The sequence below is a fragment of the Cricetulus griseus genome, assembly GCF_003668045.3.
Source record: "Cricetulus griseus strain 17A/GY chromosome 1 unlocalized genomic scaffold, alternate assembly CriGri-PICRH-1.0 chr1_1, whole genome shotgun sequence".
NCBI lineage: Eukaryota > Metazoa > Chordata > Mammalia > Rodentia > Cricetidae > Cricetulus > Cricetulus griseus.
Window position 1 is genome coordinate 250,394,699 of NW_023276807.1, and position 72,089 is coordinate 250,466,787.

The window sequence follows — 72,089 nt, forward strand, 5'->3', positions numbered from 1 at the left end:
CTAAGCAAATTCTTGCTACAAAATTGTAAATTCTTAAATATTTGGGAAAATAGTCTGTTTGTGCTTTCCCAAGATTTCTAGTATTCTGTGGGAAGAGTCTGGTAAGGCATCATCCTTGAAATGAAACATTTAACCAAATAATTTAGAGAATTCTGGATCAAGCATTTTAAATGAATTGGCAGATTTATCACATCTTATCTCAAATTCCCATGCCCTGATTGACACACTCTGAGCCTGCACACACAAAAATCAGTAACCACTCCATCCTGAGGTGCCATAAACTCCAAGAGCTGCAGCCTCAGCATAAACACTATCAAGATCGTTGATAGTAGCAGTTTTATCAGCATTGTTTTGTTACAACTCTGGCTCAAACATATAAGAACATTTATGACAATAAATATATTGTTTGCACATTGTGCCGTTCTTTATTTCAGCTGAAGGAGAAAACTAAAAGAAACAAATTTGAAGCCTAGCAGAAGATATTTTAAATGGTTGTAATGAAAGTCATTCCCTGAAACTGTTAACAACAGTGCTCGGACAGCAGATTTTAGAGCAGGGCTTTAAAGTTGATGCTGACAACAATATCGACTATTGGCTATTTCTTAGAGGGACAAGAAATTTTCTCTGCTCACAAATGACAATGACAAAGAAGGCCTGTTTTTTGTTTGTTTGTTTGTTTTTGGTTTTGTACAGGTTTCACAATATGGAATAAATGTAGACAACAATAATTTATAATTATAATAAAATGTTTATCTGTATGTCAGAAAATCTATCTGTAGATGCTAGGGGTTGAATCACAAACTATGTATTTTATCACTGAGATACAACCCCAACCCTAATGCCAAATTTTAAGAAAATGAGGAAGTAAACAGCAGGACAGAAAACTAAATTTTTCATCATTAATGAATTCACATACATTTTTAAAAATCCTGTCTATGTTCTGGATCTGGTGGCTCCTGTTTGTAATTTCAGAACTTAACAGGTAGAGACAGGAGAAATGCCAATATTTTGAAGCTACCTGGGCTACATACTGAGATGCTGTCTTAAAAAAGCACTGCTCCCTTAACCACAAATCATTTAAAACTGTGTAAGGACATATATATATATATATATACATACATACATACATACGCACACACACATGTGCTATTTTTAATATGGAGTTAAAGCAGTATCATATGAGTAAAATGGAAAGCATGTATGGAAAAGATGTATGGAAAAAACTCATAGGATTTTTGAAATCTTTCATAAATAAGATAAATTCCTCAGGTTAAAACAAACCAGGAGCTTTGCCTCAAGCATTTTATTTTTTATGTCATGTGGTGGTACCCATATGTTAAGTAAACGCATATACTATATTGTGCTTGCTAATCTTAGGTCAACTTCACACAAGCTAGAGTTATCTCAAAGGATGGACCCTCAATTGAGATATGCCTCCCTAAGATCCGACTATAAGACATTTTCTTAATTAGTAATTGACAGGAAGGGCCTAGTCCATCGTGAGTGGTGCCATTTCTGGGTTGGTGGGCCTCGGTTCTATAGGAGAGCAGACTTAGCATGTCATGGAAAGCAAACCAGTGAGAGCAGCATCCCTCCATTGCCAAAGCATCAGCTACTGAACCCAGGTTCCTGCCCTGTTTGAATTCTTGTTGTTCAAGGATGTCGTTCAAGGATGAATAGCAATATGAAAGGGTAAGTCAAATAACCCCCAACCTCACGGCTTGACTATTTGGTCATGGTGTTCCATTGCAGCAATAGAAATCCCAACTAAGAAAACTATCTTATTATTTTGTCTGAAATATACCAAGAAACCATGGCTGGTACTGAAAACCTAGACAACTACCTGGGACTAGTATAGTATGAATCTTTAAAGAGATGCTACTACTGTCATTTTACTAGACCAGTATTATTCCTAGCAACACTCTAAAACTCATTTTAACCACAGATAAGTGTAGTTCTCACACTTCATCAAAAAAGCCTCTCTTTGAAGCAATTGTAGACCACTGCAGACAACCATAAATAGACACAGCTCAGAAATCAACAGGTCATGGGGACTCTGGTGCCAAAGGACACATGTAAAATAAAAACCCCTATACATAAATCTCAGGATGGATTTTTCTATCTCATTTTTCCAATGAATTTCCATTGTTTAGATCAGTCACACAATGAACTACATAAACATAAGTTGGCTGACTATGAACAAGACTGTAAGTTATTACTTAAGCAGAGTTCATGTCATTCGCTTTGAGGCTACCCACTATCCTTATAATAGTTAGGCAAAACAACCTGGTGTTGGTGGTGCATGCCTTTAATCCCAGCACTTGGGAAGCAGAGGCAGGCAGATCTCTGTGAGTTCAAGGCCAGCCTGGTCTCCAGAGCCAGTGCCAGGATAGGCTCCAAAGTTACACAGAGAAACCCTGTCTCGAAAAAACAAACAAAAAAAGACATATACACATACACATATGCATATCCATAATAGTTAGGCAAAGGTCTTAGGCAATTCCATATTTTTTAAGAAAAAGATGCTCTTGGACTGTGATGTTTGGTGTTGTGGAAACCAGACTGCAAGTTTGTTTTCAATGCATCTTCTGTCATCCAAACCTTTGGGTAGGCACCTTCTACAACGTCTGAAGGCAGAAACAGAAAGTGGCAAAAGAGAAAAGGTGTTACTTCTGAGGAATCACAAGAAATAGTGCCAATCACCTTGTACCACTCTCTCAGTGGAAAGCCACTCACCATTTCGTAAAACCATCTTATCTAGGGAGATCCAGTTGTTAATGAAACTAACACATGATCCAACTGCCAGCAGCAGTGTTCTGGGGTATGATGAGCCATATTAGGAGTAGACTTTGCATCCTCCATCAAGCTTTTACATGCCTACAATGTGGAGGACACCTAGCCACAAGGTCCCAGGTAAGATGCTGCCATAGTCCTATCACCAGACACTATGACACTTTAGGATTGCTGTGACATAGCAACAGTAAATCATATGTACACTGTCTTCATTTCCAGAGTTTCAAAATGTCTTCCAAAGTGAGAAATGGTATGTCACCACTGTGTTTCTTTTCTCTGGAGTTTGGCTTGGCGCACCTCTAAATATTATCCTAAGTCTGCAAATCCTGTTTCAGTGAGCCTAAGTTATTGTAGCTGAGAAATAAAGATCACAGTCTCTTCAGAATCTGCTAATTTTGCTTTCTACTCTCTGACACAATGATACCCCCTGAAAGCCAGGTAGCTTCTCTGCTTGCAAAACAGAAAAGTCATACATGGAAAAACAAATTTTGATACATGAAATAGGGAGAAAAACTTTAAACCTGCATTCGGGGCTTTCTGAAGGAAAGGCTTTGAATATGCATACAAAGTTCTTAGCATAATGACTGACCCATGATTATTGCTAAATAAATATTGTTTGCTATTTTTGACTTTTATTTTTCTTGTCTCCTTTTTCTGTGTGAGCAAGATTGTAATTTACTAAAATAGATTAGTGGAAAGAGCATATTATATAGACCCCCAACACTATACAATAGCTTATGATTTATATGAGAGAAGTGTTTTCTAAAACCTGTTATCATAAATTAAGAATAGACTTTTTAATACATCCATATTCAGAAAAAAATGTGGCTGGAAATTAACCAAAGGCTATGCTATCTAAATTATAATAGAAGATTGTCATCTTAACATTCTGAAAACTAGAAAAGTATGCACCATAGACTTAAAAATGTATAAGGGAGTAAAAGCAGCAAGAGATTGACTTGACTGTCATTATCTTATTGCCTTTTGGAAGTAAAAATGTATTGTTTCTCATATAAAGCAAAGCCCTGAAAACTATTTGGCAGAGAGGTTATTATTTCACATATAATTACATCTCGAACAGAGGTGCATTGGCAGACATGTGGTGGCTAAATTGTCCATTTTCAACTGGAAAAAGAAATACAGTTCTTTTTTTCACTTACATCAGTCAAGAAGATAGCTGCCCACAGGAAGAGATAAAGACTTATTTGACACTAGATCTATAACCAATGATTTTAGTTATCACTTGAAATTAGTGAGAATTTTGAAAGAGGCTTAAGACTTTTGAAGAGCAATTTGGTACCACAGTGAAACAGCAGATGAAATGAAAAGGTAAAAAAAATGAGAAAAGAAAATGCTATTTTTATTCTGAGACTGTGTTTGGATTAAGGGATTTCTAAAATAAGATTTCTCGTAGACAGATAACTTCTAAAAGCATGCATGCATTAATCTACCATTTTTGACAATAAGTTAAGCATTTGATTAAATTATCTTCTCTATAAAACAATTAGGCAAATCCCAAGTCAATGACTGTACTAACCCTTATCCAGTGTGCACAACTAAGAGCACTGTTTATAAAATCCAGATATTAACTTCCAGCCTGAAAAGCTACCATTCTGAATATTTATTAAATCATCAAAAGCATTCTGTTCATTATTATTTTAGATAAATATGGAGTGAGGGTATCTGCAATACAACATCAAATATCTCTATGCATGAAACATAGGACATGTTAAAATCTCAATTCCTTTTAAGCAAAAAATAACTATATGTGAGAAATAACTTGTATCAACCAAGTTACGCGGGTCAATGTTCCTAAGTAATGTTCAATTACTATAGATGTGTCTGTCCCAGGGGTGTGTGGCTGAAGGTCACATTCAGAGCCTCTTCCTGCTAGCTGCTTAAGAACTTTGTCATTTCCAGAATATTCCCAGTAATAAGAATGGTCTAAGTACATGGCTGCTTGGTAAAGTTGTCAAGCCTGCTGCTAGCAAATTCACAAAAGGGTTGAAATCCTTTTGTAAATAGGAAGCAGACTGTGGCTAGCAAGTAAATCACAGGATGCACTATTTGCTCAGAAGGGCATTCCCTATTATTGGCATTTTTTATAAAGATGGGCATCGAATTTTTAAAATATATTTTAATTAAATATAATTACATCACTTTCCCCTTCTCTTTTCTCCCTCCCATGCACCCTCACTCCTTCTCAAATTAATGGCCCATTTTTCTTTATTATTGTTAATGAGAAAATCTGTCAAATGAAACTCAAGGAAAATGGAAACCAAGGAAAACACCATGGGGAAGTGAAAACAGTAACAACAGGAATAACGAAAGAAAATATCTACCTTGATGACAAAGACAAGAAAGTGCGTTTATCATCTCTCCACATTTTTAAAATGTAATCTCCCTTGATGCACATTGTCTGCTAACCTCTGTTAGCACCCAGCTTTGATTGGGATTAGAAACACATTCTGATACTTCAAAGTTATTTTGGCCTTGGTTTTGTTATCAGACGTCTAGACACAAGTTTGTAAAAATTACTAACGGTTTTGGATAGCATGAGGATTTTCTACTAGAAAATGCCAGAATGTCAAACATCCTTGCTCGCCAGGCTTTTTTTCATCACCTGTTCCTAAGTAGCTCAGAGCATCTTCAGTTCCCCTCCTCAGTCTTCTCATCTGCTCTTCTACTTGCACGCTAAGTCCTTCCTCGTTTCTTACGTGAAGAATATTGGAATTATTTTGTTTGAGGTCTCTTTTTATGATTCCTTTTGTGCTAATTACCCTTCCTGTTGCTGTGATGAAATGTGCCAATGAAAGCAAACAATCGGGGAATGGCTTATTTGGGCTCACTGAGTTTACACTCCATCGTGGCAGGTAAGTCACGGCAGCAGAGAACTTGAAGCAGGTTGTCACATTGCATCCACAGTCGAGAAGCAAAGTATTATGAATGCTGCTTCTCATATCACTTTCTCCTTTTCATACAGCTCAAGAAAAGCTGCAACTCCCAGTGCACACAACATAATCCCCAACAGCATGGCCAAGGGCCCTAGCAGCGAGTTAACGACAGTCATTGACTCTAGAAACTTTCTTTCTGGGCTCAAGAGCATCTAGGTGTGGTCGTTTGAGAACACAATTGTGCTATGCAGCAGCATTTTTCCTTTCCTCCACACCTACCTTTTCTCTCCCAGAAAGTACCAGTGATCTACACTTCCAGTATATTCTCACTGGCGACTCACTCTCTTCCTCATCCCAGAATTCCCCTAGCCTGGCAGCTCCGCCTCTACTTTCCTTCCCGTCTGCAAGCGCAGGGTTTCAAACACAGCCATTCACTGCACACATTTGCAAATCATTTAACAAGTTTGAGGGCCAAATTCAAATAAAGGGATGGATTTAAATTTATCTTTATTTCTAATGCAGTTGGCTTCACTCCCTATGGTAAGGCTAACCACTGGATTTTTATGCCTGTTTCCTCATTTGAAAATAGAATTAAAGTGGTAATAATCTACACATCTCTTCAAGTATCATTAAGTGCGTTAGCAGGGATAAATATATGAACATGTTTTGAAAACTGCGAGTTTTCTACAATGTTTGTGTGCATTTGTGGCACCTAGCTTGCATACTGCATTTAAGGCTAGTATAGAGAGTAAATGAACATTTTGTGAGAAATACTGCTTTATAAGCACATAGAGACACAGGGAGGGGACAGAGAAAGAAGTCAATAGAATCCTTTATGTTTTGTGTATGTATGTATGTATGTATGTATGTATGTATGTATGCATGTATGTACTGGGTACATATATAGATGCAATTTAGTTAAAGGGGTATTAACATGCTTTGAAGATTTTGAATGGAAATAAGAAGTAAAGCAGAATTAAATAGACAGATCCATCTATAATTATGACCTAACAGTCTGCCTAAGAGCTGCCTCTGTTAATTTCGTCAAATGTCCTCCAAGAATAAGTCCTAGCCAATACTGCACCCTCGAACTCCAAATTTATTTCTCAGTTACAGAGAAAGCAAACAAGGAGGTATTTTTGAAACACAAGCCATTGCAGAAATGTATGAGTTATGACGAGCACATTAGGACAGCTCTGGCGCTGGTGAAAGGAATCTATTTTCTTTCTCATCCCGCAGAAGCACCTTCAGTATCAGAGGCCTGTTACCTGCCAGACGACATTCATCAGCCTCTCATTTCCGTTCTTTTAATTCTCTCCTCCTGTGTCGCGCTAGGTGCCCGAGAAGGACGAAGCTGAAACACTAAAGGCCCCATCGTCTTGTTTAACTGGGTCTCTGGGATCAAAGGAAAGTTAGGGGAGGTGCCCATCCACAATTAATCACCGATAGTGATGTCTTTATTGGCCACTGACCTTGCAGTGAGTTATATGAGTAATAAGAAGGTTCTCTGTTACCCCAATCCCTGTATTCTTGGAGGAGGACATAAATCACCTCAGCCTCATGAATTTCTCATATCTACAAAGCAGACTTCCAAATTTCCCACAGAGGATGCAGGGTAACCGCTTATTTTTCCAGTTTTTCAAAAATAATTTTTCAGCTTGTTCAAATGTCACACAAGGAGGCCAATGATTGAGATGATCTGGCTGAGAGTGACCCGAGGATCTAAGGTGGATGTCAGCAAGGAGCCCGGGGAGCAGCGGATAGCTTCCATCATCCAGTTTGGAGGTTGTTTGCACTACTTCTTCCCTAACCTTACGCTCCAAGCAACAATCATGGTAGATTGCCTTATTCTGTTCCATTAAGAACTGAAGCATGCAATAAATCAAATCCCATAGTGACATATCTTGCTTTGGTGGCATGACAAGTTGCTTCTTGGCTGAAATTCAGATGAAGAATATCTGGATTTTGTAAATATAGTTCTCTATATCCCTCTCTACCGAAACTTAAAATTTAAGTATTATATGGTATCAGAAAAAAATACTAATGAAATATTAATGAAAACGAGATGGCCTCCTTTAGAAATGCCAAATACATCTTGATATAATTTTTAAATAATTGTATATATGCCTATGGGGAAAAGATAGTAAATTTTCAGCATCATCATTTTAAAATAATTTGATTAGCCTTTAGAGAATTTCATCAATGCAATGCGTTTATATCATATCACCCTACTCCACCTCCTGACTACCCCCAGATCCACCTAACACCTCCCAAGTCACTTTCCAAGTTCATATCCTCTTTTGTTGATGTTTTTAACACACTGAGTTCTATTTGTGCTGACCACATATGCAAATGAGTGGGACTATCTACTGGAGCATGATTGACTTATGGGGCCACAACCTTAAAGAAAATCTCTCTCTGTCTCTGTCTCTGTCTCTGTCTCTCTCTGTTTCTGTCTCTCTCTGTCTCTGTCTCTCTCTCTCTCTCTCTCTCTCTCTCTCTCTCTCTCTCTGCCTCTTGTCTAATATCTCCTCAATGCGGCATCCAGGCTTACAAGATCTCCTCTCTATATACTGGAAGGTTGATTTTATGCCTCTTTTTAAATAATTTTTTCTAAATGTAAACATCTAAAACTAATATATAATTACATAATACACAAATAATATGCTTTGGTATGTCATCCACATAGGGGTCCCTTAAGAATAATGACTGTGGTTTTAGTCTGTTAAGGTTACAGGAAAATATCTATGCTAACAAGGACAATCTATGACAAAACTTTCAAGCAAATGTCAAATTTCAAGCTAACAATGAAGAAGTCTGGTCACAGAATAAATATGAGATGCACACCTGAGAGATATGGTATTAAAATATTTAGTGACTAAAGAGTCATTTTTTCAATATTTATTCTGCTTGATTGCTATTTTGACACAGAGAGAAGCACAATACCAGAATGTCATTTTTGCCCCTAAGAAAGAGTTCAGTTGTCAGTGGACAAAATACAACCAGGTACAAAAACAGCTAAGAGAAGTTTGTGAAAACTGGAATAGACCATGTTTTAGTAATTTTGAACATCAACATTTGTTTCAATAATAACACAGTTTTTAAAATCCCAGAACTTGAGAGGTAGAAGCAGGAAGCTTAGCAGTTAAAGGACACCTCAGCTACACAAAGTTCTGAGACCAGCCTATGCTATCTGCTTCTCTTCTCAAAACATCTAACAACAACAACAATAATAATAGTAATAATTATTCAATTTTCATGAAAAATTAACATCTGGCCTTGGCCTTAGCGAGGAGTGATAATTTAACATGCAAAACCTGGAAGATACTGCAAGTCAAAATGACAGCAGAAACAGTCACAAAATGCATCAGAAGTAATAGTGATGTCTGATATCTAATGTCCACGTGAGGGAGAAGACTGCTAACACCATTCTATGTATTTGTATGGCTTAGCTCACTTTTTTTCTCGCTAAAGCCCCAAATGTGAAACTGTCAGTGTTAAGCCCATTCAAAATCTAAGACTTAAATTAGGCACATAATAACTTGCTGAAGTGAGTGTTGAGTTGGTATTTACACTAATGTGGTTCATAGCTGCAGTGTTTTCTGTAGTGTAGTGTGCACTAATGTGGTTTTGAAAGGACAGAAAGATAGAACTAAACAAGACATCTTATGGCTGGTGTTAGATAACAAAAATCTAGTAATTATTTTGGGGCTGATGTCCCCAAATACATTAGATTTTGAGAACAAGCACTATAATCAAATGGGCTGGTTATGAAGTGATTGCAAAAATCTAAGATTTAGGAATTGGAAAGACTGGATTTGGAGAAAAATGTTAATGTATAACAACATTCTTTCCTCAGTTTAAAATGATATTCACTTCCATCCACTGTTGGGTTCTCTAAACTTGACAAGATGACAACATAATCAATCAAATGGTGCATTTAGTTTATTTTCTTAGTGAATGAAGTTGCTTCTTCAGAGTAAATTACTAACCTGTGGAGATTATTATTTAATTGCATAAAGGTAATAATGGTACAGCTGTGCTTGTCTAGTGGCCTCAAGGAATTAATGTCCCTTTGAAGAATTAACTAATATGTATGCAAAAATATCAGAACTTATTAACACAGGCACTCTGAGTAAATATTTCTTCCAACCTTTTGAAGACCCACATTCAAAAAATTTTACATAGATGATTCATTATCATAACAAATCAAAATCAGGAAATACTTTTTAAGTAAGATACATATTATATCTTGTCTTCATTTTTAAGATTAAGATTCTAATTATAATTCTTAAACCCATGTTCTAGAATTATCTTTCCTCACCAAATGGATCTTCCAGTACCAGAAACGGGTTGCCTCTAATTGAGTTCTTGGCCAAAACAAGTCAAGCTATTGCCAAAGCTATTGATACATCTACCCAAACTGTTGGCAAGGCCCTATTGCTAAAGCCAACATCTACACAATCCATTGAACATGAAGAAGTCGAGCAGGTGCCTACATAGAGCTTTCACCCTACAGACTACTATCCACACTACTGGATGGTACTCTGCATGTTACTGAAAGAAAAGCATAAGCACCAACCCAACTACAAACCCTTTGATCTGTAAGCGTGTCCTTCCTGCAAGATACACTGGAGAAATAGAGGCACAAACCTTATGTGGGTAACTGGCAAATATCTGATTTCAGTCAAGCTTCATTCTTTGAGATGGAACCCATCCCCAAAGCGACTTGCATAGTCAATGACCAAATACTAGATAGTCCAGGGACCAAGAGGAAAACCAAATACTACTGTTCTGATAAAGGAATATAGCAATAAAATGACTCTCAATGACATTCTGCTATACTCATAGATCAACCCCTTGCTCAGCCATCATCAGAGAAGCTTCCTCCAGCAGCAGATGGGAACAAATTCTGATACAGAGAATGAGAGAGCTTGGAATATTCAGACCCAAAAGGAATGTCTCTATCAAATCCCTTTCCTGGGCGCCCAGGGAACTCTTTAGAAAAGAAGGTGAAAAGAGTGTAAGAGCCAGAGGGGATGGAAGACGCTAAGTAATCAAGTCTTTCTATACTCAACAGAGCAGGCACACATGTGAACTCACAGAGGCTGAAACAACATGCACAGGGGCTGCACCAGTTGAGGTCTTGCGAATGAAAACTTAGGTTTCCTTAAGGGAGTATCACTGGAGAAACCAACCATTCTTGAGGGTAAAGAACCGTAAAAGGTAAATAAAAAACAAACTCAAGGTCATCTTTGGAGGTTCTCTGTCTCCCAATGTTAAGTCAGGACTTTTTGCTTTATTTTGGTTTTGATCGGCTTGCATTTTTGATATTTGGATTTACTCCAGGTCCTTTTAATGTGAGTTTTTAAAATAAAGTTTATTTATTTATTTTACATATGGAATGCAGTTTCCCATCCTTCCTCTCCTCACTTTCCCTCTCTCTCCCCCCCCACCATACTCCCAATCCTCTCCTCTTCTGTTTCTGTACAGAAAATGGCAGACTTCCCATGGTTATCAACAGAACATGACATATAAAATTACTATAGTTCCAAGCACCTTCCTTTGTATCGAGGCTGGGCAAGGCAACCCAGTATGACAAATAGGTTCCCAAAAGCCAGCCACAGTGTTAGAGATAGACCCTGCTCCTGAGAGTAGACCAAGCTACACAACTGTTATACATATGTAGAGGGCTTAGGGTGGTTACATGTAGGCTCCTTGGTGGGTTCAGACTCTGTGAGCGCCTATAAGTTCAGGTTAGTTGTTTCTGTGGGTTTTCTTGTGCTGTACTTGACCCCTCTGGCTCCTACAATCCTTCATCCCTCCTTTCAGCAGGAGTGTCCAAGCTCTGCCTAACCCACAGCCAAACATTATGGAAATCTTGTGTATGTAACATGTGTGTCTCTGCATCTAAATGCATTTCTTCTGCTTTTCATTTGGCTGTTTTTCTCATTTGGTTGTTTTGTCCTATTCTGATTTGTTTGATTTTGATATATTCTCTTTTACTTTATTATTATTCCTTAGAAGCCTGCCTGTTTTCTAAGGAGCAACAGAGTGTGGATCCAGATGGGAGGGGATGGGAGGTACTAGAAGGAGTAGGACGCAAGGAAACCTTAATCAGAATACATTATATGAAAGAAGTCAACTTTCAATAAAAGAAAAGAATTAAAACATTCCCTAACTTGAAAGTTTGCATGGAAGTTACCATTTAACTCTTTTCGCATACTTTGAACAAAAGGAAGCAGACATCATTGGTTTGTATTCGGAGCCATCTGTGTTATTAGCAAAGAAAAGCATAACTTTAAAACAATGCAAGAGAAAACTATGCAAATTTAAGCTAAAACTGTCACAATGAAACTGCTAAATTTCACAGAGATCAAATTCCAGTACACCAAAAATGTTTCTTGGGCCTGACTAGAATTTCTCACCTCATTAGGTGTGAAAAAACATAAATTGAGCACTGATATTTTTTTCTTCAAAATTTTGTCCATGATAAGAACAGTTGGAGGAATGAGGCTCTCTGTAGCCCTCAGGTCTGTGTGTTTGCAGACGTGAGAATAGTGATTGAAAGCTGAACCCTTTATAGATTCTGGGCACTTGTTCAGTGATTGTTTTTGAATCTTCAAGTCATTTGCTAAATAATGAATTCATTCTCACATTTCCACTTCTTTCTAGATTACAGAATTAGCACTCTTGTAAAAGAGCACAAGAGGATGCTGAGATGCAGAATACCTGGACAAAGACAATGTTACAAAACTCCTCATCCACAGCATATGACTGTTGAGTGAAACAGGGTAGCTCTAGATGTAGCATTTATTTTAAAGTTATTTTTTTATTTTCAAGATTATAATGTATCATTTCACCCTTTCCTCCTTCTAAACTCTCCTTGTACCTCTCCTTGCTCTCTTTCAAATTCAGGGTCCCTTTTCCAACTAATTGTGACATGTATGTCTTAATTGTTTCCATCTAGAAGTTTCACCTGTCTGCTAGCCAGACTTCTAGGTGGGATTTAGCTCTGCATGTATACTAATACATTCAATTTATCAAGGTTGAAAACTCTGACTTATTGCCCATGATGTTAAAGCACAAATTCAAGATTTTTAAGTACTTAATCTGTACCATGTAATGAGATTTATAATACAAGATGGAAAATGAGGCCTATAGAGGATAGCACTCAAAATAAGATGGCCCAGCCTAAGTATAGCTGTGCTTCCAAAGCTTCCATGTTACACACTCTCCCCCGAAAACATCTCTAAATATAATTACTTATATCCCTGTATCACAAAGCCAGAAGGAACTATCCAGTTCTATATCATGCACCTAAGGTTGGGAAGTGTTTAAAATAATGTTGAAGAACACTCAATACTTTTTGTAGTTTAATTCAAGCATTTCTCCTTTCTTATAAGAACGGTGGAGTCCACGGGATGCACACCCACACTTCTTACGTTACCGTCATCCGTTCCCATGACAACTTGTACATATTAGCTGCAAAAAGTGAAACATGGTTCAAGAGTGAGCAATACAAAAGGTCATTTCTTCTTCCAATACTCAAAATATTTCTACACCTTACTCCCACTCACTCCCACCCTCAAAAGCAAAGGACTTTGAAGACTGAAATAATAAAGGGTAATTATAATAGGGTTTAATGAATCTGGAAAATAAAGTATTTTATATTAGTGAGTGTGTTATAATTAACTCTGGTAAATGATACCAAAATGAGTACTTTAGCTTCCACTATTCTAGGCAAGAATCCGAAGGGAGAAATCAGTGTAATCATGTTTTCTTCCATAAAGTAAAACAGAGGAGTTCTCCTCTGTTCCTTTCTCTAATGTACAGTGACTCATAAATTCTTTTCTTGGAAGGCAACGACTGACAAGAAGACTCTTATACAAAAGAAAAGGCAACTTATAGCCTCTAAGCCTCAGGCTAATGGGTGAGGAACCACTGATATTCCATTGTATTAATCCACCATCAAGGTACTTAACCAGAAAGTGAGTTTGGCTTTATTGGGAGGACTGAAGACAGAATCTTTAACTTTTGCCATAACTTTTGCCATAATTTTATGAAGTGGAGAATATATAAGAGCAAAGGGGTTAAGGAATACAGATTACCAAAGGGCAACAGATGATAAGAACTAACAATGGGTGAAATTACAAGCAACATTCCAGAATTTATTAAATGTCACAAAAGAAATTTGTATGCATACTAAGCTTGTATGTTATTGAAGGACACTAATAGTCAAAATTATAGACTCCCATGATATATATTATCAGAATGAGGGGGAGTCTCTCCAAAGTGACACTCAAGTAAGTGTCCCCATCTAAGGTAGAATTCTCAGATGAAGGATAGTTAAGAACTGTAGCATTCCATGTTCATTTTATAAGTCTAGAGAGAGAAAATGCAACAAGACAAGAAATCTAACTGGCAACACAATAAGCCCTTTTTTGACCTGCTCTAAATTTGTGTGTGTGTGTGTTGTGTGTGTGTGTGTGTCCTAAATACATACACATAACCTGCTCAGTCTGTATAATGGTACTTGTATGTATGTATTTAGCACTGACAATTTGTTATCTGGTAACCAATTAGTGTTCTCTTCCATAGACAACACTATTTTTCCCTACTCTTAGCATCCCTTAGTTGCCTGTAGGTCTTTGTGTAGGGCTGAGACTTTGTGGGCTTTCCTCTGTCGTCAGCATTAGAATGTCAATTGTTTAGCTCATATTTAGGAATTCATGTAGCTAAGACTTTGTTACAATTTCACCCCTACATACTGCTATGTTATTGGTTATATGATTGGTACTCCATAAATAATATTTAAAGAATTAATATTCTGCAAGGGTGATGGCAATACACTTCTATGACTGTTATTCCTTTATGATGTGACATATGAACCAGTATAGTCATTTCTTAAATGGTCATGAATATTTCAGATGCTACAATATTCCAAAAGACTTTGAAGAATTACTGCTGGATCTATTTTACTAAAATACCATTCTCATTATGCCACCACCTTTACTAAATCAGACACAAATATCACCTTCTTTGGGAATGCCATGAGGGTACGCATGCTAATCTAAAACTACTTTCCATTTATACCCCAATCTAGAGGTAGCCTTCTAAAGCTATTCCACACCTGCTCTTCTTTATGCCTGAGAAAATTTTAGACAATTCCAGGTATACAAGAGTATAAAGCAGATATACAAGTCAAGCATTCCCTGATTACTAATCATTAAAATGTGTTTTAAAAGAATTACCTGATATACATATACTTTAACCACTTATAAGATGGAAGCAAAGGTGGTTTTTGTTCAATCCTGAGAATCTCTAAGGTGGAAAGAGAGAACTAACTCCCGCATGTTGTTCTCTGACCCCCACATGTGCACAATGGCACACAGGCTCCCTCTCTGCACCCCCACACACAAATCAATAAATTTAAAAATATATTTAAAGATGAAAGCAAATGTGGATATTAGTAAGTTGGATATGATTTTTATGTAAAAATCAATTTTGGCTGAATATTTAATATTGTAGAATATGGAGAATTTTCAAGATTTTTTACAAGTTGTTCATTATTTTTATTTTATTTTATTTAGCTGAGAATGATGCTTCATATAAACACACAGAGCAAAATAGCAAAAGTATATTTATGGCCACTTCAGAAATTGTAGGAATTCTGTCCATGTCTCAAGCCAAACTTTACTAAGATTTTTAAATAAATGAAGAGTTTGTTTTTGTTTAGTTGTTTTGCAGTTTCATGTTAAGGTAAGCATCTGGAGGTCAAAGGACAATTCGTAGAAGTCAGTTCTCTCCTTCCACCATGCAGCTTGGGGAAACAAATTCAGATCATCAGGAATGCCATTTAGCACCTTTGCTTGCTGAATCAGTTTTATGAAACTCAAGCCAGCAACCCAAACAATATCTTAACAGTAAAACATTCTAATAAAATACAGTCAAAAGATATGCCCATTTATATTTACATACTGACGAATGACAATAAGAAATATTAAAAGTTTTTGCTGTCTATGATTAAACTACTGTGCTTCATTTTTAAAAACTATGATTGGGCAAGTCTGCATCTTCACACCTTCTTTTTAATCCACCAAGTCACTAGAATAATTTTTCAGAAAATAGATGGTCCATAAATTCTTGGAGAAGGACCATATTCATTTATTAACTGACTTTGAAATATCTTTTTAAAATTATTTTATATGTGTTTATAAATATATAAAATATATTTTTGCTTACACGTATGTCTGTGCACCATGTGAATGTCTGGTGCCCAGAAAAGCCATGAGAGTATCTCATACCCTGGAACTGGAGTTACAGATGGCTGTGGCATAGATGCTGGGACGAGATCCTGGGTCTCCTGGAAGAGCATCTAGTGTTATTAGCCACAGAGCCATATTTGCAACCCTGCTCAATATCTTCTTACTAAGTAACCACTACATACCAAGAACCAAAAATACCGCAGAACAAAACAAACAGAGCTGTATTCTAATTGTGAGCATGGACAGCACAAAAAGCACCACATACTATGCACATTAACATTTGCATTAGGCTACACTCTGTGCAGCAGGAGACCCTTAGATTCAAGTGTTTCACGTGAAAGCTTTTATATACTAATGTCTATCCCCAAATCAGCTTTGACTTTGACTGCATTTTAGGCACAGGCCAGCCACTCACTGGTACAAATAACTGTTGGTGGAACTTCATTTCTTCAAACCAGAATGGAAGTAAAATATTATTTTAAGAATTAATTATAATTGAACATATGCCAAAAGTACATAAAGAAAAGAAAAGCTTCGGCATGCTACCCTGCCAGAATAGAAATAGATTTTGGACTCAGTTCAGTTTCTAGTAAATTAATGTCCAAAGCACACAAGAGCAAGTGTGCACACTTTTGTCATCTCAGCAAAGAGGCCAGGGTACATATGAACCTAGAATTTCATCTTTGCCTTCCCCACAGACGGTAATCTCACCCACAGTCTGTCTATGGTCCCTAATAGAGTGTGCATGCTGCTTCCTGGAGCAAATGCATAAATTGGGAGTAGAGTTTTATTATTCCCCCCCTGAGAGATATACACATTCTTCTGGATGGTGAAAGGGAAGCATCAGGTGCCCACCTGACTCGTCTCCAGATGGATCTGTCAAGTGACACTCACTGCACTGTTGCCACATATCGGAAGCACCGTAGCTGTGTGTCTGCTCATTGCTTCTTACCAAGTTATGACTAGGTGCCATTCATTGTGCTGGTCTGTAAGAGTGTGAACAGAAATGGTGATGTCTGCCAGAGAAGAGTTCATAGTCTGGTACACATGACAAAACCCACAAGTGACTTCAGTGTGTTGGATTTTGATCCAAGTGAAAGAGAGTAGATCGGGTGTTTATTCCTCAAGGTCAAGGTGAGCCACGTCTCTTAATAGGAAGCCGAATCTCACACTGCAGCTCTTTGTAAAATGCAGCAGTTTGCTGAAAGCTTGGTTTTCTTCTCGACTATGTAGTTTATATAATCAACAAATTAGTTTAGCTATGTAAAACAAGCTTTCAAACACACCCAAATACTCCTGCAAATTATTGTTAGATATTATCTCACAGGACATCAATGATAAATAGTATCAGTCACATTCATCACACTATTTACTGTCCGTCTGTAACTTCCTGGTTTCTTCCATTTTTTTTAGGTTATGCAATTTATTAAATTAATTTCAGGGCTTAGTTCATTCTGAACCTTTATAAATTCTTTGAAAGAAAGAAAGACAAATATGATGCTATTGCATTCAACAAATCACTGTCCTTTGGTTTAACATTAACACAAGGCACAGCCTATGGCATGTGTTTACACCCAAATATGAAAGATGCTGATAGTAGAGAGTGATGTTCTCAGTCTATCTCTGCATGTATAAGACTCTCCTTCTTATAATTAAGTGGCTTATTATTCTTATAATTACCGAAGTTATCAAAAACCCCACATGCATATAAGTCATTTGAATTTTCAAAACAGTCTGTGTTCATTATATGAGTCTTCAGGACACAGCTTGGCAAACTTAATAGGTTCTTGTGCCACATTTCATGAGAAAGCCAAGACTAAGTTGGGCCATTTGTTTATAACTATTATAAAATGCAATAAATGTATTGAAGTAATTTAGAAGAGCTAGGTGCCCTCTAATCTCTCTCTGCTGACCTTTTAGTCAAAGCTGTTTGAAGATGATTATCTTGAGTTTCAGTCACTTACATATTTTTAAGTGCGCACAGCAGTCCAAAAGAGCAACACAAAAATTGAATGTGGGTACTAGTTCCATATCAGAAAAAAATTAAAACAGCATTGTAAAACAAGGAAAATAAGTATGTATCTAACTCAATGATGGATTACTTTATTATTTGTGAAAATGCCATTTTAAAAACATTTCACCTAAAGAATGTTTTCTCAAAAACAAACTATAGAAATTGGTTTAATATCCTATTAATTTAAATCAAGCATCTTTTCCTTCTTGTGAAAAATACAGATAATTGGAGTAATTTCAGGGAAACTTTTTAATTACCTGGGCAATTGGCTCAGTCTTCCACCTCAATCTTCTATTTCACTTTGTGGATTAAATAGCTTTAAAAAACAAGACTAGTTCCTCCCTTTGGATCTTCGTTAGTTCCCTGTGGAGTCATAAGATTAAAGTGTCTAAGATGGGCAAGAGATCCAAACTTTTAAATAAATTTGATATCCAGATAATTCCATTTTAATCATGTAATTATACCAAAACTTTTTGAATTCTGTTTCCTCAAGCCATGGAAAAGTGGTGTCCAGCATAGCTTCCATGGTAACATCTACATGTCATCCTTACATTGTTTTTATAAACTAAAGTTTGCTTAAATACTTTCATCTGGAATATTGACAAGCCATACTTTGCCTCTTACCAACATGTCTTAAAGTAATTGCATTTCTGTAATCTGTAAGGCTCTTGCTGCCCACATTTCCTTTCTGCTTCTTGAGACGGTCTTTTTTTAAGTCACAGGCAGATCTCCAACTCTATTGGGCTTATTCACAAAGCAATATTTGAAGACTAACAAAAATCATAGTTTATCTGACCTGCATATAAAATCTTTCAAGTATACTACATTTATCATATTAAAAATGCATCATTAAAATTTAAAAGCAGGTGCAGTTGCTCAATAAGCTAATGCTATAGTCTGAAGACACCACTCAAGATTGTATTGTTGAATTCCCAGTTGGATAAAGGAGAGAGAAAAGCAGAGGGAGGGCCTCCGAGTGACCTTGCTCCAAGGTGGTAGGGCACCCGGAGCTGCTGTCAGCTGTGGTTGAGCTCCACGCTGAGGCTCTTCATTGCACTGCATTCATACGACTGAGAATGAAAAGTGTCCTATCCAGAGCCGCTGGAAACTGCTGCACCCCAGTGCAGAATCCTTCCCGAGGCTCTACACCAGCGTTCCTGTGAACACGAATTTGTGTTTATGGGGTGAATTTGTGGCTCTTTGCCTGTGAGCGCAGATGACTCAATGCTTGTCTAAAAGCATGTAGATGAAGTAGCATAAAGACATTGTATGTTTTTAAAAAAAAAAAAAACCTAGTGGGAAAAAACTTAACCTTCATAAGAGACCTGTCTACCTCTAAACCCTTAAATAGTCACCTTTATTACAAGCTGGTTTATTCGCCTCACATCAGCTTAGGAAGTCCTGGACAAGATTGCTGAAATCCATTAATTAGATTCCTCTAGCAAATATTAACTTAGCAAAATCCTATTCTTTCATAAAATACATTTAGAATTCTAAATTAAAATACCTAAATCTGCATGCCTGCTTCCTGAACACACATGTCTAACTTGTACAATATTTTCTTTAGAACTGGAATTTTATTGGCAAATTTTCCTGATCGTTTTCTATACCTTATATTAAAGTTGTGTTCAACCTGAAATTACTAGAGTTAAGCTGCTAACAAGAATGACATAAAATAATGATGAACATAACTTTTACCTAAAATCTTTACAAAGGTTATACCCTGAACAGCAACCAACACAAAAACCACCCTGACATTTTATCTTCCCCTTTCTAAGCACCCACCTTCAGATCACGATCAGATTTTCCTGTATTTACCATCTCAAAAATCATGGAAGTTTCATAAAATTCACATGGCTTAACAAAGGAAATAAATGTACTGCTTAATGTGAGACATTAGACTTATTCCAGTGAGATGATTTTGTCACTGGTTGTGCTTTGTTAGGAAGCATTAAGTTTTCCAAGATTCAATAGTTGGTCACTGTGAAGTTTAAAAGATAGATAAAAGAGAAACAGTCAGCAAATGCCTTCTCCTTTTTTGGGACAATCGCTTTCTGTTTTGTTTGTTTTGGTTTGGTTTTGGTTTGTTTTTTTTTTGTTTTTTTTTTTTGGTTTTTTTTTGAGACAGAATTGCCCTGTGTAGCCATGACTGTCATGGAACTCATTCTGTAGACCAGGCTGGCCCCAAACTCTCAAATCCAAATGCCTCTGCCTAGAGTGCTGGGATTGAAGATATAAGCCATTATGTCTGGTTGGGGACACCTTTTTTTTTTCAGTAGGGATTATAACATAAAATATCTATACTGGGTTTGGGAAACAGTATCATTCAGGAAAGACATTTAAACATATTATGGAAAAACACCTTCTCCTCCATTTTTGATACAAACATGGTGCTATGGCAATTCAGTTGACAGAGTAGAAATAAGGCATCTGCTTGTATATTTTATTCCAGGAGTAACCTTTAGCTCTCAACAAAGATCCTCAACTATTAAAAGTAAAGAGACCACATCAAACTACTTGCTAAATTAGTATATTGACATACATGGTCCCCAGGAGAAGGGAAAAAGGAAAAGACCTCCTGAGCTAATTGGGACCATGGGGGGAGAGGGAGCTAGGAGAAAGAGAAGAGGAGGGCAGAGGAGGACATGAGGGTCCAAAACTTCATTTCTCACTTTCAGAATATAAGTCTATGTTCAGAATCTAGAGTGATGGGGCAAGTCCTTCTATGTATGTTTATCTTATTGATTGATGAACAAAGCACTGTTTGGCCAACGAGGCAGCAAGTTAGGCAGGATTAGGAGTCGAGGAGGATTCTGGGAAATGTAGTAAAAAGAAGTCTTTTGATACAGGCAGGAAGTGACATAGCAGGCAGACTCATATATAATCAGAGACAAGCGGGAAGTCATCCCTTTTCTCTTGCTGTTCCTCATCCTCTCTGTGGAGCCACCATGTGAGCCCAAGAAGACAGGATGCCTTCCACCAGTGTCCACCATAAGGTAAGTCTTACAATTATGGTTGATAATTAAGACTGAGCTAGCAGATGAGAAATCCTAGTCATTGGCCAAGCAGCATTTGAAACTAATATAAATCTCTGTGTATTATTTGGGGCCCTAACTTGGGAGGCAGAAGTTGGGCAGCTGACAGACAGCACAGGGCTCAGGTTGCTTTGGTGGAAAGATTTATTGTTATACTAGAGATTTCTAGTCTCTCAGAGTAAAAGCATTTAAAATCTAAACCCATTAGACATTATTTACTATAAACTTTCAATTTTTCCAGTTACACAATAGTGTTTCCTTGATACATATCTTAAGTTTAAGTGATTTCTTTCTTTCTTTCTTTTTTAGGAACTCTTTCACTTCATTCTCCTCAAACATATTTTCTTTTCACATTCCTGTTGCTCTCTGTAAGCAATTATTTACTTGTCTTTATAAGCTGATCTGATACCCCACTGTGAGATAATTTACAGTTCTTGCAAAATACCTATCCATGTGTATACATTTTAATGTAATTGATTTGAGATACACACAGCTTGAAGGATAAGCTTCAAGTGTGTAAGTTCAATGCTAAAAATCATCATCTCTTATTTGTCATTGCTGAACACCCACAGCAGCGATAGCCATACCACCATTACTCTTCCACCATCTTTGCAACGGCCTTCACATCAATTCAAATAGAAAACTCTCCCTGTGTTTACTGTCTCACAAACAGTAAAAAAATTTTGTAAAATTTAGGTGGTTTTATAAAAGGAATAAATTCACTGCCCAATGTAAAAATTATACTGTCTCACTCTAATGAAATGTTTTTGTCATTTATATTAATTTGTATAGAGAGAATTCAGCTTTTGGATATTCACTAATTAGTAACTCCTAATCTTACCAATGTGAAGGGGTTGCTTAGGAAAAAGATTTCCAGGGGTGGGTAGCTGAATGAACTAAGCACTTATGCAATCAATCATTTAATGTTTGTTTATGGTAAGCACTATATGGTGCTTACTGCCATGCATAATCTAATCAGATAGCAAGAATTCTCAAGGGAAAGCTTGAATGTAAAAAGATTCTTCACCAGGGTACTGCTAGGGTTAAGAAAAATCAACACTGACTGCTCTTGGTCTCCAGTATTTGAAATAGCAAATTTGGAAAGTGTTAATCTTAACATTGGACTTGGAGGAATGTTAGTACACCAAGGATGTGCTCAGAGTTGGATTAGGTCAGTAGTCATGAGCATGTGGTCATGGAACAACTGCAAAGTGTAACAGGCATGCTGGAGTCACCACATCTAGCATCAGGAAGTTGAAATGTAATGGGAGAGGTCACAGGTGTCCTTTCCTGTTCACCACATTCTGCATGGAGTTTCCATTTTCTGGACTCCATGGGAAGACACAGTGATGTGCTCAATGGTCAGCCTTTAAAGATCATGAGTATAGGGAAAAGTAGATAAAGGCAGAGGACCAGGAGGTGGAATTGGCAGCTGAGATGAGCCAGTGTGGTCCTGAAGGTAGAACATGAATAGCAAAATGAATTCACAGATAGATAGTCACACATAAATATTAATAAATAAATGCAAACAATTATTATGTTAACATGATACACCAAATGAAATGTATTACTAATAACACAAAGCAGAAACTCATTCCCATGTTTGTGTTGATGCAGTCTCTATAGAAAGTCAGAGCATCCAGCATTGGAAACACACAGAGCTGAGTTACCCTTAACAGGCAAATGAACTACTCAGAGTCTTACAGAGAGGGACTCAGGAGTAGCCAAATTTAACAGTAAATATACATTGTGGACCAATATAAAGTATACACTCTGTTCCCTATTAGAGACCATCTGTATTCCTTCACCCAAAAATATTTAAAGTATTTCTGTTGCCTGGTACTCAGCTGGGTTCTCACTCTGCTCAAAATAGATCTAAAGAAATCAACAGATTAAGGGTGTAAAAGCTGTTTTGAAGATCACATTGTTGTGATGCCCAATCCACCACTCAGGTGTCAGAAATGTTATCTGATGGTGAAATGAGGGATGAGTAAAACGTACTCATCTTAAAAGACAAGTTAGAGAAAAAAGGATTGTGAAGTTGCAGAGATGAGAGTGAGAAAGCCTAAGAGGTCAATATGAGATGCACAGGTCATTTGCCACAAGAGTGCATAGTTTCAACGCGTTTAATTTTTTATGAGGGGCTTCTTATTTGCACTGCTTCTTTTATAAATAATACCCCATACTAGTATCTATACCTTGCAGTGTGGATCTGAGAACTCTGAGATTAGGTCATACCAAGAATAAATCCTGGGAATGGCAGGATCAGTTTTGAATGTTAGAAGGATGCCTCCAACAGCAAGACAGGGAGTGAATCAGAGACGTGTGGGGCTGGGTGCTGGGAGATAAATTAGGAGATAATTGCATTGGAGCAGATGGTATTTGAAGAAGAATTAAAACAAAGGCACTGTGGCTTATGAAGTGTGGATAAAACGATATGTAGTTGACATTCCAAAGAAGGGATCACAGGATGTGGTGGTAGAAGAACAAGATGCTGAAAATGAGAAAATTAGGGAAGGCCTGAATCTCTGCTTTAGTTAGTTGAGACTAAAGCAGTATCATAAACCACGTGTGAAGAGAAGGAACAAGTTGGAAAGAAAGAAAATTGGGTGACTTTGCATTCATGTAACCAGGTTCACTTGTGGAACATAAAGTATAAAATGGACCATATGACAGAGGAAGAAAAATTCTATGATGGGACAGTTAGCTACATGGTCAAGCAACTTTAGGATATGAGGGAATGAAATCTCTTCAGAAGAGTGGAATGTGTAACAAGTCAGAGTGAAAAATATGGGACAGAAGCCTGGAGAACACCAGCACCAAAGACCAAGGCCAGGGCAGTGACTAAGAAACTCGAGGGGAGACAGGAATGATCATTCTCACTGCTGTCAAGCAAGAACTGTTGAATCAAGTTTCTGTCCCACCTAGTCCCACAGCCCTTTAGTCCCAAATAAACACACAGAGGCTTATATAAAATTATAAACTGTTTAGCCAATGGCTCAGAGTTCTTGTTGTCTAGCTCTCTGTTAATTATTAACTCATTTCTACAAATACATGTGTCTCCTCCTGGTCTTGGATTACCAGACAACGTCCAGGCATCCTACCATCCCGGTAGCTACATGGCATCTTGCTGGGGACTCATTCTCCCCCTTCTTCTTCCCAGCATTCTCCTAGTCTGGTAGCCCTGCCTACACTTCCTGCTTGGCTATTGGCCAAAACAGCTTTATTCATCAACCAATAAGAGAAACATATAATCACAGCATACAGAAGGACATCCCCCATTTCACATTTGGACAGAATTTCACATTTGTCAGGAAAACAACATCCAACCCCAAAGTCAAGATTGGAGAGTCTGATGCTGTGGTCTGGAGTCCTTTACAAGCATCCAGGATATTCATAACATGCTACACGTTGCCCTACTTCAAAAATAAAAGTAGAAGTGTTTCTTTTGCTCCCTTATATCACATAAAAAATTAAAATGAATACAATAGCAAAGAAATTGCATACAATAAAAGGAAGAATAACCATAACTTTACCCCACAAACCCAGCAAACAGCCCCCAGTACAGTCAAATCCTGATGGTATCAAGAGATACAGTCCACATTTATTTATGTACTCATCCCATATCACCTTATACATCTCTGAAGCATGAGCATACCCTGTGAAAACAATTTCCAAAGTCATCACAGAGCTTCAGGGACTCTCCTGAATCCAACTGTACCTAGTTAGACAAAAAGGGACTACCAGGCTGTAGGAATTCTGTGGGCAGATAAGAAACCAGGATCTGACCACAACAGAGTGGGATGTGGTGGTGATAAGACTTACAGGTGTTCATTGGGGTCAGCTGATGACAGGGAATAAAAGTCTGCTATTGTAGAGAATGCTGGGCAAAGCATAGGCTATGCACACATATTGTAAAGAGGGAAGTGTGTTTGAGGGAAAGGAGTTCAGCAACTCATCTCCCCAGAGTCTGCCTGTGGAATTCCCCAATTTGTCAACATCATTTCTCTATTTCAACACTAAAGTTCTGAAAAACAATTAGTTTAAAAATCATTTCATTCTTGCTGGGTCTGGAGACCATGTCATTCCAGCTATTCAGGAGGCTGAAGAAGGAAGATAGAAAGTTCAACAGTGGACAAATTAGCAGGATCCCAGGAAACCTTGAAAGGGGACTAGAGTGGTGGAGCCCAGGGTTTATTCCTCTACAAAACAAAAAAGAAGGAAAACATCAGGACAAGGAGGGGAAAGAAAGGGAATGAAGGGATGGAGAAAGGGAGGGAAGGAGGGAAAGGATGGGGAATCAGAAGACACGGGGAGGAAGAAGGGGAGGAGTAGGAAGAAAGAAAAGAACAAACAAACAAGTTTTCTTCCCTGAATATGAATATTCATCATGAAAGGGCCCACATGGAATTAAGTAATTTTAAAAGAATATGAACACATGCATGCATACACACAGAGATTACATGTTTGCTAATAAAAATAAGCCAGAGATTAAAACAGCATATCAATCAGACCATTTCATTATGATAACATCCTCTAAGTAGTGGTGTACACTGCTTCAATGTGGACTCGAAGAGACTTAGTAGGTTAAGCCCTAGGAAGCAGTTTCCTGATTGGATGGCCTGAAGAACTGATCATCTTTTCCATTTTAACATGGACAAAATGAAGAAGGAATGAGTTCCTACCGACAGCTATGTGCTTGATAGATTTTAAGTGAGTACTAAGCACAGTGTCAAAAACAGCGCCTTCTATTAGCAAGATCCTCTGAAAGCAAAGCTCAAGCTAAGACTAAGGCTTACAAAGCAGACTGCATAATGACAAAAGATGAAGGTGAGGTAATTAAGGATAAGCCACCATAGATTTCTCACACTGGTCCACCAAATGCATCACATTTGCATATATGGGAGGGTCATCTTCTTGGCCATTAAAGATTTCAAACAATTAAAGGTTTTTAATTTTTCAACCATAAGACATTTGAATTTGTCAAGTATAAGGCACATATGTTCCAGATATGTGGATGCAATTAGAAAACACAGTTATACTTTGGTCATTTTTACATTTATTGGAAGCATTACTTTAAATGCACACTTTCACTTCCAGGCTTCCCTTTTCAGTGCCAATAAGCTCTTCAATTAAATGAAGGAAGAGGAAAGCCAGCCTATAATCAATCAGGGAAGACACTAAATCATCATATTTTTAGGTCAAGGCTTTCTCCTTTTCATCAATGGCAGCTTATTACTATATTTGATTTTAACTTTATCTTTTTTCAGTATAGATTTAAGAAATAAATTATATTCATATTCCCCATCTTAACACTAACATTTTTGATTAGGAAAGAAGACATTTCTGAGACACAAAAAGGCAACTTATATCTAGACAAGCATTGTCAATAATATGCAGTATTCTTAGATGACCACAGAAGGAAATGGCAGGTATTTTATTGACAATACCTTATTTTGAGTTTTGCATTAGTGGATCATCTTTTACTTAGTAAAATTGTATAATAAAAATAAAATAACTGGATTTCTTGGCCTTAAGTTCATTTCAATGTCTTTATTTTAAAAGCTAGAGTTTACATAGTTTTCTCTGAAATCACATAGTTATTCTCAGACTCCTAAAAGACCAAACAATAATCCTTAAGGACTTTCAAGCTACTCTCAGTACAGTATGAAGATGTAAGTTCTCACTTTTAAGCATTCTTCTGAAAAATATAAGAAATGAAATATGCATACAATAGAAATCCTCAATTTTAGAAGTACATGTATTTTTCATTTACAATGATATCTTCTTCTTCTTCTTCTTCTTCTTCTTCTTCTTCTTCTTCTTCTTCTTCTTCTTTTTTTTTTTTTTCTTCTTCTTCATCTTCTTCCTCCTCTTCCTCTTCCTCTTCTGTCTCTTCTTTCTCCCTCTCCCTCTCTTCTCTGAGCATATGTGTGTGTTGTGTGTGTGTGTGTGTGTGTATGTGTGTGTGTGTGTTTGAAATTTAAATGCTACTGAGACTCTGATATAATTTTGTCAAAAACATCTTTGTAAATCATTGAGCAAATTTTCATCATCCAAGAGATAATTCATTGTTTGCTTTTAAATTACACAAAGTAATCACAAACATGAAATTCAGTATTTAACTTTATTTTTTAAAATATTTAAAAAATCAGGACACAAAACAAATAAAATTCTTGAACTTTTATGAGTAAGAAACAGTGTAGAGGTTTAAATAATGTTGATGAAGGCAACTATCCTTGTTCTGTAACTAGAATAGTTACATATTTAAATAAGATCAGTCATCACATGAGATATCTGGGAAGGGATGAGATTGTTTGGGTCATGTGAATGAAAGAAAGGTTACTTCTGCATTATTTTTATAACTGGTGTTTGATTAGTACAAGTCTGTGAAATTACAAGACAGAGGATAAATTGAGTGGGAATTGAGAAAAATGAGATTATAGCTCATTTTAGCAAAAGGATCAATGATACCACTAGAAGGTAAGAGGGAAGGAAGGAAGAAAAGGAAGGAGAGGTGAGAGAGAGAGGAGGGGAGGAAAGGAGGGAGGGAGGGAGGAAGGGATGGAGAGAGGGTTGGAGGGAGGGAAGAAAGAGGATGTGTCCGGTGTCCTGTGCTGGACAAGGAACCTAACCTGTAGCAAGAGGCCCATGAGTTCAAGGCCAATCTGAGCTACATGGTTAGCTGCATGCCAGAGTCAGAACTATAGGGACCCAGTCTTGAGAAAGAAATCAAGGAAAGAAAGAAGAAAAGAAGAAAAAGAGGGGAAGGTGGCAAGCAAGAAGTGAACGCGGTAGGATGGGTAAGAGATTAACCAACTAATGCTACAGAAAATTTAAGAACAGAAATTTGACCACACTGTATAAATAAGAGATGAGGTGTGGCCTTTACAAAAGGGTGAGTAGGTGATAGTAGGGTCTATGAACAGTGATTAGCTTCAGTGGTTGTTAGAGGCAAAAAAGCCAGGAATAGAGGAAGCTGTTAAGAGTATCCTCTCTAGAAAGATGACCATGAATGGCTAGTGTAAGAATACTGGGAGAGAGATCACACAACCTTGCTGTAAAATACAGCCACAGCCACAGATCACCCTCTAAGTCTTGTCAATGCTTTTTAAAAGGCCTAAATGTGTTTCTTTGGCATCAAAGTTCTAGTCCTTTAGCACTGGAGGGGCTGTTCTTGCCTCTGGCATGTGCATTCACACAGTTCCTTGGCTTTGATGGCACAAGTTTCCTCTGCCGCCTTGGCTGCTTTTGATATTGCAGCTGGGAAACATTACCACTTCCTTTATTTTAAATGTGTGTTGTTTTATTCATAATGTGGGTCACTGTGTCAGACCTTTCTCCCATTATTATATGATGTTTCTTCTATCACTTTACTTCCTGTTTTATCTTCTTCTCTCTGAAGCGAGGAAAACATCTTTTACTTGCTTTATCTTGTCTCTATTGCATGAATTTCGTGGCTAGAATTTTTTTCCAGGCAATAGTGTTGTGGATTTTTAATTAATTAATTTCTCTGTGTTGATATGCAGAGCATGTATACCATAGTTCAAGGGTGGACATCAGGGTATATAATCTGCAGGGATTGAAACCTCCTTTCAATAAAAGGGGAAGAAGAAGTGATAAACTGTAAACCAATGGGTAGTAATTTCTAGACTATCTATGATTTTAATGATTTTATTTCTTTACCAATCCTACGTAAAATGAGTTTCAAGAAACAACTGGTTTTTTAAAGTAATACTTGATGACTATAATGAAAAGTCACTAGGATTGTCTTATATGCAATGAGATGAGACAGATACTATGTTTTTAAATTTCAAAGAGCATATTGAAGCAAGTTGCTCTATTTTAAATAGCAGAAACTGAGTGTAGCTTGTATAAATAATAATCAAGGACAAGGAAATGACTGCTCTTTGATTTATTACAGTCATTGAATTGCAATGTAAATTTAACTTTTGTCTATTTTATTATTCTTTTTTTTTTTTTTTTGGTTTTTTGAGACAGGGTTTCTCTGTGTAGCTTTAGAGCCTATCCTGTCACTCGCTCTGGAGATAAGGCTGGCCTCGAACTCACAGAGATCTGCCTGTCTCTGTCTTCCCAGTGCTGGGATTAAAGGCGTGCGCCACCCTTCATCCCAGGGATGCAAGGATGGTTCAACATACGAAAATCCATCAATGTAATCCACCATATAAACAAACAAACAAAAGAAAAACCACATGATCATCTCACTAGACACTGAAAAAGCCTTTGACAAAATCCAACATCCCTTCATGATAAAGATCTTGGAGAGAACAGGAATAACAGGAACATATCTAAACATGATAAACGCAATATACACCAAACAAATAGCCAACATCAAACTAAATGGAGAGAAACTCAAAGCATTTCCTCTAAAATCAGAAACAAGACAAGGCTGTCCACCCTCTCCATACCTCTTCAATATTGTACTTGAAGTTCTAGCTAGAGCAATAAGACAAGAAAAGGGGATGAAAGGGATACAAATTGAAAAGGCAGAAGTCAAACTTTCACTATTTGCAGATGACATGATAGTCTACGTAAGTGACCTGAAAAACTCTACCAGGGAACTCCTACAGCTGATAAACACCTTCAGCATGGTAGCAGGATACAAAATTAACTCAAAAAAAAAATCAGTATCCCTACTATATACAGATGGTAAATCCAATGAGAAAGAAATCAGGGAAACATCACCTTTCACAATATCCACAAGCAACAAATATATCTTGGGGTAACACTAACCAAAAAAGTGAAAGACCTATACAATAAGAACTTTCAGACTTTAAAGAAAGAAATTAAAGAAAATACCAGAAAATGGAAAGATCTCCCATGCTCTTGGATAGGTAGAAGTAACATAGTAAAAATGGCAATCCTGCCAAAAGCCATCTACAGATTCAATGCAATCCCCATCAAAATCCCAACACAGTTTTTCACAGACATTGAAAGAACAATACTCAACTTTATATGGAAAAATAAAAAAACCCAGGATAGCCAAAACAACTCTTTACAATAAAGGATCTTCTGGAGGCATCACCATCCCTGACTTCAAGCTCCACTATAGAGCCATAGTTTTAAAAACAGCTTGGTATTGGCAGAAAAATAGACAGATAGACCAATGGAATCGAATTGAAAACCCTGATATTAACCCACGCACCTACAAACACCTTATTTTTGACAAAGGTGCTAAATGTATACAATGGAAAAAAATAGCATCTTCAACAAATGGTGCTGGCACAATTAGATTAGGACATGCAGAAGATTGCAGATAGATCCATATCTGTCACCATGCACAAAACTTAAGTGCAAGTAGATCAAAGATCTCACCATAAATCCAGCCACACTGAATCTTCTAGAAGAGAAAGTGGGAATTACCCTTGAACAAATTGGCACAGAAGACCGCTTCCTGAACATTAAGCCAGTAGCACAGACATTGAGGTCTGCAATTAATAAATGGAACCTCCTGAAACTGAGAAGCTTCTGAAAGGCAAAGGACACAGTCAGTAAGACAAGATCTTTTCCCACCCAGAGAATGGGAAAAGATCTTCACTGACCCCACATCTGACAGAGGACTGATTTCCAAAATATACAAGGAGCTCAAGAAGTTAGCCACCAAAACACCAAACAATGAAATTAAAAAAGTGGGGTACAGAACTAAATAGAGAATTCTCAACAGAGGAATCTGAAATGGCTGAAAGACACTTAAGAAAGTGTTCAAAATCTTTGGCCATCAGAGAAATGCAACTCAAAACAACTCTGAGATACCACCTCACACCTGTCAGAATGGCTAAAATCAAAAATACCAATGACAATCTATGCTGGAGAGGATGTGGAGAAAAAGGAACACTCCTCCATTGCTGGTGGGAGTGCGAACTTGTAAGACCACTCTGGAAATCAGTATGGAGGTTGCTCAGAAAAATGGGAATCAATCTACCTCAAGATCCAGCCATTCCTCTCTTGGGTATATACCCAAATACTGCATGTTCATACAAAAAGGACATATGTTCAACCATGTTCATAGCAGCATTGTATGTAATAGCCAGACCTGGAAGCATCCTAGATGCCCCTCAACTGAAGAATGTATAGAGAAAATGTGGTACATTTATACAATGTACTACTCAGTGGAAAAAAGCAATGGAATCTTGAAATTCGTAGGCAAATGAATGGAACTAGAAGAAACCATCCTGAGTGAGGTAACCCAGTCACAAAAAGACAAACATGGTATTACTCACTCATATATGAATTTTAGACATAGAGCCAAGGATTACCAGCCTATAATCCTCTTCACCAAAGAAACTAGAAAACATGAAGGACTCTAAGGGATAAATGGACCCCAGGAATGGGAAGTGGCATGAACTCCTAAGCTAATTGGGAGCATGAGGGTAGGGGAGATGTTGCTGCCACAATAAGAGCAAGAGAAGAGGAGAGGAGAGGAAATGGAGGAGCAGAAATATTGAGTTGGGGGAAGAATAGAGGAGAGAGAGCAGGATGAGAGACACCATATTAGAGGGAGCCATTATAGGTCTGAGAAGAGATCTGGAACTAGGGAGATCTCCAGAGACCTACAAGAATGACACAATCTGACAATCCAGGCAATGGTGAGAGGATAACCTAAAAGCCCTTCCTCTAAAATGAGATTGATTACTACTCTTTATGCCATCATAGAGCCCTCATCCAGTGGCTGATGGAAGCAGAGACAGACATCCACAGATATACACTGAGCTGAAATCTGGAATTTAGTTGAAGAGAGGGAGGAATGAAGATCGAAGGGGTCTGTACCAGGTTGGAGAAACCCACAGAAAAGTTGGCCTGAACAAGGGAGAGCACATCGATCCCAGATGCTGTCTGGGAGGCCAGTACAAGACTGATCCAGACCCCTGAACATGGATGTCAATAAGGAGGCCTCTGCACTCCAGGGAGCCTCTGGTAGTGGATTAGTATTTTTCCCTGGTGTAAGAAGGGACTTTGAGAGCCCATCCCACATGAAGGGATACACTCTGGCCCTGGACACATGGGGAAGGGCCCAGGCCCAGCACAGGAAGATTTGGTGGACTTTGCAGAGCCCCCGTTGAGGGCCCTACCCTGCCTGGGGAGTGGTGGGTGGATGGGGTGGGGGGGTAGGTTGGGGTGGGGAGGAGGGATGGGGGTGAGGGGAGGGAGAGGGAGAAGGGACTTACATGTGAAACAAGCTTGTTCCCTAACTTGAACTAATAAACAAAAAAAAAAAGAAAAAAAAGGCGTGTGCCACCAATGCCCTGCTATTTTATGATTCTTGAACTAGTAATATATTTCTGTTTCACAGAACAAAAAATTCCACTTCCAAAAATATTAAACTTTAATGTTTTTCAGAATGACTTTTGATAGGATTAAGACAATATCAGTCATCAAAATACTGAAATCAAGTCTCATTAATTTTGAAAAATATGAAATTAAATGTTACCTTTCCAAAATTTGTTAGTATGCATAAATAAAATAAGCTATTTCATTATTGACAAATAATGGTCCATTCATATAATGTGACTGACTTTTTATTTTTTATCTTTAAAATTTGTCAACAAATTAATTTCTTTTAAGCACAAAGCCCTAGTCATTGCATATGAGATAGTTCATGAAGTGATTTTTATATTATTCTTTTAAAATAAAATGTTAAATGAATAAGACTGAGATTTCTTCTTAAAACCTTTTTTATATTCTTATAGAATTCTTATTCAAATGATGTATTATTAAAAACATAGGAATGAAGATTATGTTTATTAATTGTTAGATTTATATCCTCATCATGAAAGTGACTGGTGAATCAAATGTAAATTCCATGTCATTTGCAAATGTACAATAGATTTATTTAAGCTAAAATATTTAACTAAGGAATATAATGATCCACACTAGAAATACTTTTCCAACATACCTAACAAAATTTGCATTAGAAGCCAAGGCATTATCTTTACCTCACACAGGCAGTGTGTGTTGTCTCTAAAGAAATTCCATCTTTGATGTCTATTCTTGGTTGGTTGTCAACTTGACTACATATGGAATCAACTAAAACCCATACAACTGGGCATACCTTTGAAGGATTTTCTTGACTGGATGCCTTGAAGAGGGAAGATCTACATTATATTTATACACTGCCTCTGGTAGCAGCTCATTTAAAAGGACATGAAAGAAGCATTTGCTTTTTGTCTGCTTCACTTTCATTGGCAAGTTCATCTAGCCAGCTGCTGAGGCAATCCTTCAATGATATTAGAACCTACTTCTTCAGGATCCCAGCATAGACTGAAGACTCACTGAAACATTCTGTTTAGTGAACTGAACAACTTTCAGATTCTTCTCTTTCCATTGAGAAACAGTCATTGTTGAACTAGCCCAAGCTCACCGTGTAAACCACTCACTGTAATAAATCATGTGTGTGTGTGTATATATATATATATATATCCATGTTATTCCAGATGTCATTAATTTGATGCAAATGTCTTTCAAGTTTGACAGACTACTGGTTGTTTAGTGTGGTGTTATATGAGATTCAGTGTTCTCAAAATTATATATTCACATATTCCCTCCATTTTTATATTAAAGTTCCTCATATTCACTTTGTAAGTAGAAAGAGTTCATAATTTATTTACCTTATGTATTATCTATTTTTTGAAAATAAGTAATTGCATACTCCATGAAAACTCAGATACTGTGATATCAAGATATTTAGTAAATTGAGATTTGTTGTGAGAAGGGATTGAAATGAAGCTCTTGTGAATTTATAATCACCCAGCCAACAGCTAGTTGGGTTTCAGAGAAGATAAGTATGTTAATGATAATTTTTAATTTTCCTATTATTAGTGTAGCTTTATATTTAGAAGAATTACAGAACAAAATAATTACCTATCTTGAGTACAGAGCTTTTATTTCTAGCTGTCCTACATAAATTCTTTAGTCAAAAAAAATCAAAGCTTTGTAGAACAAATGAATTAATTGAGAAATTAATTGGGCCATGTTTCTACTTTTAAAAAAATCCAGTTATACTTTAGTGAGTCTTGGAAAACTTTTTATAATCCATAATAGAGCAGAAAATACTAATTTTTGGAAATATGTATCTTATGCAAGAAATATTGTTGATGAAATAATGTGGTAAATTATTTTAAGTAATTTTCTATTGTTAAGGAATATCATTTCTTAATAATGCAAATATTTTTGCATTAACTTTCAGTTGAAAAGTCCAATTCTCAAAGATTTCTTATTACAAAATTTTCAGTTCCTACAAATACAATCTGTAACAAAAAATCTGTAAGACAAGCATTGAAGGGATGCTATGGAACCCAAATTTGATGAAATTTACTAATCATTTATTTTGATGTTTTTCTCACCTTCACTCAATATTTGCATCATCGAACTGACGGAATTAAGTAGGACAATGTAGAAGATTTTGAAGCATTTAAAAACATGTCTATATGACTTATTGTGTTTAAATTTAAACCTGACCAGCATTTGGAGGCCCTTTACATAAATAAACACACTCCAGCTGCTTCTTAGAGGTCTTAATGGTGCTCGTAATTAGAATATTTATCGTCAGTGTAAACGTTAATTCTGTAGCATACAAAGATCCAGAGCATTTAGGAGAAAGGAAGGAGAGGAGGGAGGGAAGATAGCTGGTCCCAAATGGGGGATAAGGATAGACTCAGATTTATAAGAAATGTCACTTCACCATTAAAGGGACTAGAATGAGAAGGACTCCGAATGATACTTGAGGAGTTCAACTTTCTTCCTTAGACAATTAAGCATAAAGTGAAAATTCTCTCTCCATTCCTACATTGTGATTTATTAGTGAACACAGACAGTGAGCAGACATAACAGGGGGAGTGAGGAAGGAAATGGAGGGACCCTCTAGTATGAAGATGTATCTTAGTTCACGTGGAACTGAAGGGTTGCCCCCATCTTGTAGGTACCTCCTCCATTATCTTAAAATACTACAAGTCTGGTCAGTTGTGTCTAAGGGAAGAAAGGAAGGAAATTAATTTACCTGCTTCCTTGAGTCAATAGCACATCTGCAGATTGTTGAATATTTGGATTTCCAAGTTTAGGTAGCAACTCTAAGTGGGATTGTCATCTCCATGTCCACATCAATAGGAACTTTCACAGTAGTAAGCAGAAACACATTCCTCCTGATTGAAAATTGTCTGTGAGGGGGTATTTTAAGATGATGTTGCTGCAGATATCAAATGAAATGAAAATTAACAGGCAAACCCCTAATCATTTGCTATTTCAGCCTGACACAGCTTATCCTGACTAGTAAAGAAATTGCATACACACACACACACACACACACACACACACACACACACACACACACTCATTAAATATATGCCACTGGCTTGCATTAATAATACCTAAGAAACGGAGTAGATATTGAAATTTGGAAAAATGGCAAACTATGTTTTTTGAAGCAAATACTAGACAAAAACTGTTGCCAGTGATTTGTGAAGCAACATGTGTGCTGGGTCAACTTACAGTATTAGTAGAAAATGTTAGAGAACAGATTGTTAACAGTGTGTGTTCTATAGAAATGGGTACATTTAGTGTGAGAACCAAAAGACACCGACACAGAAGAAAGGCTGAATCAAAATCAGAAATGAAAAGAACATTCAAAACGTCATTAATTGACTATTAGTGATTTATTTCTTTGTGTGACAAAGCCTGATTTAAAAAGCTAGGTACAAATGGGATCTTCAGATGTAGGTGGTGGAATAGGCAATACAGCAAACAAAGAAAGGATTGCTTGAATAATTATTTAATTAAAATTATTACATGTTGAAAGGACAAGTATACGTTGCTTTGAGAGTATGCTAAGAAACAAAAGAATGAGGTAATGGGACCGTTTTATCCATAGAAAGAGGGGGGTTCATGAGGAAATTCTATAGCAGAGCCCAGTGTGCTGAGTCCAGTATTTGCAAGGCTGAGGCTGGAGAACTGAGTTCACAGCAAGCTAAAGCAACAAATTGAGTGTGAAGCCCAGCCTGGTTTGCAAGCTACCCTATTTATCAAAAAAAAAAAAAAGAAAGAAAGAAAGAAAGAAAAGACGTGTGTCAGCCTGGTCAGGTGGCACATGCTTATAATCCCAGCAATCAGGAATTGAGGCAGAAGGATAGTTTCTTTGAGGTCATCTTGGACTACATAGTAAGATCCTATCTTTAGCAAAACAAGACTGAACTCTGGCAATGAGGAAGCATTTGTAGACCAATGACTCTGATGGTAAAGACAATAGCAACAGCAACAACAACATTCTTAAGTCAAATGAATTTGTATCTCCAACCTGCACAATAATTGAAGCAGAATAAACACTTAACTTCATTGATATATCCAGGGAGAAAGTATTACAACTGAGAAAATAGCAAGACTCATATAGAGTAAAATTTATGTAAGATGGCTTGCTGGTGAAAATCTGTTAATTCTTCTCTTAGGCACAAGTATTATTTAAAGACAACGTTAGTTTTATGAGTGCCTCATGTGCTGGGTAGAACTAAACTAATTCTCAAATTCAAATTAAATTCTTGGGGCTTATAAAAGAAATTATTTTTCTTGCTATCTGAAATGAATGTATGTTAAGAAGAAATATGGGATGGGTTTACTTATGTAGTACTTCCAATATAAAGTTGGAATTTATGGCCTACATTAATTATATAAGCTATAAAACAATGGTTCTGCTCTCTGGCTTTAAAATGTACTTTTACTCCAAGGTAGCATGGTTGTTTCTTCTAGTTGTTTCTATTTTTTGTTAAAGACAAAGAAAGAAAGAAAATGCAGGAAAGTCCAGCCTCTGACCCTACTTACTGGTTTTCTATACATGATACAATTTCATCTCAAAATATTTTATTCAAAAATTACTCAGTTAATCATAACCTAGTACATATATATTTATACTCTTTAAACCTTTGGTGTTTTATGCATTCATGTGGAGTTACTGGGGTGGGATTAGACTAAGACAATCTTACATCTCTATCCTGTGACTATAGAATTGAACTCTTCATTTCCTGCCATGCTCAGTGTCTTATGTTCTTACTTCACAGGTGTTAAGAAAAGCACCCTAGTTAATGTCTGGCTTTTTACCTCCTTAGTAACTAGAGTGGTTTTTTTTTATATTCCTGTATATCTGTTAATTTTATCATTGGTGTGACAAACGTGATTTAAGGAAATGTTTATCTTTGCTCAGGATATGAAAAAAAACACTCCATTATGTCAAGGAGAAGAGGCGTGGTTTGAGGAGTGTTGGGTCACTGGTCACATTGCATGGTCAGGAAGCAGACGAAGAGGACTGGTAGTGTCCTAATGGTTTTCTCATCTTTATTCAGTCTGGTACCCCAAAACCCATGGTAGAGAGCCACCCCCCACTCTGCCGGGGGTCTTGCCACTTCAGTTAAAACTCCCTGGAAACACCTTTACAGACATGCCCAGACATTTGTCTCCTAAGTGATTCTAAATCCTGTCAACTTGACAATCAATTACACATCACACTAACTTAGAACACTGTTATTCTTTTCAGAAATGTTCATCAGAAATGAGCAAAACGTCATTGTATAGAGACGATGGAGACAGATTGTACTGTGTTTATGAATAAGTGTGAAGAAAATGAATATAGAATGAACTCGCAGCAAGTTTGTCCAGGAAGGAATAGATAGAAAACAGGAGCTAGACCACAAAACCAAAGAATATGTTAATTATTAGAGGAGGGTCTTGTCATGTCCCACCTCATCCCCACCTCATTGGGCAGAAACTAGAAATAATAACTTGGTTTAGAAGAGAATGAATGAATAGTTTGAATCTTTATTCTGCAGAGAAAAGAAAGGACAAATTTAAAGTTATACAAGGACAATAAAAGTTACAAAAAGGATTTAAGGAAGAGCATGTTGAATGACTTTCACTTTCCTATTTAATTAGGAGACCAGATAATCTGCAGAAAAAAACATGAAATATTTTATTCCTACTATTAAGCAAGCATCAAACTTTTACTAGCTCTATTTCATAGTTTTTACAAAACTCATTGTAATTTTAATGTATGACAAGTAACAAACAGCCCTTGGACTTCTCTTCAGTAAACATAGGCTAACATGAGAACATGAAATGAATGTAATTTAACTGAAGATTAATTAAATACTAATGCCAACAGTATGAAAAAAATCACTCTAGAAGCCAAGGTTACAGTCAAAGATTCTTGCTTCTAAGTTGAAATTATGCCAAGATCAAAAGTGGGACACTCCTAAAGTCATTCAAATAATTTTAGTGATTATGATAATAGTATGTTTTAAAATCTCATAAAAATCTTCTTTTGAAAATATAAAATCATTAATAGTTTTAAGATAAAAAATAATCCAACAACTAAGTCTGAGTGACAATGACAATAGATTGTGATAATATCACTCACTAGCATAAATCTTTGGAAATATCAAAAGGCAAGGCATCCTGACACGTGGTCATATGTTCATCGTAACTGTGAAATATTATAATTCTACTGTCTATTCTCTCTATGAAAGTTAGCTCCTTCAGGAAGTATTAATGAATAATAAAACTGACTGGATTCTTCCCTCTGCATTCAACTTCTCTGTCATGTTATTAATGATTAATAATGACTGCATTACAAAATCATTTCTTCTTCTCCAGACAAATGTAGCATTTTAATATAGGACTTCTATTTTTTAGTTATAAAGGAGGTACAAAGACACTATGAACATACAGAACAACTGAAACACAAAGAAAGAATGTCAGCCGATAGCTCCATTTGATTTTTAAGTCCACTTATTAAAATGTCTAGGCTTCAGTAAGTCTTTTCATCATACTTTAGATCAAGTAGCATAATTTTTGCATATATTACATTGTATCCATTGATATTTTAACATTATAGAATAGGTGCTTTGAACTTAGAGCTAGACATGAATAAGAGTATATAATACTAGTTCAAGAATATCTTAGTTGAATAAAAATGACAATTCATAATTTTAAAAATCTTGTATAAATGCTTCTCCACATATTTACAAGGAGAGTATCCTTTGACAAAGGTCTAGAAATGCCTGTAAAAGCCACATAATAATATTGATATTCTGCTGCTTATTAGCAGCACAGCACATGCATCCTATAACAATTAGATGTGAATACTACAAACTGAATTTAATATTAAGCTGTCTTTAAAATCCTACTTTGCGGCAGGTCTTCAAATGCTTAAGGCACAGCAGGAGGTTAACTCCATCTTCAAATATTAAGCCAAACATTTTTTTAACCCCGTAAGTTTTACTGAAAGCAAAGGCTCCACTTTGAGAGAGAATATTCAACCACCAAAGGAGAAAACTGATAGTTAGATGATATAGGCAGATAGTAAATGATAGATGTTACACTTTAGAATTAGGTAGATATAGATGATACATTATGAATTATACATAGATAGATGATAGATAATTTGACTTTGGTCTCAGTAATCAAATTTACTTATGTGCATTCTCATGATTAAAGTTAAGCTTGATCTTAGAGTGATGCTTAAACACTCTTTGCCAAGCTCACATATTATGCTTCATCTACACAAGTTCCTTGCAGGTGTAAAACTTTTGGTATTTGCCAAGGATTCCCAATATTTGCTCATCTGATAGTTCTTTACAATATATTAAAATATATTAATGCTTAATATAAAAATATAATCAGAGTAGATTTATCCAATAACCTATGCACCTGCCATACATTCATCTAGCAAAGGAGTTGCTACCAAATATATATTTCATGTGCTCTAAATTTTCCATCATCTACAAAGTGATGTAATGATATTCAATTCACAAGTTCAGCAGGGGTAATATAATAGTCTAGCATCTGCCTCCAGGCACCTGTGAGGAGCAAAGTCCCTCATGCCAACTGGCACCCTGATGCAGGCAGTACCTGCAGCACTCTTCCATATCCTTTGTGAAATTCTCTTCTGTAATTGCTTTAAGAGAACCCAAACACCAAGAAGCTGAAAATATGTAGGTAATTTGCATATTCAAAATGGAAAAACAACATAATAACGTGAAATATTTCTGTATTATGTCTCCTGTAAAGGTCATACCTGATACATTTGAGTCCAGGAAAAACCACTAATAGTATACTGCTAGCCATCAAAGTAATGTTCCTTTTCTTTCCCTGGTTCTACTGATTTGTCCTTATTTTTATTTTTTTATCACATAGAAATGCCAAGCAGGGCCAGTAGAAGAAATTATTGTTAAGTATATGTTTATTTTGAGGCATATATAATAAGATGATCAGTTTTATTTCTCAAAACCAAAGAGCACAATGATAGATAACAAGGACTCAGCCCTAACTTATCAGAGGCAGATGCACTCTATATAAAGTTATTTGCTTTCTCTGTTTTATGGGCATTGCCACTCTCCTTAAAATTGAGTCTATAAATAATATATAAGTGCAAATCTATCAGATGGTGTATGTTTACTTGTATAATACTAATAATTCAAGATTTATATCTTACATTTTAGCCAAGAGAATCTGATTAAATCATAGGCCTACTGAATATAATTTTTCAATTCTATGGATTTTTGCTAAAAAAAATAAAATGATAGAAATGAAACAGATTTACTGGTGTAGTGAAATGTTATGCTCTGAGTGTGAGATTGGTTTCAGGAGAATAATAGACACAACTGACAATCCTAGCAAGACTGCTATAACATAAGAAACATAAGACAGGTCCCTCTTCAAAAATTTCCAGTTTCCTTATTCTGAAATTAGGGTATCAATCATATCTTCCTCATTGGGTAGAACTAAACATTAAACTTAATATTTGATAAAATATGGTAAGGGATTTCCATATAGAATTGGCCATTCCTCATCAAAGCTAATATATAAAGCATGGAAAAAATCAAATGTTTTCAACATCTACCAAGGTGGAGTCGGAACAAGTTCAATCGCCATGGCAACCATCAAACCTCAACTTTTCTGACTACACATGAGCAGACTTGAGAGAAGGACTAGCAATACCTTTCAAGGTAGAAGTGTAGTTCTTACATACTTTCCTCTGGAGGTATGGTAATCAGATTTCTGTCACTGTGCCAAAATCCATGAGATAACTTTTTTTTAAATGTATGTGTATGTAGGTGGTCACAGAGGCCAGAAAAGGTCATTGAGTCCTCTTAAAGTGGCATTGTGGGTGGTTGTGAACCAACTAATGTGGGTCCTGGAAGCTGAACTTGAATCTTCTGCAAGAGCAACAAGTACTTTTAACCATTCATCCATCTCTCCAGTCACAAGTTAATCAGTTTAACAGAAGAAACTCTTGAAAGTTTCAGTCCATTGTCATTTGTGTTGCTGTCTGAGAGACTGTGACAAGGCATCCTGTTATGGAAAGACCAAGTGGCAAAGGAAGCTGATCAACTTTTGATAACCAGGAACCAAAGGTTGAAGGGGAGAGGTGGGGTCCCACAATCCCTTCAAGGTAGGACAGATATGATCTAAGCTATAGCTCATAGGAAATGTGGGTTAGCTTTCAATAAGTCATATTGAAGAAAGCTATAAGTAAATCAATAAAACTATGGATTTCTACAAAACTGGTATTCCCTGGGTTCAGTGGTCTCCAAGTTGGAAAACTTGCTTCATCTCTCTTGCATTGCCATTACTTTGAATGGGCTTTGAAAGAATGAGAAAGCACTTTAACTGTTTGGAGGGTATAGTTATAGGCACTAGTTTCTACTTAGTACCTGAATTTAGAGACAGTGTCAGATCATAATATGACAAGCAATTATGTTGTTGCATGTGTAGAAGGTAAGTTTAGTCTGCATCTACCCTGTTTCAGAAGTATTAAATAGCAAAAAATGGAACACTCCACAGTTCTCCATTATCCTCATAAAACATATGGAATGATCATGTGGATTTTTCTCGTTAGATGCTGAAAAAGCCTTTGACAAAAATCCAGCACCACTTCATGATAAAAAGTTTTGGAAAGAGCAGGGATATGAGCGGTATACCTAAATATAATAAAAATCAATATACAGCAAGCTGACATCCATAATCAAATTAAATGGAAAAACTCAAAGCAGCTCCACTAAAATCAGGAACAAGACAAGGCTGTACACTCTCTCCATATCTATTCAAGAAGTACTCAAAGTTTTATCTAGAGCAATAATATGCAACAGAAGGAGATCAAGGGGATACAAATTGGGAAAGAAGAAGTCGGAGTATTGCTATTTGCAGATGACATGATAATATATTTAAGCAACCCCAAAAATTCCATCAGAGCACTCCTACAGCTGACAAACACCTTTAGTAACATGGCTGGATAAAAGATTGAGTAAAACAAAATCAGTGTCCCTCTTTCATGCAAATGATAAAAAGGCTGAGAAACAGATCATGAACATAATACATTTCACAGTAGCAGCCACAAGCAACATAAAATATCTTGGACTCACTCCAACCAAGCAAGTGAAAGACCTGTATGACAAGAACTTTAAGTCTTTGAAGAAAGAATTGGAGAAGATATCAGAAGATGGAAAGACCTCCCAGGCTCATGGGTCAGTAGGATTAACATAGTAAAAATTGACATCTTACCAAAAGCAATCTACAGATTTAACATAATCCCCATCAAATTTCCAATACAATCCTTTACAAACCTTGAAAGAACAATACTCAATTTCATATGGAAAAAAAAACAGACTAACTAAAAACAATTCTATACAAAAAGAAAAAAAGAACATCCATAGGTATCACCATCCCAGATCTCAAACTCTACCACAGAATTATAGTAATAAAAACAGCATGGTACTGGCATAAAAGCTGACAGGTGGATCAATGGAATCATATTGAAGACCTAGACACAAGGCCACCTTGGGACACTTGATTTTTGAAGAAGAAGCCAAAATATACAATAGGAAAAAGGCATCTTCAACAAATGGTGCTGGAATAACTGATGTCAACATGTAGAAAAATGAAAATAGATACATGTCTATCACCCTGAACAAAACACAAGTCCAAGTGGATCAAAGACCTCAACATAAATCTAGTTACAACTGAACCTGATAGAGGAGAAATTTGGAATAGTCTTGAAAGCTTTGGCACAGGAGGCAACAACCTGAATAGAGGACCAATAATACAGACACTAAGATCAACAGTCAATAAATGGTACCTCATGAAACTTAAAAGGGTCTGTAAGTCAAAGGACACTGTCAATAGTACAAAATGTCCACCTACAGAATGGGAAAAGATCTTCACTAATCCTATGTCTGACAGAGGGTTGATTTCCAAAATATATAAAGAACTCAAGAAACTACACATCAAATAAAAACAACAAATAATCAATCTAATTTAAAAAAATGGGTTACAGACATAAACAGAGAATCCTCAACAGAAGAACTTCAAATGACAAAGAAACACTTAATGTTCAACATCCTTAGTCATCAGGGAAATGCAAATCAAAACTAATTTAAGATTCCATCTATACCTGTCAGAGTGGCTAGGACCAAAACCACAAATGACAGAGTATGCTGGAGAGGATGTGGAGCAAGGGGAAGACTCCCCCATTTCTGGTGGGAGTACAAACTTGCACAGCCACTTCGGAAATCAATGTGGTGGTTTCTCAGAAAATTGGAAATCAATCTACCTCAAGACGCAGCAATGCCACTCCTGGGCATATACCCAAAGGATGCACAATCACACCACTAGGATACCTACACAACTATGTTCATAGTAGCTATTTGTAATAACTAGTACATGGAAACGACCTCTATGCACCTCATCCAAAGAATGGGTAAAGAAAATGGTACATTTAAACAATGGAAGTATTACTCACTCATTAAAAACAATGCAGTCAGGAAATTTGCAGGCAAATGGATGAAAGTAGAAAAAAGTCATCCTAATGAGGTAACTCAGACCCAGAAAAATAAAACTAGTATGTATTCACACATAAGTTGATATTAGCTGTAAAGGATGACCATGCTACAATCCGCAGACCCAGAGAAGCTAGGTAACAAGGAGGGCCCAAACTCATGGATTACCCTGGGAATGGGAAATGAAGAGATCTCCTGAGTGGACTTGGGACAAGTGCAGATGGGAACTTGAGAACTTGGATCATGGGTGGAGGGCGGCACTACTGAAAGAGATGGCAGGAAGTGGGGACACTTTTCAGGGTCTGATGCAAAGGAAACTCCCGTAAATCTACAAGGATGACCTTAGCTAAGTCTGCTAGCAATAGCAGATGCATAGCCCGAACTGGCCTTCTCCTGTGATCAGAGTAGACTGCCCAGTTGTCATCACAGTGTTTTCATCCAGTAACTGATGGAAACAGATGCAGAGACCCATAACCAAACATGAGGCAGAGCTCAGGGAATGCTGCTAAAAAGAGGAAGGATTATGGGAATCAGAGGAGTCAAGGACATCACAAGAAAACCCACAGAAACAACTAACCTTGCTCACAGGAACTCACAGAGTCTGAAACAACAACCAGGAAGCCTGTGTGGATATGACCTAGACCCTCTACATATATGTGACAGTTGTGTAAATTGGTCTATTTGTGAGACCCCTAACAATGGGAGCAGGGGCTGTCCCTAATGCTTTGACCAGCTCTTATGAACCTATTCTTCATATTGGATCACCTTGTTCAGCCTAAATACAAGGTGAGGAGCTTATTTTACTGCAACTTGATACGCCATGCTTTGTTGACACCCATGGGAGGCCTGCCCCTTTCTTAACAGAAGCAGAGAAGGAATGTATTGAGGAGAGAGAATGGGAGGCAGGGGAATGAGAAGAGAGTAGGGAGGGAATCAAAATAATTCAAAAATATGGGATCAAAATAAATTAATTAAATCAAAATTAACCATAAAAATAAATAAAACACATGGCAATCAGTAAAATAGAGTTCAAGGGTTTCTATGGAGGATTCTTGGGTTGTGAGCTCTCTGATTTCTGGTTGCACAAAATGGAAGGCTGACTCTCTCCCCTGTGTGGGTCTCCAAAGGTAGGGTGGGAAGATAAGCAGAATATGACAAAAATCCAAACAGTATACTGCATTATTAGAAACTAGCCAGAGGATAATAAAATGTTCAAGAATTATAATTGATATACAACAACCCACTGAAATTTTTAAAGTAGTAAGAGAAGGAAATTTAAAATCGCAAAGGTATTCAGAGGGCAAAGAAATCAGTTGCCTCCTAGGAACAGTTCCATGCTACTTGTCAAAACAAATCTTTCTTAAAAGTGTATGTGTGTTATAAGTATTTGTATGATTAAACTACTCAAAATCTAGAGAATATTAGTAAAAATGTACTTAATTACAAATATTTGATTTTTTAATACAAATCAGTCATTTTGATAGGAGATTTACTAATGTGACAGCATTTATATTTTATAAACTTACTTGGATAAATAAAGAAACAGTTAAAAATATTTTTAAGGTCCAAGATGACAAAGTTATTAAACATAGAACTGAGAAAGAAAGTGATATAACTCCAAAAATCCATGCCCTTCACCAGTATATGTTCTGTCTGCTAATTTTTCCCCTTCATGTTCCAAAATACATGTCACTTGGGATCAGACCAGTTTTACTAAACAGTGACCTTCCTGTCATACTTCATGCTAATCCTTATACCTGAACTGTCACTCCTTTTTCTCTACACTTTGCAATCTTTAGCCAAGAGCCAAAGCTCATCATGATCCTAATGTTCTCTTAAAAGGGCATACACAATTTGTATGTATACATAATATGCAAATATATTTGGGAAAATATATTTGGTTGATTAAATGAATATCAAACATCTTTACATCATTTGCTTTTTATTAATTTCTGTCTCCCACCATCCTAAATCCTTTCTGTGCTTTGCTGCAATGTGATTTTGAATTTTCTGACAATCTCTGATGTTTGCTACTAGTAACTTTACTGTTTAATTGCTTTCATTAATATAGTCTTATGTTTGCAACAAATTTTTGCATAGTTTCTGTAAAATTGGGAAAATGATACAAGGTTATGATTTATGGAAGAGCAGAGTATCGTGGAACAAGAGACCAAATAGATTTTAACTACTTACTGAAACAATCCATAAATATAGCAAAACACAATGCCAAGATAACCTTTGTAGTTAAGTTTCAAACAATTACTTTTTTACATAATTGACAATGATGTAATGTAGGGAGAAAATAAATCCTACTTAACTTTTTAAGAATTTCTCTTCATAAATGTGAGTTGCTCTCAGGATTGTCAAATGCAAGTGAACACATCATCAATCAACATACATAAATCTGTCGTGATTTCTCCCAACCTTAAATCATGACATTTTGTTGTAGAAAACCCAGCATTTAGAATACCTATAATCAATAATCATACTATCCTTGCAATACCATCTTACTGTGAGGCCTTTGATCAGTTTCTCTACCTAATTAATTGATAGAGAACTTTTTTATAACTTTTGAAGTTGCTTAATTTTTTTTTACTTTTTCATAAAGGTACATATAATACATTGAACATATCCCCTCCCTTATACAACTCTGCCTTCCCAGATCTCACCCTCCCCATCTGCTTAATCCCCATGTGCCCCTAGACAGTTTCATTTCTACTTTCATTCTTACATATGTTCCTGATATTGTGTACCTATATAAAATCTAAGAACTACAAATAAGAGACAACATGTGATATTTATCTTTCTAAGACTATCTTGATTTGCTTAACACAGTTGCCCCCTCTTTGATGACAGAGTGGAAAGCCATTTATGTATGTTTTTGTAGTCTACAAAATACCCCAATCAAAGCCCTATAGGCAACTGCAACACGAATGGCTGAATGGCCAGACTGGATAAGGTCGCAAAGGTGACTGAAGGTCACATTGTTCAGAGCTTTCCTTGTGTGTGTGTGTGTGTGTGTGTGTGTGTGTGTGTGTGTGTGTAAGTTTTTAACCAAAACCTGTCTCTGTTTTCCCAAATGTGACACTAGGTAAACCCCATGACACAAAGTCACAAAGTGACAGCCACCCTGGGTACAACACTGAGTTTTTAAACAGTTCCTATAACCACTAATGAAATAGAAGCAGTCATTAAGAGTCTCACAACCAAAAAATTCCAAGGCCAGAGGATTTTAGTGCAGAATTCTAACAGACTTTCAAAATATAGTTAATGCCAATGCTCCTCAAATTATTCCACAAAATAAAAACAGAAAGAACATGGCCCAATTCATTTTATGGAGCCACAGTTACCCAGGATAGCTAAAACAATCCTAAACAATAAGAGAATTTTTGTTCAAGAAACAACATACCTAATAAATTGTGATCTTCATTACTATGTCCAACACAGCATTATTTCCATATATCTTCCCACCTTTTTCATTAATCTGCTCACTAAAATATATCTTTAATTCATCATTTACCACTAACTTTACATTTTGGCTACTCAAGTCTTAATCACAGGATCTTTGAGTCACACAAAGGAGTAGCAACTCAGTTGACATTTTTTTCAGTGATATAATATCCAAAGCACTGTTCTTATAATCTGTTATCACCAATGTATAATTTCCCTTATCATCTCACTTATCGTGTGAAAGAAATAATAAATGCTGCAAGTAATAATAAAATTTGTAACTCTTCCTTTCCTGTCACATGTCCTGCCAGATGGCTGTATTAGATTCTCTTGCAATCAGATGTGGGCATGCCATAAAGGTCTTGTAAAGTGAGTCTAGGAAGAAATGTTGAACCAGCCTTGCTTGGGTCTGAAGAAAAGGTGATTGTTTCATCCCAATATGTTTTTCCTTTTCTCACAAGAACATATATACGTGTGTGTGTGTGTGTGTGTGTGTGTGTGTGTGTGTGTGTGTGTGTGCCACTTGATGCCAGGTCTTAACCCATCTTAAATGATCACGTGGAGCAAAAGTATTTCATGTCTCATCATTTACCTTTCATAAAAATAAACTTCAGATACTAAGTCAGAACAATTTTATTTTATATTGTACCTATTCATTCTGTTCACTTGTCTGTATGTGTGCAAGAATGCCCATACCACAGTGAGTGTGAAGGCCAGAGGTAGGTATCAGTTCTTGTCTTCCACCATCTAATTCCTGAGAATCAAACCCTGGTGGTCAAACTTGGAGGCAAACACCTTTCTCACTGACCTGCCTTAAAAGTAGTTTTCTTAATTCCAATAATTAGGTTTGGGAGGGAGAGGCAGGGAAAGTTATTAATGCAAGGCTATCCTGGCCTACAAAATGTTTCAATTGAAACATTCAATTGAAACAAAAAAAAGAAAAGAAAAAATAAACACACACACACAAAGGAAAGACAAACTAAGGAAAACACTGCACCACTTTCCTCTGGTAATCATGTTCTTGGAAAATGGCTGCACAGTAGCTCATTGCAGCATTTTGCACATTTGTGCACAGTGGATATTCCTGTTTTTTTTTTAATTTGCACATCAACCTTATCTTTGAAGTTTAAACATTATAAAAAGGGAAGAAAAAAATTCAGACAGGACCATCAAAATATAATGTTACACAGAATATTTTTAATTACAATTCAAAAATATTAATTTGTTAAGTGTCACTACAAATCTAGTATTTTACTCACATATTACTAATCTGTATTAATAAAAAACATTTCAAGAAGTGAAAAGTGAGAATCAAAGAGGCAACTCATACCATTACATTTGTAGTACAGTGTCAGCTCACACATGATGTGATTCCAAAGCTGGACACTTCTCCATTGTGCAATGGCACCTCTCAAGGGACATGGAGATTTATTGTGTATGTATGTTCCACTAATCTATAACTTACAACAAAGGGAATTTACTTCCAATCCACATTTATAAAAATGCACTTGTATCCATCTTTACTTAATCTTTTTACCTAAGGAATAACTCTGTGAAGTAATTTATAACTTGAAAGCAGTAATTATGGAAGGGTCTTACTTCTAGGTGTACATCCTAGTGTGACCTTATAGATATTAAACCTTCTGATTAATTGAACAATAAAAGAATTAGGAGATCAAGAATAAATGACAAAATGCATTTTTGGCACTGAGTCACTAAATTGTACATAGAGATGGTGTAGGAGAAGAAACTGCACAAAACACTCAACACAACATTCTAAATTAATGTGTGGAACAGTAAGAGTTACTTTGTATAACTAGTAATAAACATGTATGGTTCTTTTTCATAGTTCAAGAAGCAATTGTGGACCCTCCTTCGTGGATCTTTTGGAAGAATTAAAAGACAAACGTAGTGCCTGTGCCTGAATAGATTGGCTCACACTGTAGTATAATGAAAGGCAATGAAATTCAGACATAAAGCTAATAGCAAACATCCATAAAACAAAACAAAGACAGCAAAGCTCTTAATTAGCTATCCATGTATGTCTTCTTCCAACTGTATGTTACCAGGGACCATTTTGCAGAGAGATTAAACGCAGGCTCAGGAATCAGTCTCCATGACTTTGACTCCTCACAATGCCTTCACTCATTAGAAGTCTTCACTTTACCTCTTCCTGTGTAAGATAAGGTTGTGTGAGATTTTAATCAGATGATACTGAAGCAATGTCCTGAATGGTGCTGGCATATGGTATATACCAAGTAAATAGGAGTTGCTTTTGTCATGTGCAGACTTCTTTTGTGAGTTCTGGAAGTCACCATATGTGTGGTCGCTGGTACCTCTGATCCAGGTTGGGCAGAGATAAAATCTTAACTCAGAACAAACCTATACTTAGATTTTTCTTTTATTATTTAAATTAAGAAATTATTTAAATTATCCCTTTTCACCTCCTAGTTAAGCGAAAACCTGAGCTCTTAAAAAAAAAAATCTTCTCCCTTAAAGTGGCATTTCATTATTCTGAAAGGAGGCATGTTCTATTCTAGTCATGAATGGTATCAGAAGAGCTTTCTCAAGAATTGAACAATTGAAATAGTTTAAAATTCCCCAAGCCATGCATCACACTGTGGTTAACATTTGAAATGCACAGGGCTGCTCATTTGCAAGCATTAGTGAGACATAGAATATATATTCATCTAACCAAAGTAGATGGTTTCCTGAACCTGTTTGTATTTAGACTCCGGATCTAATTATTATGATATAAGAAGAACATAGGACAGAGGAATATCTCAAACCACACCATGGAGATGAATCTGCAAACCCCAGAGGAAGGCAGACAACAGGACACACAACCTATCTTCTTTAACAAACAAGTAACCAGACAAAACAAGACAGGGAGGGGAGAGCTGTAGATTAAAAGATATTTAAAATACATATCAGTTGTTCATAATGCTGGCACTTTCTCTGGATTTTGATCAAAATAATTATATTACAAAATACCACTTATAAGACAAATAGAAATGTAAACAATATCTGGATTTTTGATGATCTTAGTATTTTACTGAATTTTTAAAGATATGATCAAGGCAATGCATTATATTATATTAAAGATATGATCAAGGCAATGCACCATATAAATGAATAATCCTTTTGATGTTGTATTTTATACTAAGACCTACATTAATAGATTTATAGTATTGTGTAATTTGTTTCAATAAAATATGTACCAGGAGAAAAATACTGAGCAAAGATGACACCAGACTGGCCATGCAAAGTTAATTGTATAAACTGAAAGTCAAATGGTTGGGGGCTCACTGTACTCTGGTTTATTTTTATTCCTGTCTGAAATTTTCTAGGGTAAATTTGTTTTTAAAAGAGACAGCTTCCAATCTCATAACAATGCAGCATGATGACTATCTATAATCTATGTGTTTTAAGTTAAAAAGATTCTCTAGCTTCATTAACTTGGAATTTCAGAATATGTGAGGAAAGCCAATCAAAACATTTTCTGCTGATGTTTCATAGGCTACAATTCTAGTGTATCATATTTTCTGATTTACCTTAGATTCTCCTAAGTGATAGCTATGGAGTGGAATTTGAAATAACTATCTTTCACATTTTCCAGGGTATTTATATACATATTAATTGTAGAAACTCTCCATGGACAATGTGATAGTCTAGATATGCATTAAAGTATACTTCATGTGAATTTTGTTTTAAAATACAAAGTTTTATACAAGGCAAGCAAAACACAATGTAAATCAGTTAACACTTTCAATTTTACAATTAAATCTGAGAGAATTTCAAAGTTTCCTTCTTGCCCAGACATATACGAATCTTCTTTAGACATACTCTTAGTTTGTTTCTTATTACTGGTGTTAAGAAATTGTTGAAACTGTGTTAAAACAGCCCATACTAATGTATTAGCAGTACACCCTTAGAATCTTAGCATATGGAAGGCTGAAAGAGGAGGACCAGAGTTTGAGGCCAGGATAAACCACATAGCAAGACTATATTTCTGCCTCTCTATTTCTCTCTCATTGCATATGTATATTTGGGTAGGTGAGAAGCTGAAATGAATTCCTCAGAGTTAAAATTTGGGTGTCAACAAGTCTGTGTTCCTTGATGGAAGTCTAGGGGAGTATCTGAATTCTTTTCCAAGTAAGAGACAACTGGTTTTCTTTGGCTCAGGAATCCTTTACTTTTCCAAAGCCAAAAATCACCAGCTCCATCTGTTTCAGATGGCATCACTCTGACAAACCTGTGTCTTCCACATCCACATTTACGGGTTTTGTCATTATGATCAACACATCTGGATGATCCAGTGTAATCCTATTCTAAGGCACATTGATTACCAGCTTTCATTTCTTTTGCTGTCTTCTATTCTCATTTGTCCTATAACCTAACCGATTCTTGGGTTACAGAGTTAAAAATGTGATTGTGGATATCTTTGCAAACATAGCCAAATTCTGTGAAACATTTCTTTTCATGCTTACATCTCTTACACAAATACTTTACATTCTTATTGTGTGTGTGTGTGTGTGTGTGTGTGTGTGTGTGTGTGTGTGTGTGTGTGTGTGTGTAAAATTAGTGGTTAGTTTTGAGATCTTTTACATGAGCAAGTAAAAGAGCTATAAAAACCATTTGGAATGCATAATCAAACCCCAAAGTGGAAGGAGGTGCCCAAGCCTGAACACCTCCTTCCAATCCGAAGCTGTAGCCACGCCTACTTAGGGGCTGGCTACACCAAACGGATGTTGCTGATATACTCATGTGACATGTCCACAGTTGCAAAAACACCGTAAGCTAGTGCAATGGACCCGGGAATGCCCTTACCTCGGCAGTGCTTGTCTATGGCTTAGGCCACCGTATAACTCAGTTTCCAAACTGTGCAGTGCACCTAAAAACCTGAAACAGACATAATATTGCCAGAAGCCCATTCTGAAGTGTCAAAAGCAAATTCTGTCTTTGCATCAATGCTTGATGATCCTGGATCTTTTACTGAAGAGGCTGTCAGAGGTTTTCATAACTTGCTCTTTTAAAAAAATCACTACACACAGCAAGATGTCTTTTAAAAAGCGATGGAGAATTTCCCATTAGTCCTCAAGATAAAAGGCCAGCTTTTTATACAGTGGCATACTTCAGATTTTTTCTAAGGCAGCTGTATGCAAAATCATAAACTGTAAGACATCATCGGAAGACTATCTTCATAACTAAACCAAGAAAATACATCCACCCCGGGCCTCTCTTACTTGAACAATTGTGGTTTTCCATACCTCATTTTTGTTAACAATCATGGTAACTACTTTCAAAACCAGCATTTCTTAATCTGTAAATTGTGACCCTTTTGGGGTTAAATGACCCTTTCACAGAGGTCACCTAAGACCATTGGAAAATATTTACATTATGATTCATAACAATAACAATAGTGCAGCTATAAAATAGCAACAAAAATAATTCTATGGCTGGGGGTCACCACAGCAGGGGGAGCCATATTAAAGGGTCTGAGCATTTAGACGGATGAGAACCACTATTCTAAACTATAGCTCCTATATGAAAGCAATAGTGGGGACCCAAATAAGCACTCAGGTTTCAATGGTGGCACCTAAAGGCTGTGTGATGAAGTACAATAGAGAAACACATCATATGTGGAGTTGGACTCGCATTAAGTTCAGTCTGAGTGAGACACACAGTAGTCTAATGGATAACTCACTAAAATGAAACTCTCAATTTAACATCAGTTCTTGCCACCATCAAGTCTTGTCGGCCACCACAGTACTCCAATAAGCATTGTCTGTTTTCTTGTTTGTGTGTTTTAGTAAATCGCAATCATTCTCAAAATATACTTGTTCACTTACCATTCTGGTAGCTGGTGAATAAAGCTACAAATCTCTATAGAGAATGAACCATTCACCACCCTAATTCTTTCAGTTCTTGGATTTCCCCATTTCCCAACAATAATAAATGATACTGTTCACTCTCTTCTACATCCAATGTGTAAAAACATTATATCCTCTCCACTGTCTGTGTATTTCAAGACAGTTGTTCAACCTTTCCAAATGCCCTCATCCTCTTCACAGGTTAGGAAAGCAAGAATCAAGAAGGTTAGTGATATAGTGAAGGCCATGTCACCTGTGCACATTTGATTTATGATTCAAAAAGAGGTTTGTTTTGATCATCTGATAAGCCAGGCCATTGACTAATGTTGCCTTTTATCAGCCAGGTCATAGCAATGTTTTTCACAAGTTGCCCTATTGGTTCTTTTTTGCCTAGTCTCAGGGACTTGCACCACTTACCAGGCCCCCCTCACCTTTTATTTAGATTCCTGCAATTGCATCTCAACAGGGTTCCAGAGTTCCAGTATTTCCGTCCTTAAAAGTCAGATTAAACAACTTTGATCAGGCCCACCTCCTGCTCAGAACCTCCATTCGTGCAACCGTGCCCAGAGGTGGGTTTTCCAACAGGCTGATCACAGACCTCTGCCAGATGGATCCTGAAACCACGTCACCACATTCCTTGCCGGCTTCCTGCTCTCCAAGGCTGTGACTCACACATTTGAACTGCACAGGGAGGGCTGCCGCACCAGTCACTTACTTACGTTTCAAATGCCCCAGATTAAAGAGAATAGAAATGATTAGAAGCTTTCAGCACGTCCCTCTTCAGCACCACATCCCATTCATTAGGGGAAGCTGGCGAGAAACCACACAGACTGAAACACCAAAGCATGCCTGCGAACTCCTAATTCTTCCCTTGATCCTTGTGGGTTTCTGACAGAATGTGCCTTTTATCAAAATATCTGATACTTTCTCAATTTCTTTCTTCAAAAAATACCCAAAATACCAGACTGCCCAATTTGAAAGGCTGCTCACAGAATTCTAGGCAGAACACTCTCCTGAATGTAGACAAAATGGCTTATTCCTTATTTAAGAGTCCCAAGATGGCCCTGGCTCCATGTTGGCCTAGTTTTCCAGTATTTCCAGATTCTCGATGACTCCAGGTGCCCTTGGCTACTTTTATACTACCCTGCATGATCCACATCTGCCCATCCTACCTGATGTGTCTTTTGCATTGTTCCTTATTCCCTCAATTGTAAAACAGATTCTGTGCAAAATGACAGCTATAAAACAGAGTGGAAGCCTCCATTGAACTAGAAGTTGTCTGTCCGAATAACCTCTCAACATAAATAATCTCTTGAGTTCATTACTGACATCATAGGTGTCTCAGTGTTTCCTATCACAGTAAAGATGGTACATGAACCTTGTCCAGGACCACCTCCCATGAAACACAGGCTGAGAACCCCATTCACAAGTATGGTCACAGTTTGAATATTATGGAGTTGAGAAAAGTCTTTGAGAACATCACTCACTTCTGCCACTTTATAGTCAACTGGCAAGAACAATTCTTTTTGAGAATAGTTATAAATGTCTCTTTCTTTGTATTCTGTGCCTTTGCCTACAGCCCTTCCTGATAGTAGACTTTTCTTTCATGATATGACTCAGCATCACTAGAATTTATATAAAATATTAAATATAATTTAATAAAGATAGTACCCACACTTAAATTTGGAAATAGGAAAGGGAGAAAGCAAGCATAAAAATGCATTTCCTCAAAAATAAAGGTGAGAAAAAATACAAAAGAGAAAGCATAGAATAAGGAGCAAAGAAGTAAACTTTTTGTTGATTTTTTATTCTTTAAATTTTGCTTCAGTGAAATCACAGAGCACAGCAGCATGAACACAGCCTTAGAAAAGCCCAAGTATAATGCAGAAGCTGGAAGAACAGGTTTTCAAAGATGAAGTCTTTTGTGACAGTTGAAATTTTAACAAAGCCACAGACTAAAAATTCTACAAACAATTATCTATAATTTTGCCTAAACTGCTCATTTTAAACAAATAGTTGCTATTCTCAGGTGAATTAATTAGGAACTATATTTATTTTCTTTGCATGCACAACTGTAGTCAAGTCGTGCGTAAAGTTTATTAAACCTTGATAATTTTGTTCCGCAGCGTTTCAGATGCCAGATTCAATCCAAATACTCATATACCAAAAATATCTACCTCTACTCCAAGTGTTAGGCCCCTAAAAGGGACAGAGTTGTGTTTTGAGTGCTCTAAGTTTTGTTAAATAAACACTAAATAGTTTGAATATCAAATTTGTTGTTATAGAAAAAGATTTATTTATTTATTTTTGGTTTTTCCGAGACAGGGTTTCTTGGTGTAGCTTTGGAGCCTATCCTGGCGCTTGCACTAGAGACCTGGCTGACCTCAAACTCACAGAGATCCACCTGCCTCTGCCTCCCTAGTGCTGGGATTAAAGGCGCCACCAATGCCCAGCTGAAAAAGATTTATTTTAAAAGCAGATAGTGTAAGATATTAACTACATATCCACTGATGTAGCTGTCATACTAGTAATCACAGTACCTGAGAAGTTAATGCAAGAAGGCTGTGAGTTCATGGCAAGACTGGAATCAGAAACAAAAGCTAGTTGCTAAACAGATCAAAATTTAGCACAGGTATGCACATGTCACCCACAGAATCTAAGTATGGAATGGAAGTACCCCTTTCCCTCACCTGTGTTCTGAGAAATTCAGGAGGGATGACTGTTAGCAGAAGGTCAAATGAGAAAGCAATCCACCCAGTGTAGGCACAGAGCAGATTGCCACAGATATCAACAAGAGGGTAGGCTGTGATGCTTTGTGGGTGTTCTTATTAACTTAGTTTCCATTTTGTTCATTTTTGCAACTGTCCAACTCTGAGGTTTTATGTTCATTTTGCTGAGAAATTCCTACTGTCATAAAACAAGGTCAGGCGCAAGGGTCCCACCTGACATGAGTTTCTAAACTAACCTCTATCAATAGCCAAAGATATTTGCATATCTTTTTAAAGTTCAAATATGATCATTGTTATAGCAAAACAATAAGGTGTTTTGTTTTGTTTTGTTTTAGTTGGTTGCTTTTACTCTTTACACCAGTCTTTGGGGGTCCTGCCACCCAGCTCCCAAATAAATCACACACAGAGGCTTATTATTACTTATAAATGCCTGGTCTTATCTTGGCTTATATCTAGCCAGCTTTTCTTAACTTAAACTATCCCATCTGCCTTTTGCCTCTGGGCTTTTTCCTTTTCTTACTTTTATATATCTTATTTTCATTCTTACTTGGTGGTTGGCTGTGTGGCTGTGTGGCTGGCTCCTAGCATCATCCTCTCCTTCCTCTTATTGCTCCCTCCTCTGGCTTCTAGATCTTCTTCTATTTATTCTCTCCACCTGCCAGACCCACCTAAACTTTCTCCTGCATTGGCTATTGGCTATTCAGCTCTTTATTAAACCAATCAGGTGCTTTAGAGAGGAAAAGCAATACAGCTTCACAGAGTTAAACAAATGCAACATAAAAGAATGCAACATAAAAGAATGCAACGCACCTTTGCATCATTAAACAAATGTTTCACAGCATAAACAAATGCAACACATCTTAAAATAATATTGCACAACAGTGATTCAAATAGTTTTATAAATTCTTTGGGATATTTTGAACGTATTCACACATATACTCTCAACTCTTCCCTTAGCGTCCACTCAACTTTCCTACCCCTTCCCAAAAATTTTGAGATTACTTCCTTTTCCTTCTCTTTCTCCACTGAGTCTGTCATTTGTGTTTCCCAGCTGGCTTTAGGATGAAAGCCTGTTCTCAAGTGTGGTCTGCCTATGAGGAGTCACATCATTTAAGAAAGAATAAGTAAACTTGACTCTCTCCTGCCCACATGTGATCAAATGCTAACAGCTCCTCATCTGTTGGTATGATTCATGTCCACCTTCCCCCACCTATACTTGGACATTGTCTGGTTAGAGCTGGCATAGGTCTTGCTCACAAGCCTTACTGGTGTGAGTTCATACATGCATCTGCCAAGTGGTGTCTGAAAAACATTGTTTCCTTTAAGTTATCCACCATCTCTGGCTTTTCAATCTTTCTGCCCCTCTTCCACAAAGATCCTGAACCCTAAGTAAGATTTGAGTGTCTGATTTAGGGCTGAGCAGTCCATCCACTTTTCTCTGCGTGTTGACCACTTGAGAGGATCCCTATGGCAAAGAGAAGATTCTTTGATAAGACTGTTTTTAGCAGCTCTATTTGAAAACTTAATTTATTTCACCTCTGCCTTGCCTGGCATTGTGTTAGTGAGTACAGACACCATGGATAAACAGTCCATAGGTATTAATTGCCTAGTGGGAGAAAACAGATTTTGAGCAAGTTAGAGGAACTCAGGAGTTGAGGTGAGCTCAAATTAGGCATGCATAACAGAGATTGGGAGAGCCTTGCACAAGATTTAAGGATCCCGGAGCAAATCTGTAAAGATGAAAAACAAAACAATGATGGAAGTTAAGGCTGAGAATGGGCTTCTAAGCAACGGGCATCAACAAGTGAAACCGTGGGCCACACCAGAGCATACACTGCAACAAGCCAGATTCCCCCACAATTATACTGCCATACAACTCCTTTCGTGACTTCCTCCTTGCTCTGGATAACTGCTGCCACCCCTCATTTTCACTGACTAGGTGAAAAACCACTGAGATAAATTGTTCAAGGTTCTATGCAGATCTCATTTACCTGAGATAAACCGGGCCTCTTTTGAGTACCTCACTATGTTTTAAGCTTTCTTTCCTCGCCTCGTTTTTTCTTTTGCTCCTCCTATGGTGGCCTTCAGATGTCCCAAGGAAAAATCATGTGACTTCTGTCTGTCACTCTGAAGGCTCTTACTGATCTTCCTGATGTCATTTTCTCTTTTCAAACAATGATTTATTTATTACCTATACAGTGTTCTGCCTATGTGCCAGAAGAGAGCACCAGACTGAATTGTAGATGGTTGTGAGTCACCATGTGGTTTCTGGGAATTGAACTCAGAACCCTTGGACGGGCAGTTAGTGCTCTTAACCTCTGAGCCATCTCTCCAGCACCCCTGATGTCATTTTCTTATTGCTTTTTGGATCTCCTTCAGCTGCTATAGTATCCAGGAAATTCTCCTTATTGGACTCATACAAGAGGATAACTTCCCCTTGAGGGTAACTTCATGAACTCATGAAGCTCAACTATCTACATTTCTTTTGTTTCAGTTTTTGTTTTGTTTTTATTTGTTTCTGGTTTTGCTTGCTGAAAACAGCTATCACCTTGTAACTCTGGCAGGACTTGGAACTCACTCTGTAGACCAGGGTGTCCTCATACTCACAGAAATCCTCCTGCCTCTGCCTCTGCATCTACCTCCTGAATGCTGAGATTAAAGGTGTGTTCCACCATGCCCAGCCTCAACTCCTTTAATTTAGCCAGTGGTTTTGAAGGGTCCAAATGTTTTGTCATGTGATCCATTTGCTCCATATGATGACTTCCTTTTGACTTGCACACTCCAAAGCTCTCAGAGACTCCAGGGAACATTCCACACCATCCCTGAATCTTCCGTGGCATTCAAAGACCACCAGAAATAAGAGACCTGCGGTTCTCTTGCATATCCCTCTCCTCTGCAGTTGCGACTGATTCTGACTCACATATAAGAGTATAAACTGCACCAAAGACCTTGCAACTTTCTCTTTCCATGTAAGCCCATGCGGCTCCGAGAATCCAGCTCTGGAATTTCCATAGGCAATCCTGATTAGAATAATGCCTCCTCGCTATTTCATTCAGTTCACACTAAAACCAAGAAAAATCATTTTTCAATGGAAGTTTTCTTTGTTTGAGGAGATAATTTAATGGTTAAGGGAAAGCCTCCAAAAGCTGTTTTATCTAGCCTCAAATTCCACATCTAGCACATATTAGCTTAGACTCTTGAGAATCTGTGTATACTGTATTTACTTATTTATATAGATGCAAAAATCCCAATAAAGGTTTCAAAGGCAGTTGTGATTATTCATTGATTATGCACAATTAAATTAGTTTCATAATGTTAATGTGATAGTTGATCTGCTGTAATGAAGAGAAAACTAAACTAGCATAGGTAAAAATAAAGTCTGTTTCTTTCTAATCCAGTAAAATAATTCACCATCTTCCATGGACAGTGTGTGGAATATCTGAAGACACATTACTTTAAATTTTAGTCCTTTTTCCTTTAGTGGAGTGAGAATAAGAAAACAAAATTCTGAATCATATGGGTATCTGGGATAAGAGTAACAGACATATAATAGTCAAGTCAGTGAAAGATTTTAAAACATATATAATCTTTTTCTTTTTATTCCATTTAAAAACAAATTCTTTGCTCTGTTATCTATTCACACCTTCTTTTACATTTGTAAAAATATTAGCACAAAGCCGACACAAAACTTGGGCATAAGAGATACTAGGCAAGACACTATGGCAATTTTTCATCCTTAATCATATAGGACAACTTGAACCAGAATTATTGTTAAATAGCTTGATGCCTAGACACTCCAGAAACTGAAAAAGAACATGAGCTTATGCCACAGATTAGGTTTTAGTGGAAATCTTAGTGTGAATTCCCTCTTCCTTAGTTATATTTAATTTCTCTTTGCTAGTCCATTTGCTAATTTAATATGACTTAAATTAATTAATACTTTCTTCAGCAAACCATGTGAAATTGTTCATGACAAATTTTCAGACAGTGATATCTGAAAAATATAGAAACAAACAGTGAAATGTCCATTTGAAAGAAAATGAAAAAACATAATAAGCATTCAAAAGTGAACATAAAAATGTAAAAAAAAAAAAAAAAACCATGACGTTCGAAATTTTAAAAAAAGACAAAGGCCATGATTTATCTTCAAAGTTTTAAATATAAACAGTGATTGAAAAAATCAAATAGCAATAAAAAGATTAAAATAAACAAACAGTGCATACCAGAGATAATCTGAAAAATTGAAAAAAATAGAACAGAAACCTATATTATATCAAACAAAATTCAGCAAACTACAGTATCCCAACTGTAAATAATAAAAGACACTGCAAGATACGAAGGCAAACTTTGAGCCTGTAATTGCTGTAAAAACATACATTATTTCTGGAGGACGAATGATTTGCTGAATAAAGGGTTTACTGGCAACAATTTAGTCAAATGCTCACCTAAAGATGTTAGCGTGATGAGGTTTTCTTATTTCCAGAGCTAAGGAAATTCCCCCATTTGACACAGCAAGGTCAGTGTGGGTGGTGAAAGAGAGGCCTTCTCTCTGACTATTAATTTTCTTCCACTTAATATTTTCTAAATGCCTCTGTTAGACTTTGGGAAACCTTTGTTCACACTGATAGAAACCCTGGATATTGTTCAGTGTATAGATGACACGAAGATGACCTTTTAAACAAGATCAGTCTCTTCCTCAGTAATCGAACTCCCTGTGCCTTGAAAGTGACAACCTAGCCCTGTGGTCAGTGGGACTACTCATCTCAGAGTGTTTTTGGATGACTAAGTGAGTGAGAGAAAATACTGTTGTAGAGGTGCTAAATGCAGTTTCCTGCCTTCAAATCAAAAGAGGCATGATTTAAACAAAGCCACTTCTTATCTATCAGATTTGCAAACAACTTTCCAAAGTTGGAGTTTTAGAGATAGAAATTAAAAGTGCGTTTGGACACTTGCCATTTTGTCCTGAAGCTGCTATTGCTACTGGACTTCAAGGAACAGAATGGACGAATGGAGCATTTCCTTTGCAATGACAAAATACAATTTTGGTTATGTCTTAGTGTTTCTTATATAGTAGAAATTTGCCACAGACCATCACAATTTACCAAACTAGAATTTATCGGTGTTCCCCCTCTAGCTAACTTTCTATTACCTCCATGTTCCTACTCTCTCAAAGTTGTAAGAATGAGTCGTGTAACTTAATACCCAAAGTAGATGGTTTATGTTAATTACAATTTTTACTTCCAACTTCCCATGCATTTGCTTTGATCATCCCTCTATAAACTTCACATTGTTTCCAAACCCTAACACACAGCAATTTACCTGCAGTTATATACTTCTAAAAGCACCCACTTTAACCATTTCCCCAGGAGGTTAGGCCAAATGAAGGCACAAGCATGAAAAGAGATGCATATGATATAACTGAGTAAGAACAAAGATGACAGGTAAATGGTAGACTATAGACAGACAGGTAAATAATGGATCGAGACACAAGTGATTGCAATGTGATAGATTCTTTGACAGAAGTTTATTAGCAAAATTAACAAACTACTTGAACGTCATCTCAAACCATTTCTTAGTAGCATATCAGGATTGTACAGAAATAGTTTATAACATAAGACAATAAGACAGGATTTTAAGTTTTCAGCATGGAAAAATAATAGCAAATCTCACAGATTAAAAAAAACTAGTCAGCATCAGTACAGACTTTCAAATGACTAGCTAATAAAAAAGTCTGGTCAAAGGTGTAAACAAAATAATGAGAACTTTGTTATGCTGCGCTTAAATGCATTCAAGTAAAAAAAATAGAAAAATAAGAAAAAAAGAAACTATATATAAGAAAACATGTCTATGTTTTCTTAAAATCTAAACTAATTTCTCTATACTGCATTAGTAAAATCACCACTGCATTTTTCTATAGAGAAATGTTCTTGTCTTTTATGCCAAGGTTATCATTTTGTTCAAGCATGTAAAAAATTAAGGTTTTAAAACTGTTCTTTAAACTGATTTTATTAAAGCAGTCAAAAGCACTAAGAATTATTTCATTGGCCAATCATTCTAACCTTACCCTGTATATGACAGGTTGAACTAACCAATCAAAATGCAAAATATTAGCAAGGTCATAGTGGTATAACAAAACATACTACTATATTTCACAGATTACAAAAGGCATTAAAATTCTGATACCCCATTCATAAGGAAAAGATTGTAATGAGAATAGAAAATGGCACAACATTAATTCATTGTGTGACAAAGAATATAATGAGAATGGGAAATAGTACAAACATAACTCATTCTTGTTACAGTTTTAAGATTGTAATGTCATGGTTCATATCACATACTTAGTAAGAAGGTGGTAGCCAAAGTGTTGCAATATTCAATGGCTAGTCTGAATTTAGTGAGAGCATTAGCACATATAACTCTGTGGAATTATATAAAATATTTTAACAACTTTCACTCAATGAATGAATATATCTAAAAACTAAACAATGTTGCTAAAGTTTAATTTGTAAAGATACTACAAGCATGATTAAAATATGAAGTATTGCAAGACTGCTAGCAAGGTGAAACTAAGAAACTACAGTGTGCTATTGAGTACAATTGACTAAATATTTTTTAAATAGAGTAAAATATGTTGGAAAACAGCTGTTACGCTGTGAAATCAAGGAATATTTGCATAGGGTTGTGAGTCTGCTTGGGAATCAATTTTGCACTGTAACTTTTCTGAGAACAAAGATGTTCCAAAGAATCCCTGAAGGCAGCGTTTTAGTTACTAGACAACACTGGGAAAGTGAAGATGCTGCTCTTTTGCAATCAGAATGCATTTTTCAATTGTAATATGAGAGTTTTAATGAGCACTTTTGATGAGAAAGTGTTTCCAAAAAGTTGTTTTTATATAACTATGAAGACACCAAATGTAAATCCCAGTACATGGACTTTAAATTACCCTGAGAGTAGAAAGGCATACTATGGATTTTCACAGACATTGTGTGTGTGCTTGTATGTACTTAAAAATGCATTGCCTTTCCCCTAGTTGATTCTACTTTCTAATTACATAAGCAGTGGTTAATATTAAGATTAGATTTAAACTTATTTGCATTCCTTAAATAAATATCCAATAACATTCTAGAATGTAGGGTCAAATTTAATTAACCCAGGATTTAAAAATTGACATAAATTATCCCCAAAATAGATAAACCACACATTTTTAATTGAGTAGCTGGCATGGGAATATTCCACTTTTAAACATCTTTAGTTTACAGGGAAAGTTCAATGCACAAAGAATTTTTGTTAAATGAACAGTTACCCTTGTTTAAAACATGTTCTATGAACAAACAGTACTGGCTTCACTATCATATTTGCTTAAAATGGATTTATTGGTTTTATAAATTTATTGGTTTTATAAATCTAAAAATAATAAATATAAAGTTCTAGAAACATTTAAATCATGGATTATTCAGTACAGTGAAATAGTATTTAAAATAATATCTTTTTGTATATAATATCTAAAGTGTCATGGATATATAGAAATATTTTTACTGGGCACAACTACTTCTTATGCAGTAAACATGTGGTAGAGGTGACTTGATGATACTAACTGGTACCAGGCAAGTAGGGAACAGTGTCATAATGGGTTTTAAAGGGCACTTCTGATTTAGAGATTATGTTGTCCAAAACTAATGCTTCCATTTCTGAATCTCTTTCCTGACAATTTACTTTCCAATACAGAATGCTCACATTTGTTATTACTTTCCCAACACTTATGGTTTTAGAAAAGAGAAAGGAAACTTACAGAACTCTGTCCCTACAGTGTTTTGTGGTAGTGACGTCAGAGAGCAAATTCCAAAACAGTGGCATGTTTCTAGTATCTTATATGTCCCTTGGGAAATAATTTATTTGGTCCCCCAAATATCTTAAAGAAAAACAAAGTGTGTTGAGAATAATTGTGATGCACTTAAACAACCACACATCCCAAGGTCAGAGAATTGAAAAGGATGGATTGAAAGTGTAGTTACCTTGTCTCAAAATCAGAATTTCTGCATATGCTTCCAAAGCAGATATGGTTTGAGTTGTCTGTAATCAACTGGACAGTGCCCTGTCTACATCAAAGATTGTATTGTAGTTTCCTTATTTTTCCAAATAAAAGTTTTAAAATAAATTAATTCAACTCAGAAAACAGCGCAATACTTTCTTAACCACAGGATATTATGCTAAAGTTTATGCATGTAAGCAGCTTAATGTATCTAACATGATTTTTGGCTCTTTAACTTTTAAAGCACCAATTAAGATGTTCAAATCTTAGATTTAATAGCTGCCTGTGACTGCTGACGGTTGATTTATTTCCTGATAATCATTGGAGCTGCTAAGTGAAAAACCAGAGAAAGCAGCTCTCTAAGAACCCCTTTTTTCTGCACCAGAGCTGGGTGCAGACTGTGAATGTGAAGGGGAGAGGGCTAATGTAACATTTCAGAAATCTGCAGACATTGCTCCCTTTCTCGGAGAATTGTTTTTCATCATTAAACAAACATTACCGAGGCTTGTTCACTAATGTCGCCCATCAGTGTCTATAAGGTTTGGTTCTCCAGTCCCTGCGCTTATCAAAATCTATGGATGCTGAAGTTCCTTACATATATTTACATACAGCCTGCATGCATCATTCTGAACACTTCGAACCATTTCTCAATTGCGTATAACACTTAATGCAGCACAATTGTTGCGGACATTTGTGTTATACTGTGTTGTTTACAGAATAGTGGCAGGAAAAATCTGAACCATGCTCAATAGAGATTAACGAGAATTTTCAATTCATGGTGTTGCATCCACATGTGTGGAACTCATAAATACAGAAGGAATACATGAATGAAAATTCAATAGTGAATTTGTGATGCTGAGATTGAAAATGTATTACAAGTTTCAAAAAGTTTAGATACAATATAAAGGTGACAGTGTTCATCAGTTAGCTTTTCAAAATGAAGCCAAGTGCTTTGGTCTCCTGGAGCAGGCAGAATAATCACCTTCCAAGATCGCTTACATCCTATCCCAAGTATGTGTGAGTATGGAACCTTACATGGCAAAAGACATTGCAGGTGTGCTTAAGTTGAAGGTCTTTGAGATGGAAGGACTCATATGGACTGTGCAGGTGTACGCAATGAAAACACAGGGTATTTATGAATGAGTAAACTTGGGAAACAGAAGGGCCAGATGGAGATTTGAAGATGAATACTGCTGGTCATCAAGAAGGAGGAAGAGTTAGAAGCAAAGGAATGCAAAGGAAGAAATTGGGAATGGAAAGTGAAGAGAGGACTCTTTGAAGTGGGGTAGAGCCTCCAGAGAGACCACAGCCCTGCTGACACCAATTTTAACCAAAGGAAACCTGTTAGGAACTTCTGGCCTCCATATCAACAGAATAATGTGTATGCTACTTCAAACCACTGTGTGTGGTCATCACAACGAAAATAGTAATGACTACTACCAACACTTATTAAAGGAGGTCAGTTGTCTAAAGAACCACCAAGGGCTCCCTTGATTAGATTAGAGACTGGGAATAGTGTCTGGAACTGTAAACCCTAGTTGGAAACCCACAGCAGGAGAGATCATAGGCCCTAGGGGAGAACCAAATGCTGTGAATTAGTGAAATTAACGTAGTGTCAAGTGCTCTTCTGAATATTTGTGTTTATAACCATAGACAAGTGATACTTTCAGCCTTATTCAGAGAAGCCCCTCTTTCCAATGAATGTGGACCCTGGTCTTTGCCAAGGGTGCTGAGATTAAACAATGGTGAGTGCCCATTCCTAAATAAGACCTTTACAACATCCTCTCTCAGGATCATAGGGAAAGGGGTTGGAAAGAATATGTGATCTGGAAGATAAGAAGAAGAGCTACAAGATGTCTTCAGGGCAAGACACAGCCACTGCAAACAGGAACGGACCACAGCTTCAGATGTCTACACCAGATCTACACAAGAATGCACCGTCAACAGTCAGGTCTGCATGGAAGGAGGGGATTCAGGAGTCCTACCCCTCCATCACTGCTGAGCTATTTGATAATGGTGGATTAAAATAAAGAGACATAATTGTCTTCAGTGTGTAGCCACTGGTGACCACAACAAGCTCCAGTGGATAGTTCCAGTCCAATGGTCTCAGATGGTTCTGATAAAACCAAATGTGTCATGAAACAAAACAAAAGGCTGTGGGCCTGGGAAAGAGATTGGTAAGGATGTGATGAGAAGATTGAGAACTAAGGAATGGTAGAATGTACGTTACATATGTGCATGAAATTGTCAAATAACAAAATTAATCAATAAAAAATAGACAATTTCAACATCTATCTGCTTCAAAAATGTAAACAGACAAAAGTAGCATTCTAATACTGTGTAATAGTAAAACTGTCCCATAAAGCTTTGCTTATATGAAACCTGACCACTACAGAGGACTGCATTTCACAGTTGAAAAACTCTTATCTAAAGTTCAAAGGAGAATTCCCAGGCCGGTACCTGTTTCATTGTCTTTCCTCTGTAAATGAAATTGCTGTTCTTGCAATTCCTTCCATCTCTTCTACATCATAAATGATAACATAATAACAGGATAAACCAACTAAGTAATAAGAATTCTCTTTTTAATTCCCCGGTAGCTGGCTCCTAGGATGGAGAAGCCTTACTATGCCCATGTTCATTTACTGCAATCATCCCTGAGGAATGCATCTCATCACCTGATTGCACCCTTGGTAAATTTCCTTATTTTGCAGTCTTTATAGAGGAAAGACACCCATCATCATAAATCTTAAATATCTTTGCAAGTACAAGTGAAAATACAGGCCCATATATGTTAACAGCTGTACAAGTGCCTCTTGGGATAAATGTATTATAGATGGTGAACAGTGATAATAGCACTCACAGTCACATTTTCCCCATTTCATGGGTTTTATACCTGTGCCATCTGGGCCATACACCTGGATCTAAAACAGGATACACACAAGGGCTGGTGTTCTAAATGGCCTTTCCTAGCCTCAGAAATTTTGTGGAGTTCTTTTAAATTTTGTACGCTTTATTAGACCTACCTACCTTCCAAATGTACATTGAAATGAATATAAATGTGATTTATATGTATTTATATTTATGACAATACAATTATAATTTCATTTATATAAATTGTACTGTTTGTATTTATATAAATTAATATACATTACATAGATCCCTATATATAATAGTAATTTAAGTTCTAAGGCATTTATTGTGATAAGGAAGCATATTTCCCTGCTTGTGACTTTATAAACAGAGCATAGGGTTTAGATCTATAAGGTATCTATGAATACTATAAAGTCTTTCTTTCATTTTCTCCACTAACAACTTGACTTTGACCAACTTATTTGGTCTGTGTTTTTCCCTCACTTTTCTGAAAACTGTAAGCACTGTGGTGTGCTTGTTAGAATGAAATGAGATAAATGTGTCTGGAGTGTGCCTGTTTTTTTTTAAAGTAATGTTTACATAACTGTCATTGTTTTATTGGTGATATTTATTCAAACTAAAGAGAATGTAATTGAATAGAGAAAAATAATTTAATTTCTTTTTCTCCCTTCCAACTTTTCTTCAATTTATAACTCATTCACTTCTCTTTGTTACACAACGATACTCCTTCTGTGTCTGATTTTAGACAGTGCAGTGAATGTTGGCACATAAGCAAATGTGACGTGAATCAATATAAATTCACGACAGAATAGCTCGTCATCTCTTCTTGCTTACCTTTCAGGACAAAGGCACTCTGACATCCAAAGTAATCTGTTCTAAAGAAGAATCATTGAGTCCCCACAGAACTATTAGGACCCTGTCGGTGCTTCAAGGACAATGCCAGTGCTAGAACTTTCATTCCTAGAAAAGCAGATTGGCAAAGCTCTTCGATTGGGTAGACCTACTGTGTGGCAGGCCTTTTTCATCTGGTCTCAGTACACATAAACTAAGCCTACAGCTAGGGCCACCATTGGATTCTCACTCAAGACAATCTTCCTGCTCCTTTCCTCCAACAGCTATCATGAGGAGAGATTGTTCTCTACAATGCTAAGTGAATAACATGAAACATGTGTCATGTGTCATATCTAATCTTTTCAGAAGACTGGGGCCTACTATGACACATGACCTAGGTTTCCCCCATTATAAAAATGAGTGATTTAATCTCTAGAGATAAAATCAAACAATAAAAAGGGAAGGGTGCTATTCTTTTAAAAAATTATGCTTGTATGAAATAAGTATTATATAACAGAATGTGAAACACGGAACCATCATCATTTCATTGAAGCTTGTGTTATTTGCTTTACCTCAACCTTGGAAACCAGTGTTCACGAAATTCCATTGCTTAGCATTTCAATTGTGCATCTTTTGGATACACTGCTTTTTTTTGATAGTTGGGCCTGACACGATGGCTTTATCTCTGGTTGAGTGTGCAGTTGTTGGACATCCTTTAGCCATTTGAAGGCCATAATGCTGGGGTTGGGGGGAAAACAAACAATATTTCTTCCCATTATCTTCAGTTAAGCTCCTGTTTGCAAGCATTGTTTATATGAAAGGCAGCAAGACTAAAAAACAAACCAAAGAAAACAGTGTTAGCATAAATGCTCCAGAGGAGATGTGTTACTAATGGCTTTTTCAGAAGCCATAGGGAGTGAGGGAGTAACACTTCCAGTCCATTGAGCTGACTTCAGTTTTTAAAGCCTTGTGAACTATTTGAAGAGCTCTAGAGAGCTCACAGCTGAATTGGGACTTTGCTTCTTTAGAAGTGGCTGTTACTACTTGAATAGCATGAACGGCAACAAGGAAATACAAAAGGGGGAAAGAAACTTTCAAGATACAACTTCCACCAATGCACCTGCTGTTTTCCTGGTGACCAGGCACACATCCAGGGTGGCAGCCATTCTTCCATGGCGATAAATATAAAAGATGACTTTGAGGAAATCTATGCATGCAGATGAGGCTCACACTAGGACAAAGCCATAATTTTACATACAGCTTGGGAAGAAGGCAGTAGTTCAAACTTTCCTCGACACCTCTTCTTAAATGGATACGCATCATCCAAATCAGCTCCACAAATCTCTCCTGTGTGGGGGCAGGGAGGGAGCAAATTATTTCCATTCAATCCAGGATTATTAAAGCAAACACTTTTAACGTAGTTGAGGTTAACTGATGGGGTGCTAAATTTGAATGTTTTGTGTGTGGTGCATAACCTATATGTATGTAAATTATATGAGAGGCATTCACACGTTCTTCACAGAATATTGATAAAGAAGCCAGAAGGGGAGAAATAAAGAAAAATCCGGAGAACTTGGTGCTAGGGATTCAGGGAATGACTGCATCTGCCATAAACCAGTGGAATAATTCTGAATTAGTCACATAATTTCCTCTTTCTGGATATTTTAATCTATGGAAAAGATATTCTTTGCTCATAGCCTCTCTTTCACCTACAGTATGGAAGTGAATTCAGGATTTAAGAGAGTAAGTTTAGGAGAAACAAATAAAGGCTCCTCAGCAAAAACAAACAAGCCACAAGCCAGAACCTTTACCCAACTATGTCTTCATCCCTTCCCCTGGCTCTGACAGCTCCCAGCACCCCAGTTCAGCCCCTGCTTTCTGCACAATAGAAAATGCTTTAGCAATTATACAACAGAGTTCTTGTTGCTGTCATTTGTTTGCTTGTTTGTTCTTGGACTCTCCAGGCAGGACTTTGAAATATAGACAATTTGGGGAAGATTTTTATGCTTATTTCTAAGATAAATTATTAATTTAATTTTCTGTTGCTAGCTGGTCACTCCCACCATACCAACTTTTTTTTTTCAAAAAGCAGGAAAAAGAAGAAAACAAAACAAAACAAAAAGGATGCTGGAAAAGCCAGGTGATTTTGTAACTACTGTCTTCATGAGTTCATATTAATCATAGTTTGCAGGTTCTTAGTCCATCGGAAAGGGACCAAATGAGCAGAAAGCAGTTTGGTATTCATGACACAGGAGCTGGGAGTGAGGGAGACCCGCAACAAAAATTTCCAGGTTTTGCCTCGTTAACTCCTGAAGAAATATGTATAACTTTGAAGCAAGTAAATGATTGTCTGGTCACTAACTACTAAGTTTTAGTAAGTAACTGTTTTGACTCTAGATCATTAGCTCTCAACATCCGGTCCTATAATACAAAGGCAAATGTGTTACTGGTTTTTTTTTTTTTTTTTTTTTTTGTTTTTTTTTTTAAGATGGTCTATATGAAGTTCAGTTGAACATGAGCTGTTATGGGGTGTTTGGAATTTCCTTCCAGCACTATGCCATGACAGTAATGGAACCTCTTAAATGTAAGACAACTGAGAATGCGAAGAGAGTATGTATGCCTTCTGGGTTGGGGAAGCTCATGTTTCTAATATGGAAATGCTTTGATAGTTCTGTGGAACATTGAAGGCATTTATGTTAAGATTTTAATTGAACTCTCTAGGTCATGCCTACTGAAGTTTGGATCTTCCCACAACCATTCATCTTTTGATCTTATGGTTTATATTGTTTCCAGAAATCTTCAGTACAGTCAATACTGAATTTCTTATTTGGATAAATGAATTCCTCCCCTTTTAATAAAACAAATGAGATCCTCCACAATCAAATAGATAAAAGATGTTAGAAGCATTTCAGAAATATATTTAGTGTAAGGTCTCACACATGTAGATTATTGATAAAGAGAAATGGATAGTGGAGTCATCTGGCTTAAAATTCTATGTTCTTGGTTTTAAGTTAGTTATAAATGAGCTCCTCAGACATGAAATTTTATTATAAAGTGGATACAGATAAAAACAGTAATCTTTAAGTTGAGTTAACATGAGAAACATATGTTCTTCTTTGAGAGGATCACTAAAAGGAGAGAGGGGTATTTTTTAGGCTCCCCTTTTATCTGCCAAAGATTCTAACACCTATAGGTTTGGACTCAACTCCACACTTCAGACTAACTGGAATTCACCCTGACCTCAGAGCCACAGCAGGAAGATGAGGCCCTTTCATGACAACACTCACTGCACAGTTAACCTTCCTAAGAGGGAAACACAGAATGGAAAAATTGGAGGTAGGAAAGATTGTTTCTTTCCCGAAATGTTTTAGTTCTTCAGTTTTGAGGACATGTGGGTACAACAAATATGTCCATTTCCTTTTACCTTTACTATTCAATCCAGCCCAGTGAAACCAGGGTGAAAAGCATGGAGGAATGAGAGACCACTAAGTGGTCTTGGTCCTGAGAGCCTGTATCCAGGGCAGAGTGGAAGACTATACCTGTGGGAGAGGAGACAGCTGCTGCTGATTTCCCTCATTTCCCATGGCTGGTTACCAAGAAGAAATGTGAGCTCCCGGCTGCCAGGCCTGCTGGAGTTTTCAAAGGATGCCCTTGGTGTGCAATTTATATTACATCGCCCACATTTGAGATGTTGAACACCCATTTAGAAAATAGTTTTGATAGTGTGAGCAAGCCAAGCTCAAATGAAGTTCACCCACTTGGAACCTTTGGTAAACAATCTTTTTTAGGTGGTTACATCCATGAGCTCATACACGTTCTACAGATCCTCCAAACCAAGAACCAAAACCAAGAAATGGTATATGAGAAGAACAAAGTCGACGCTCAAAATGTGACCTTTGCTGTGGGTCATCTCTCACCCACTACTACTCTGTGCTCTGGTTTCCTCTCCTATATATAAAAGACTTCCATTAAATGGCTAACAAAATATTTCCCATCCAGAAAGTTCAGTAATGTTAGCACAATGGCTTTAGAATATGTGAATAAAAATGATGTTGTCCTACATAGATGTCATTAATGAGGACTGTTGTTGGTCTAGGTGGCTGTGCTTTTTTTCTTTGCATTCCTATTGTATTTGTTGATGTTCTTTGTCATTGGGCCATACTCTTAGCCACTGTGTTGTATTACAAGCATCTGTGGAAAGAACAATGCTATTGAACTATTTATCTGCTACTTACAGCATTTCAAAAAGCAACACAAAAGTCACTTTAGGGAAAAAAAATGTACCCTTTACTTCGTTTCCCATTAAGTGACTGCAATATTAAGACTTATTTCATATATTTGTAGTTAGACATTTCTCTCCTGCCTGCCAATTCCCATGTAGCCATTCAGAGGCTTATATTAATTACAAATGATCAGTCAATAGCTCAGGCTTATCACTTACTAGCTCTTACATTTTAAGCTAACCCATATTCC

The 72,089-nt window shown here is 36.7% G+C and overlaps 1 long non-coding RNA gene across 2 annotated transcripts; it reads right to left on the minus strand.

Annotated features, from left to right (window-relative positions):
• Positions 1 to 11,942: 11,942 nt before the first annotated feature.
• On the minus strand, positions 11,943 to 53,781 carry LOC103159560. 2 transcript variants are annotated; one of them, XR_003480884.2, is made up of 5 exons: positions 53,588 to 53,781; positions 52,114 to 52,185; positions 18,227 to 18,332; positions 16,811 to 16,941; positions 11,943 to 13,172 (listed from the first exon to the last, which is right to left on the minus strand). It is a non-coding gene; the product is annotated as an uncharacterized LOC103159560 (long non-coding RNA). The 2 variants fall into 2 exon arrangements; XR_004772546.1 differs by lacking the exon at positions 52,114 to 52,185.
• Between the last annotated feature and the right edge of the window lie 18,308 nt (positions 53,782 to 72,089).